The sequence below is a fragment of the Arachis hypogaea genome, chromosome 3 (assembly GCF_003086295.3).
Source record: "Arachis hypogaea cultivar Tifrunner chromosome 3, arahy.Tifrunner.gnm2.J5K5, whole genome shotgun sequence".
NCBI classification, from domain to species: domain Eukaryota; kingdom Viridiplantae; phylum Streptophyta; class Magnoliopsida; order Fabales; family Fabaceae; genus Arachis; species Arachis hypogaea.
Window position 1 is genome coordinate 26571927 of NC_092038.1, and position 72089 is coordinate 26644015.

The following is a 72089-nucleotide window of genomic DNA, read 5'->3' on the forward strand; positions in this document are numbered from 1 at the left end:
ACAATAATTGTCCTTTATTTGGATCTTTGATTAGCTTAGGCTAGTGAGTGTGTGCATCATTAAAGTGTGGAAAAACTTGGGACATTGGTTAGAAAAAGGTGTGTGTTGTATTTTTGTTGAAAATATTGGGAATTGGGTACATGCTCATGTGTTAATTAAATGTAAAACCATATATATTGATACTCTTGTATGTACCTTATTGCAAAAAGAAAAAAAAAAGAAAATGAGAAAATAAAAAGAAAAAAATATATATCAAAAGAGAAAAAAAAGGAAAAAAACAAAAAGAAAATAGAAAGAAAAAGAAAAAGAAATAAAAAAGGGGACAAAGTGCCCCAAAGTAAAGTTCAATAAAGTCAATGCATATGAGTTGTGATAAAACGAGAATGCATGAGTATGTGAAAAAGTGAAGAATGGGTAGTTAGGTTAGCTTTGAAATTGTATAGGTTGTTATATAGGTTAGGTGGGAAGTTTAGGTTAATCAAAGATTCAAATCTCAAGCTCACTTGACCATATGCATCCTACCTTGACCCTAACCCCATTACAACCTAAGAAAAGACCTCATGATATATGTATGCATGTATGAAATAATTGTTGATTGTTAGATGAAAAACAAATCTTAGGGGATAATTAAGTGAATCGACCCTAAACACTTGAGCGACTAGAGTACAAACACTTCCGGTGAGGATTCGATTACTCAATTACATGTTTTCACCATGATCATCACTTTTCTTGCAAGTTTATAAAATCTTTAATAACTCAATTCAATTGTGGTTTGGCTTGGTTGTTAATACCTTTCGCCCTTATGCTTATATTGGTCTTCTTGGGAATTGATTTATTTTGACCAAGTACTTGCATCCATTTAGATAGTTGCATCTAGGTAGATTGCATTTAGTTAGTTTATATTTCAATAAATGATAGTACCCTTTACTTCTTTCTTGGTTAAGCATGAGAACATGCTTGGTTTAAGTGTGGGGAGATTTGATGAACCACTATTCCGTGGTACATCGTGTGCTTAATTTAGATGGATTCTATCCACTTTTCCCACATTTATCCAATAAAATAGCATGGTTTCATATTCTTATTATAAATTGTGCTTAAGTGTGAAAAATGCTTTTTAGGCCCTTAATTAGTTAATTTTAATTCACCTTTGATTCCACTAGATGCCTTGATGTGTTTGTTAGTGAATTCAGGTTGAAAGGGCTAAAGATGGATCAAAGGAATGAAGAGAAAAGCATGTAAATGGAGAACTCATGGAAAATCAAGGATTTGGGATGCTGAGATCGACGCGCACGCGCAAAAGACGCGCACGCGTGGAAAAGTGAAGTCGCATGGCGACGCGTACGCATACATTATGCGTACGCGTGGATGGAAAATTGCCAAGCGATACGTACGCGTAACCCACGCATACGCGTCGATGCACGCACGTGACCTCATTAAAGTAAATCCATTGGAGGGCGATTTCTGGGCTTCCCAGGCCCAAATCCAACTCACTTCTGATGCTATTAAACCCAAGGATTGAAGGAGTTAGTTACCAATTATCACATAGTTTAGTTTTAACATGCTTTAGTTAGTTTCTAGAGAGAGAGGCTCTCTCTTCTCTCTAGAATTAGGTTAGAGGTAAATTAGGATTTCTTAGATCTAGGTTTAATTCATGCTTTGATTTACTTTTCCTTTATCAATTCTTGTTCTTCTACCTTTCCTCTCTCTAGTTTTGTACTTTAATTCTTGTAATTCTTCAATTTTATATTGATGCACTCTTGTTCTTCTATTTCTCTTTAATGCAATTTGAATTTGATTCCTTTTATTGTTGATTTAACTTGTTGTGTTAGTTTTTTGCAATTAGTAATTGTAGATCTATATTTCTTGCAATTTGATTTTACTTTTCTTTTATGCCTTCCAAGTGTTTGATAAAATGTTTGGAAGGATGTTAGTGTAGATTTTTCTCCTTTTGCCTTTGGTATAGTAATTAGTGACTCATGAGTTGTCAAACTCTTTTGTTGATTAATAATTGAAAGTTGCTAGTTGATTTGAATTCCACTAAAGCTAGTCTTTCCTTGGGAGTTGACTAGGACTTGAGGAATCAAATTGATTCATCCACTTGACTTTCCTCCATAGTTAGAGGTTAACTAAGTGGGAGTAATGAACAATTGTTGTCACAATTGGGAAAGATAATGAGGATAGGACTTCTAGTTCTCATACCTTGCCAAGAGCTTTTTACATCTGAGTTCATTTACTTTCTTGCCATTTACTGTTCTTGTTCCTTATCCAAAACCCCAAAATATGCACCTCATAACCAATAGCAAGAACACTTCCCTACAATTCCTTTGAGAGACGACCCGAGGTTTAAATACTTCGGTTATTAGATTTATTAGGGGTTTGTTACTTGTGACAAACAAATTTTTGTATGAAAGGATTATTGTTGGTTTAGAAACTATACTTGCAACGAGATTTCATTAGTGAAATTCTTTACCATCAATCCTCTGTTCATCAATCCTCTCCCTCTACTCTGACCATGCCAGCCGTTCATCATGGTCCCTACCTCCAATTATGTGCCTCCGTCCACGGCAATGCCACCGCTTTCTACCGTTCAACAGCTAACATCCATGGCGATGCCACTTCCAGGGATGGATGTCGTGGCCCTCGGAGTCCAGCCACGTAACTGAGGCAGTAGATGATTCCCCGCTACCACCTCCTACCACACGGTTGTGCATTTGGCCTGATGGCAGCACGAGGTAAGTATCACGTTCAATGCTCATCTATTTCCTAATTATTGTTTTCTAGTTTTAATGATTATGATTCCTGTTATTGCTGAAAGTTCCTGAAACATGATTCATGTTTAGTGGATTTAGATTGATTTGGATTGCTGGTTATTGTTTTCAAGTTTTCATGATTATGATTCTTGTTATTGCTGAAAGTTCCTAAAACCCGATTCCTATTTAGTGGATTTAGGTTGATGTGGATTGTTGGTTATTGTTTTCTAGTTTTAATGATTATGATTTCTGTTATTGCTAAAAGTTTATGAAACCTGATTTCTATTTAGTGGATTTAGGTTGATTTGGATTGCTGGTTATCATCTTCTAGTTTTCATGATTATAATTCCTGTTATTGCTGAAAGTTCCTGAAACCTGATTCATGTTTAGTGGATTTAGGTTGATGTGGATTGTTGGGTATTGTTTTCTAGTTTTCATGATTATGATTCATGATTCTTGTTTTCTAGATTAAATAATTAGGGTAGATTCTTGTTTGTAGATTATTGTTAAGTATTTGCTAAACCCGAACGCGTGTACTCAGAAGATGACAAATGTCATCAAGCTGATGTACGACCAACCCTGGCCCAACTACACGAAGATCCCTATTGAGACCAGGAATCACTGATTTGAGAAATGGGTGGTAATTACCATCATCGTTTCTATTTTAAACTTTTTTAGCTAGTTTATATCCTCTATCTTATTTAACTAAATTTAAGGCTTCTTTCTTGCAGTTGCACACTGTTGCACACTCAACGTGTAAGTACATTGTCGGAGTTGAAGAGTTTGATATTGAGCAACCTCGGTGGTACAGAAGCGAGGGAGGTCGGAGGGGTGGGGTATAGGTTGCTAGCACCCATGGGTAATGAAGTTTTCCGGTTTTGACTATTTCGGCTTCTAGGGGACGAGCATGTGCAACTCATGTTCGACATCCATGGGAGGATCATGGCGGAACAAATGATGGAGTTTTCGCCGAGGTTGGAGATATTGGTCATGGTTGTTCTGTACACTCAACCTATGTACAAGACGACCGACCGATGTGCAAAATAGGGCCTAATCAACAGCTACAAACAACATCAATTTAAAGGAGTCATCCAGTCTTATCTCGTTTACAGTGTAAACGAGATATACACGTGTCAAGCTGATGTGTCTTATCTCGTTTACACTGTAAACGAGATATGTGCAAAATTATCTCGTTTACAGTGTAAACGAGATAAGCAAGGGTTACAGATTTCGGTAATATTTCTAAAATTATTTAATTCGGTAATTATTATACTTATTTTACTTATTAAAATAAAAAATCTGCTACATATTGGTTCTATTTTTCTAACCACAAACTAACCGGCAAGTACACCGGATCGTACCAAGTAATACCTCAGGTGAGTGAGAATCGATCTCACGAGGATTGATGGACTAAGCAACAATGGTCGATTAAATTACTTAGTTAGACAAAAAGGAAAGAGTGTTTGGGTCTCAATTGCATTAAACAGTAAATTCAAAAAATTAATAAAGCAAGCAGTAAACAAGTTGTGAATAATATATGAGAAAACAATTAAGGCTTCAGAAATATCTATTTTCCATATTGACTTTTCTTACTAACTATTTTAATCATGCAAGATTTAATTCATGGCAAACTATATGTGACTAAACCCTAATTCCTTAGACCTTTTTAGTTTCCTCTAAAATTCATCAACCGCCAATTCATTGGTCACTTAATTCCAATTAGAGGGTGAAGTTCAATTCTAGTTATATGCCATAGAAATTCTAATTACCCAAATATAAGAGGATTATATGTCACGTATCCCATTAAGTCCAGATAATTAGAAATTTAGGAGAATATGTTTTCAAGTTGTTGTTCAAGTAAAGAGCTTTTCTAAGTTATATAAGAACTCAATTAGAACAAAGGTAATACTTCTGTTCCACCCAAATTCATAAGATAAAGAACGAAAATAATTCTTGAAATATAAATCAGTACATGAATTAAAATAGAAAAATAATAGTATCAATCCATACAATAGACAGAGCTCTTAACCTTAATAGTGGAGTGATGGAGGAAAAATCATCGGTAAAGAATTTCACAAAGATAGTCGCGTTGCAAGTATAGATCTAAACTGACAATCAAACCTCAATCAAATTTAATTTGTTTGTCACTAAAGCAAACCCAATGAAATTAACCGAAGTATTAAATCTCGGGTCGTCTCTCGAGGAATTAGAGGGAAGTGTATTTATTATTGGTTATGAGATTATATCTTTTTGGATTTTTGAAATAAGGAACAAGGAAATATATATTGCAAGAAGAATAAACTAATAATTAAGTAAGCTCTTAGCAAGGAAGGAAAATTAGAAGTCATATCCTAATTATCATTATCAATTGTGATGGTAATTGCCTTTTGCTTTCACTTAGTTAACCTCTAACAATGAAGGTAAGTCAAGTGAGCAAAATCAACTTAGGTTCACAAGTCCTAATCAAAGACAAGATTTAGTGAAGTCTAAGCCAACTAGCAAATCTCAATTATCAATCAACAAAAGACTTTTGATAACTCAAGAGTCTCTAAATAATCAATCCAAGTTAAGAACATTAAAGTCTAATTTGAAACCCTCCCAAGCATTTTATCAAACACTTGGAAGGCACAAAATAAAAGCATAGAAAAGCAATAAGAGAAAACATAATCTAAAACCAACAATTGCAAGAGGGAATAATAACAATAAATTGAAGAAAGAGCAATAAATATGAAATACCTCAACTTGCATTAAAAAGAAATTGAATCTAACATGGAGTTCATAAACCAAATTGGCAACATGAAGTAATCAACAAGGGAAATAAATAAACTAGAATGCTAGAGAAATTAAAAGTAGAAGAGAAACTAAATTGAAACAAGATAGAATTCAGAAATTAGAAAGGAATAAAACTAAGACCTAAAATCTAGAGGAGAGAGCCTCTCTCTCTAGAAAACTACATCTAAAACCTAAAATTATGTTAATGAGAAGTCAATCCCTAATTCTGCTCTACTCCCAGCCTCGAATCTGTGTTTTCGAGCTTGAAATTGGGCCAAAAACAGCCCAAAATTTTCCCCCAATGATTTCTGATATGTACAGCACGTGGCTCCGTCACGCGTACGCGTTGCTTGTCTACCGCACTATCCACGCGTATGCATCACTTAACAGCAAGGCAACTATGACAAATTGCATATCATTTCTAAGCCCCGGATGTTAGCTTTCCAAGGCAACTAGAACTGTCTCATTCGGATATCTGTAGCTCAAGTTATAATCGATTTAATACGAAGAGGTCAGGCTTGACAGCTTTGCAATTCCTTCAATTTCTTGTATTTCTTCCACTTTTGCATGCTTCCCTTCCATCCTCTAAGCCATTCCTGCCCTATAAACCTTGAAAACACTTAGCAAACATATCACGGCATCGAATAGTAATAAGAGAGGATTAAAAATAGCAATTTAGGGCCAAAGAAGCATGTTTTCAATCATAGCACAAAATTAGGAAGGAAAATGTAAAACATGCGAATTCAATGAATAAGTGTGAGAATAATGGATAAAATTCACTAAATTAAGATCAAGATAAACCGTAAAATAGTGGTTTATCAATCTTTCCACACTTAAACATTAGCATGTCCTCATGCTAAGCTCAAGAGAAGCAAAAGAGTGAAGGGAAAATGGTAAGACTTATGCAATGCAATGCAACCTATGTATATGAATACAACTAAATGTAAAATACTTTTTCCTACTTGGTAAAAAGTAAATCAAAATCTCCAAGAACAAATATGAACTGGATTCCACTAATTCAAATCATGAAATAAAGTACAAGTAAACTTTCAAGAAGAAAGCTCGTGAAAGTCGGGAACAAAGAACGAGCATCGAACCCTCACTGGAAATGTATACACTCTAATCGCTCAGGTGTTTAAGGTTCGATTCTCTCAATTCTCTACTAATCTTACTTTCTAAGACTTGCTCTTCTTCTACCAATCAAAAAAAATTAATGCACAAATACACATATCAAGAGGTCTTTTCAAGGGTTGTAATGAGGTTAGGGTCCAAGTAGGAATGCATTTGGTTAAGTGGACTAAAATTCGAATCCTTGATTAACCTAAACTTCTCACCTAACCTAAGACATTCCAAGTCATTACAATGTAAAACCTACTACCCATTGATTATTTTTTTTATTTGTCACAAATTCATGCACCTTAATGTCTTTTGAATACCAATCATATGCATTAATTTAATTATTTTACTTGAGAAATTTTGTCCCCTTTTTATTGCTCTTTTTTTCTCCTTGTTTTTTCTTTTTTTTCAGTGAATTAATGCATATGATTAATGTGCTAGATGCATGAACAAGTGCTCAAATTGTTTTTATATTTTCATATAAGCATATAAAGTACCCAACCTCCTAAACATGTATTCCCCAATTCAATTTCCCCACACTTAATTCATGTGCACCTCACTAGTCTAAACTAACCAAGGATTCAAATTAGGGACAATTATTGTTTTACGCTTAGAGTTAATGATGTGCTAAAATAAAGAACAAATGGGGTAAAATGGCTCAACATGGGGTTGCAAAGGGCAATGATAGGGTAAGGACATATGGATATGTGAGCTATAGTGAAACAAGGCCTCAATCACATAAGTGTATGCATACATCAACCATGGAAATATAGAATCAAGCAAGATATAGATCACAATTTTAGAGAGAACAACACACACCAAAAACAGAATATTGGTTGATAAAATACAACCAATCAATTAGGCTCAAAATCTCACTGGTTTTGTGTATTTAAACTCTAAAACTATGTTCCAAAATGAATATTTTCAAACAAGTTTAACAAAAATTTTGATTTAAATTAGTGAAATGCTATAAAAAAATTTCTTGAAAAATAATTCATCACTTCAATCAAGTAGTGGTAAAATATACACAAAATCTAACAAACATGCAATCAAACATGAAAATGCAACAACTAACAAAGAGAATTAAACATTGGTGTTGAGACAGGAAAGTAACTAACCCACGGAGATCGGTATCGACCTCCCCACACTTAAAGATTGCACCGTCCTCGGTGCATGCAAATATGTGCAAGTGGACGGGTTGCTGTAGATGATGAGCTTTCCTCAAAGAGTGTGTGGCGGGACTCGTTTGTCCCCTATTTAGAAGTGTTCCGTTCCCCTTCTTGGTGGCCATCCTGAAAGTAGAGAAAAAGCAAGAAGAGTAACCCACAAACAAAGATATATAAACAAATAAAATATGGTTGGACTAATGCCAAATAATAATGAGGTTCTCACTACATGATAGCTACAACATGGAATTGAGAAAATAATATGAGCAAATGGCATATCAATAGTGCATGAATTGCAACAATGAGGGAGAGAGAGTGTGGGTAATGAAAGACAATATAACTTCATGTCAATGCAAAGGGAATACAATTGTCATAAAATATTAGCATTGACTTATAAATAACATCACCCAACAATATAAAACAAGTCACTAAACACCAAAATAATGCAAGAAAAATGCAACAGATGAATAAAAAAATTTAACACCAATGAAAAAAGAATAAACTTATAAAAGAAAATAAAAGCATGCACAAAGTTAAAATGCAATGAATTAAAGTATGCAAATGCAAGAAGTAAAAGGGAATAAAAGAGAATAAGGATGAGAAGCTAAAGAAATTTAGAAGAAGAAAGTAAGAAGGGAGGAAGAAAGAAGGAGATAGGAGAGAAGAAAGAAGAAAGAAATGAAAAATAGGGCGCGACGCGCGCGCCAGTCACGCGTGCGTGTGGAAACAGAAATAGCCATGCGACGCGTAAGCGTCGTCCACGCATATGCGTGGATGGCAAAAAACCACTCGCATGCAAAAGGCACGCTTCCAGCACAGTGGTAGCCCAACTTTCTGTCCAATTTACCAATAATGCCGATTTTTCATTCCACGCGTACGCGTAGCTGACGCTTATGCGTGGGTTGACAAAAATGCATGGGATGCGTACGCGTGGGGTGGCTTGTGCGCCAAACATTCCTCCCGCGCGTTTCCAGCGTAACTCTCTGCCCATTTTCAATATAAAGCAAATCTCTCATCGATGCGTACGAGTGGGGCACGCGTACGCTTCACATCCCCCTTTTTTTATGCTGATTGAAAATATAAAAAACTTTCAAAATAAATCCAAACATTAGGAAATAAGCTAGATCACAACTTAAACTAAATAAACTTAATTAAAATTGAAATGCAACTTATTACCAATATAAATAAAAGGGAAAATAGAAAGAATTTACTATGGTAGGGTGTCTCCCACCTAGCACTTTTAGTTAAAGTCCTTAAGTTGGACATTTGGTGAGCTCCTTGTCATGGTGGCTTGTGCTTGAACTCATCCAGGAATCCCCACCAATGTTTGAAATTCCAATAGCCTCCGGGATCCCAAACTAAGTGCATAAAGCCTTCAAGCAAGTTAAAGCAAGTGACAAGGACCCAAGAGTGTTGATTATTGGAATGAATTCCAGGGTCCCAAACCTTGCTTTTACACCCATCTTCTTGTTGATCATCATTTCTTCACTTGGGTGGTAAGCAAGATGAATTCTCAATGAAGCCTCCAAACGACATCCTAGACCCATTCAATGTACCATGACTCCAACCTTTACAATTCAACCTTAATGGTCCAACCATAATGAGCTTCGGTTGTTGCTTCCAACCGCTAACTCTATCTCTTTTACTCTTAAAGCCACAAATATTCCTAAGTTGACCATCCGTCTGAAGCAAAACATATTCAAGTGGAATGAGAAAGCTAAGTGATATGAATTTTATCCACTTGAATGTTGTGAAGGATGATGGTGACTTAGGGGGAGGGGTCTCTAACAACTTTGGCAAGGTGGTTTCAAGCTCCACTCCCTTGTGTTCTTTCTTGACAACTTTCACCTCTTTGCAAGCTTCTTCAATTTCAACCTCTTCCTCTTGGTAGCTTTCTTCCAATTCAATCTCTTCTTCATTGCTTACGAAGGGCATGGGAGGTTGTGCCTCTTCTTCTTTAATCTCCATCTCTTAATCAACCTCTTCAAAGTCTTCAACCATGATATGCCTTGGAGGTTGTACACCCCCCTGAACATCAAATTCAAACATCTTGGAAGGAGGCTCTATGACTTGAGCTTCCCTTGGAGGTTCCGCATCTCCTAAGTCTTCAACCACTTCTTCTTCTTCGATAATTTCGGCTTTCTCCACTTGCTCTAGTACGAAATCAAACTTCTCCTTGATTCATATTCTCATTATAGCGTCCATTTCCTACAACATAATCATAACCACACTCGTAGCTAAAGGGGTGAGAATTCATAGTAACAAAAGAAAATAAAAACAAAAACTAAAAAAAATAATGAAAATAAACTCCTAAAACTAGAAACAACTAACAAAGAAACGAAAAATAAAAAATATTCACAATATTCACAATAACCAATAATAAGGCACACATTTGCAATTCCCCGGCAACGGCGCCAAAAATTGATGGAGGAAAAATCGTCGGTAAAGAATTTCACAAAAATAGTCGCGTTGCAAGTATAGATCTAAACCGATAATTAAACCTCAATCAAATTTAATTTGTTTGTCACTAAAGCAAACCCAATGAAATTAACTAAAGTATTAAACCTCGGGTTGTCTCTCAAGGAATTGCAGGGAAGTGTATTTATTATTAGTTATGAGATTGTATCTTTTTGGGTTTTTGAAATAGAGAACAAGAAATTATAAATTGTAAGAAGAATAAACTAATAATTAAGTAAGCTCTTAGCAAGGAAGGAAAATTAGAAGTCCTATCCTAATTATCATTATCAATTGTGATGGTAATTGCCTTTTGCTTTCACTTAGTTAACCTCTAACAATGACGGTAAGTCAAGTGAGCAAAATCAACTTAGGTTCACAAGTCCTAATCAAAGACTAGATTTAGTGAAGCCTAAGCCAACTAGCAAGTCTCAATTACCAATCAACAAAAGACTTTTGATAACTCAAGAGTCTCTAAATAATCAATCCAAGTTAAGAACATAAAAATCTAATTTGAAACCCTCCCAAGCATTTTATCAAACACTTGGAAGGTACAAAATAAAAGCATAGAAAAGCAATAAGAAAATATAAAATCTAAAACCAACAATTGCAAGAGGGAATAATAACAATAAATTGAAGAAAGAGCAATAAATATGAAATACCTCAACTTGCATTAAAAAGAAATTAAATCTAACATGGAGTTTATAAACCAAATTGGCAACATGAAGTAATCAACAAGGAAAATAAATAAACTAGAATTCTAGAGCAATTAAAAGTAGACGAGAAACTAAATTGAAACAAGATAGAATTCAGAAATTAGAAAGGAATAAAACCTAGATCCTCTCTCTCTAAAAAACTACATCTAAAATCTAAAATTATGTGAATGAGAAGTCAATTCCTGATTCTGCTCCACTCAGAGCCTCTAATCTATGTTTTTGGGCTTGAAATTGGGCCAAAACAGCCCAGAAATTGCCCCAGTAATTTCTGATACGTACAGCACGTGGCTCCGTCACGCGTACGCGTCGCTTGTCTGCCGCACAATACACGTGTACGCGTCGCTTAACAGAAAAGCAACTATGATAAATTGCATATCATTTTGAAGCTCCGGATGTTAGCTTTCCAACGCAACTGGAACCGCCTCATTCGGACCTCTGTACCTCAAGTTATGATCGATTTAATACGAAGAGATCAGGCTTGATAGCTTTGCAATTCCTTCAATTTCTTGTATTCCTTCCACTTTTGCATGCTTCCCTTCCATCCTCTAAATCATTCCTGCCCTATAAACCCTGAAAATACTCATCAAACATATCATGGCATCGAATGGTAATAAGAGATGATTAAAAATAGCAATTTAGGGCCAAAGAAGCATGTTTTCAATCATAGCATAAAATTAGAAAGGAAAATGTAAAACATGCGAATTCAATAAATAAGTGTGAGAATAATGAATAAAATTCACTAAATTAAGCATAAGATAAACCGTAAAATAGCGGTTTATCATGGAGGTTTAGTTGCTCATAGTTCAGAGAGAAAAACTAGGATTCAAGTAAATTGCGGAATCAGGTAGAAGAGAGAAGAAGAGCCCGAAGGGCTGATCCTTTTTCCTTTTATATCTAATCCTAATTAATGTAAATTATAATTTCTAAAACTAAATAATATATTTTCCTATTTTAAAATAAAATAAAAATTCAATCAAAATTAATTAAGCTTCATGCGCAGCCTTATATGAGTGTCTAGGGACCACTTGGGTTATTAGGATCCACGCTGAACTTGGAAATTCTCAAGTTCAGCGTGGATGAGGCAGTGTCTCCTTTGCTGCATCCTTGAGTCCATGCTGAACTTGAGAATTCTCAAGTTCAGCGTGGATGATGTGTGATTCTTTCTTTGTGCGTTGGAGCCCACGCTGAACTTGGAAATTCCCAAGTTCAACGTGGAGGAGGCCGAATTGGATGGAAGAAAAGGGTATACTATTATATATCATTGGAAAGATCTGGAAGTTAGCTTTCCAATGCCACTGGAATCTCGTCAATTAGATCTCTGTACCTTAAGTTATTTATGTTTGAGTGTAAGGAGGTCGGGATTGACAACATCATCGCTTTCTTCCTTTTCTGCTACAAAACTCCGTCAAATCCATCCGAATGCTACCTGAAATAAACGGAAATGCACACAACTCAAAATAGCATTCATAGTGGTTAAAATATATTAAATCTTGGTTAAACTTAGCAATTCAAGTGCAAATTCACTAGGAAAAGATAGAGAAGATGCTGATGCATCACATATCATATGAATAAAATTCATATAATGGTGGACAAATCACAAATACCTAGCACAACATTAATATTTAGTCTTTGGATAGAAATATTAATTTATAAGTGGTATTTTTAATACAATAATCAAACATTAATAATAAATCTATCAAATAATAAGTCTATTTTTGGACAAATTTATTGTTCACATAAAAAAATATCACGTTTATTACCACAAATGCACATGTAATTTAGCCAAGTACATAACTTTTTTGGGCCAATCCATACTTGCATAAATTACATATACATAAATTTATTTAGTGTAGCTTACCAAATTACAACATTTTGGGTCTATGGCCACGGTAAAAAACCGTGACCATAGACCCTCTATGATCACGGTTTTTTACCGTGACAAAAAAAAAGTTGTGGTCACCTTTTTTTAAAAAGGGTGACCATAGAGTACCTATGGTCACAGTTTTTTAAAAAAAAGTTGCCTAAAAGGGTCTATGGTCACGGTTTATAGGGGTGACCAAAAGGGGTCTATAGTCATGATTTTTTGGTGTGACCAAAAAGGGTTTATGGTCACAGTTTTTAAAAAAAGGTGACCTAAAGGGTCTATGGTCACGATTTTTTTGGGTGACCTAAAGGGATATATTGTCGCGGTTTTGGGGGTGACCTAAAATGGTCTATAATCACGGTTTTTCAGTTTTTCACCGTGACCAAAAGACATCTATGGTCACAATTTTTTGGGGTGACCAAAAAGGATCTATAGTTACGGTGTTTTAAACAAGAGTGACTTAAAGGGGTCTAGGTCACGATTTTTTGGGGTGACCTAAAAGGGTCTATGGTCACAGTTTTGGGGGTGACCTAAAATGGTCTATGGTCACGGTTTTTTACCGTGACCAAAAGACATCTATGGTCACGATTTTTTGGGGTGACCAAAAAGAGTCTATGATCACGGTTTTTTAAAGAATGGTGACCTAAAAGGGTCTATGATCACGATTTTTTTTGGGTGACCTAAAGAAATCTATGGTCACAGTTTTAAGAAATGGTGGCCTAAAGGGGTCTATGGTCACAATTTTTTGGAGTGACCATAGAATATGGTTTTTGAAATTATTTTGTTTAAACCCCCCCCCCCCCCCCCCCCCCCCCCATAAACCAAAAAACGTTGTCGTTAGTTTACCCCCTCTCTTCCCAAAATCCCCCTTCCCTCCCAAAATCCCCATTCCCTCGTATTAGCTAGGTCTTAACTTAGGAAAGAAATAGTGGGAAAAGATAACCCTAGCCAAGTCCTCTTTCATTCTTGCTCCCTGGCCTATTCGTCGTGCAAAACCCTCATCGTCTTGCTTCAACTGTCTTAGTGTACCGTCACCATCACCGTTGCCACTCCATCCTCTAAGACGCAGAACTAGAACCGGTGGCATCCTAGATTTTGAAATTTGCTAACACTGGCATCCTGCAGTAAAACACCCCTGCTAACACCCATTGCTTTCCATTTCCGATCTCACTCCCAGGTTTCTAAGATCCCCTCTTCTTTTCTTTTTTTTCTTTTTGATTAATACTTAATATTTATTTAATATAAAATATCATTTTCTTTTTTATATTATTTTTGAGAGAACAGAAGGGGGAAGATATGCTTTCACTCTCACCCCGTCAATACCATATCGAACCTGGACCTCTTGAAAAAGCTGTAAGCTTTGAAACCCTTCCTTTGTTGTTTATTTTATTTAGGTTTTCTAAAATTTTGTTGTGTTCAAATAATTGAACTAATGTATTTCACTTATCTATAGTTACTTTGATTTATTAAGTTTTACTTCTTTTTCTTACCCCATTAAATTTGTGTATACCTTCGAATATTTCATTGATTGAATATGTAGTAAAATATTTGGCTGAATTAAAGCAAATTGTTGAAATGATCTCTTGAATCTGGCTTCAAGATCTTGTTGGTTTGGCTCCAATAGTGCAATGAATAGGGTTAGTGTTAGGGACTTTACTGTGCAATGTTCATGTATAAAAAAAAAGGGTTTCAGTACCTCTTATCCAATCAATGGTTGAGATTTGATCACAAATTTTATGAATTTTAAAAATTTAATTATTTTAGTTAATAAAATCAGTGGCAACTTCTTGGTCACACAACACAATATAATAGTATGAACCTCCTAATGATAGGAGTACTGACGGAATTTCCATAGAAGTTTTATGATTACATTAGAGAACTTTAGTTAATGCGCTAATCTTTTTGATAACTTTTTTTTCTGTCTTGCAGTCATGGTTTTTATGATATTTTTTAATTTTTATTTTATTTTTTAATGTTTGGTTATAGTTATGGCACTCAACTGTTGCAGCTCTTGGTTAAGATACTTTCACTAAGTGCATGCAACATTTAACCGTTAAATGATTAGCTACAGTGAAGCAAATAAGCATTTTTTTTAACGAGTTGAAGGCTAACAAGTTTGGTACCACATAGAATTTAGAATTTTTTTTTTCAACAATTATTATTTAGGTTTGTCATTTGTGTTATAGGTAGGTCTATATGAATTGGACTTTGTTGTTTACATAAACAGGGACATGTATATATAAGTCTTGGCTAAGATTTTCTTTTTATGTGGCTCATCAAAATCCTAGCAAATACTCCTTGCTGTTTAGTGGTTGAAATTTTAAAGTTAAAATTGACTTATTAAACTTTTCTGCCTATGTACTGTATTATCAAAAATATTTTTGCTCTGTTTTAACATGTTTATTTCTTTTGCTAGCAGGAAGACATGATGTGAAGAAAATATGTTCCATACAAATATGACATGGGATGGGTCTTATACTTTAATTATCTAAATATAATTTTTTTATGTGTTCTGTACTTTTTGATAAGAGACTTTACTCGGTATTACATGTAATTGGATACGTTACATTCTATTTTGATTTCTGTTGTTTAAACTAAAAATTAAACATATCTAGTTTATAACGAAACTTTTATGATTTATATTTCTTGTTCTTAGATTTATTTTGTGATTATCATTATTTTGAGATGTGATTATACTTTAAAAAAATTAAAGCTCATAAAACAAAACAGGCTATGGCCACCATTTTAAAATAGGATATCTATGGTCACGGTCAAAATCGTGACCATAGACTCTATGGTCACGGTTTTGAAGACGGGTGACCATAGAAGTTATGGTCACGGTTTTGAAGAGGGGTGACCAAAATTTTGAAAATCGGACCGGTCATTGAACTGCTCTAATCACTGGTTCACTAGTTTATTGGTCTAACCGGTCTAACCGTGGTTCAACCGGAAAAACCGTTCCTTAATAAAATATTATAAATAAACATCATAAAATATCTTTCAAATTTAAAACCCTATATAAAATATCACCAACTAAATGTAATTAATCATCAAAATACTCAAATTTACAGCAAATATGTTGACATTTAACATAATTATACTTTCTTTAAAAATAGTTGGATTGAATTGCAGTGCACAAGTTAAAAATAGAGAATATAGCCTTAATGTAGCTAAGTAAAAAAGTAAAACAAAACAAGATTCTTACGCTTGTAGGCTTCAATATAATCATTACCATACAGAAGAACTTTCTTGAAGGGATTTATGGCAACCAAAATTGTACAAGATATGATTAACAAGGTTAAATTAAAAGAACACTTTCCAGTTGTCTCACTGAGTCCAGCTAGATGGAACAAACATCACTGTGTACTATGGTAATTCTAGATCAAATCTTACTTTTCCATCAGGCAGTAAAACAACAGACTCAGTTCCAGAAGATGTTATTATCTTCACCAGCTCCCAATTCCCATTTGAAAGTTGAAGCCAACACTAAACCTTCTGAAACAATGAACTTCAGAAGTAAGGGAAAGAAATAGAAAATTCTAAACTATCCATGTCTTACTAATAATGAGAACAGAAAAACTCAATCTCTTGAACTCAATAATTACATCAGTTATTCAACTAAATAATTGCATCGGTTATCATAAACTGATTTCAAAGCCTAGAAGCAGAGTGAAATTAAAAACATGAGGCATATAATCAATCAAAAGATCAATTGCAAAATTTTTAACAAGAACAGCAGTTAAGAACAATGAAATTAATAAATCATTCACGAAATTAAAAACAGCAGCAGCATTCAGCAACAAACACTTAGCATTCAGCACAAACAGCATTCAGCAACAAGACCATATCTGAACTCAACAATCAGCATTCAACAACAAACATTACAAAACATTAACCAATAATCACACTAAACCTCCAACCAGCAACCAGCAATGACAAAATAGCAACAAACATTAGTACATAAACACTCCAAAATAGTGATGACACTAAACCTGCACCCAGCAACCAGCAATTACAAAACAGCAACATTATCAAACATTACAAAACATTACACACAAATTTGAACAAAAATTCCAGAAATTAAAAAGAACAAGAACAAAGCATTCAGAAATTAAACAGAGCCATCACTTATCAGTAAACAGAGCAAATTAAAAGGAAGAAGCGAATGCGAAGCAAAATTAAACAAACCCATTAGTAACCAGAAACAAAATTAAACAGAGCCATCACTCATCACTCATCAGTAACCACTAACCATGGCAAAATTAAAAGGAAGGAGCGGATGCGAAGCAAATTAAACAAACTAACAGAGCCAGGGATGGGGGCAAGGAGAAGGAGAGAAGGGGGCAAGGGGCTCTCAGCGCTACAGAAGCTTTGTTTATTTTTTCTGGGTTGTAAACGAAACGGCGACGAGACGACGGCGAGCTGCTCCAAGGCTTGAACAGAGAAGCCAGGGATGGGGATGACGTGCCGCGCTAGAATAGAGGTCCTGGGTTTTGGCTCGGGAAAGGGGGAAGGAGGAACCCACGGAGGCGCCGACAACCACGCACGGCGGTAGTAGAATCGTTGAGGAGGAGGCTAGGGTTTTGGTTTGTCAGTATTGTGAACTTTGCTTTAGAAGGGGATGAGATTAGTGTGGCATTCACGAATGAGAGAGGGGTGTTGGGGAAGGGGGTGACTGGGTGAGAGTGACGCGTTGCTTTTCCCTTTTTTCTTTTTTCCAAAAAACTCCAAACGGCGTCGTTTTTAAGGAACCGGTCGGTTTCCGGTTCGGTCCAACCGGCCGGTTCTGGTCCGATTCAACGGTTTTTAAACGGTTCTTGACAGAGCGGTTATAGACAGCGAATCGGACCGTTTTGGTTGCCGGTTCCCGGTTAAACCGGTTCGACCGGCCGGTCCGGTCCGGTTTTCAAAACATTGGGGGTGACCATAGAAGCTATGGTCACGGCCAAAACCGTGACAATAGATAAGGCTATGGTCACGGTTTTAAGGAGGGGTGACCATAGAGGCTATGGTCACGGCCAAAACTGTGACCATAGATATGGCTATGGTCACAATTTTGAGGAGGGGTGACCATAGATAAGGCTATGGTCACGGTTTTAAGGAAGGGTGACCATAGAGACTATGGTCACTGCCAAAACCGTGACTATAGATAAGGCTATGGTCATGGTTTTGAGGAGTGGTGACCATAAAGGCTATGGTCACGGCCAAAACCGTGACCATAGATAAGGCTATGGTCACGGTTTTAAGGAAGGGTGACCATAGAAACTATGGTCACTGCTAAAATCGTGATTATAGATATGGCTATGGTCACGGTTTTAAGGAGGAATGACCATAGGCTCTATGGTCACGACCAAACCCGTGACTATAGATAAGGCTATGGTCACGGTTTTGAGGAGAGGTGACCATAGATAAGGCTATAGTCACGGTTTTAAGGAAGGGTGACCATAGATATGGCTATGGTCACAGTTTTTATGCGTGACCATAAATTGTCCTATGATCACGGTTAAAATCCGTGGCTTAAAGTGTCAGAATTTGAAAATTATAACTGTGACCAAAGACCTATGGCCATGGCGGAATAGGCCACGGTAAAAAACTGTGACCATAGGTCCAAAACCATGACCATAGATCTATGGTCACCCTTTTCACCAGCTATGGTCACGGTTTTTTACCGTGATTATAGGCTTTTTTTTGTAGTGCGCAAATATTCTTAATAAAATTCTATCGAACAATAAGCTTATCTTTAGATCGACTCATTGTTTACATAAAAACCTGATAATTATATATATTTCTTATTGCATATATTTTCCATCAATAACACCAACCTTCATCTAGACTGATTAGTGGTTGCATAATTAATAAAAAAAATAAACATAAAGTTCAATATTTATTATTTGGACAAATAATAAACTTCTTTTTGTCCGATTATTATTTACATAAATAATAAACATTGAGTTATTCTTAACTAGATACCAAAATATATAAATATCATTGATATGTACATGTAATTCTACCAAACATAAACCTTCTTTTGAGTCGACCAATATTAACATAAATTACATATTATTATATTTCTAATATTCTAAAATAAATCAATTTTACAAAAGAGACTATTTTAGTAGCATAATATTCAATCAATTTATTTCAAAACTAAACCTTTATAAAATCGATAGATATAATTATCCAAAACTAAACCAAATGCTTACGCATCATAAAAAATAAATAATAAATAAAATAGCAAAGCACAATATATAAGAACTATATAATATTATTACAACCTCCTTAGATATACATATATTTATCACACAATATTCTCGGTTGAGAAAAATATAAAAAAAAAGACATGAATAAAAAAAATATTTTCAAACTTTGTGAATAAATAAATTTCTTTTATATGTATCATTGGTATGTACCAACCAAAATTAAATTCCTTCAGTGCATATATATAATTTTTTTAAGCTAATTGGATCTATAATATATATGCGTACACATTAAAAAAAATACACAAAAGGCATTACTATAATAGCCCAATTCTTATGTATTTTTTGTAAAAAGAAAAACGAGTTTTTTTTTTTATTTCATAAAACAACATTATTAACATTAATTCAATCGCGTGAATGGGATAAAATATATTTGTTTCACGAAAAAGAAAAACCTTTATGTACTTGTTTCAAGTTTAATATTATAAACTCAAATCAAGATCAAATTATAAATAAGAAAAATTTATACTTTTACAATAATTTAATCATAAATGACTCTTATACCACTTGTTAAAAATTTTAAAATTTTCTTAACTCTAAGACTATCTATATTAAATGATTAAAAAAGAAATACTCGAAAGTGTATCTAAATTCATAAGCATGATTAAAAGAGTTTGATTTTTTTATATTTCTCAACCAAAATTTTGTGTTTCTGATAAGGTTGAATCACAATTTTTATGATAAAAAAAGATCTACGGAGACAGTTTTAATGTATTGGGAACCAAAAAACCCTTAAGTTACTATTTATGTCTGAGTATGACATCCATTAAACCCTAAAAATCAAATAAAATAATATATTTGACTTTATTCTCATTTAATTCAGTATTAATGGAGATCACTGTTCTATAAGTCATTTAATGTAAAATAGATTAATTTGCGATTATAATTAATTAATATATATTACCCATAAATATATTAAAAAATAATAATTTTCTAATTCTGGAAGCACCTTGAACTTTTTATGAAACCACGTGAAGTAGATTATCATCTATTTGATCCTATTCGTCGGTGGAAGCTCACCAATATATAGCTCCTCAAAACATTCCATGTTGTCTTCCTATCTTGGTATGAACTATGAAAAATCTATGAGGTAACCGTTGACCACCTCATTGTCAATAGACAATTCCAGTTAGTACTTCACATTTTGCAACATAATAATGCACTCTCTAAACAACATATGAAAGGTGAACGTTTCAAGAAATTACTTCTTAATAAATGTGTTGACCAAAAACTAAACCAACTTGAACTAATAATTATTTATCCTAATCAGGTGATACAACCAAGTGGTCTCTAAGTATAAAATGATTAGATCATGTAAAGACATATTTTATCGTCTTAAATGTTGTAAATACACCTAGTCAGCTACATCTTGAAAGAAAAAATTGATACAAATCAAATTTTAATAAAATTTTTAACAACAAAAAATTAACTAATAAATTTTAATTTTTATAAATTAAAGATGATTAATGCCATCTAATACTAACTAAAATATCCAAATACATGATAAAAAAAACTTACTATTCTGCTTCAAAGTGTATGAATAAAAACTAATTGGCAATAAAATTAGTATGTTTAACAAACAATAACATTGTCACTAATCTTATTACTATCACTCCAAATCTACTCCTAATCAACAATTGAACTACTTTTTTAAATCTAATAGAGTACAAATTAAATTTATGCTCTAATATAAACTCTTCAATATAAACTTTAAAAACGATTCAAATGAATAATTCGTGGTTGAGAATCACGAATTTATATAACACTTCTTCATAAAACATAACAGGAATTGATAGTTTCTGCACATAGTAGTCTTCATAAACCACGACAAGGATTGACAGTTTCTGCACATAGAAATGTGTTCATAAACCACGACACAGTCAAGCAATTTTGGCACATAAAAATCTTCACATAAACCATGGATTTTTTTCAAATAAATAATTTAATTATTTTATTTACCGAAATATGTTATTTATAGCGTATTTACTAATTTACATTACATAATTTATGTCACTAATAGTATAAACGAAATGAGTTTGTGTGTATCTCATTTACGCTGTAAATGAGATAAGTCAAATTTTGTTTTGTTCGTATCTCGTTTACAATGTAAATTAGATATATGTATTATTATAAAAAATTATATTAAAATAAGGTGAAAACTCAAGTGAAGTCGACTTCACGTGAAGTTGATATTTGAGAGCCGTTAGATAAAAATTTAGTCAAATCATTCAAATCATCTAACGACTCTCAGGTATCAACTTCACGTGAAGTCGACTGCACATGAATTTCTACCTTAAAATAATACCAATAATCCAAATTTTTAACATGCAATTAGTATTTAAAAAGATTGTAGAAAAGATTAAAATGAATGATATGTTTAAATAATTAGAACTCAAAAAGAATAAACAAAAAATTTTAGATTAAATTATACATCGAATTGGATTAATTTAAATTCGAAAAAAAAAATTCTACGTGTTCAAGTTACATGATGAGAATAAATACGAATAATGTTGCTAACTCATACAAATTAAAAAATGAAAAGCTTGAAGTTGATGTGGATAACTAAAACAGACAAAGAATAGGAAGAGAATTAAAACGGTTATCTCTCGTAGCACCAAATTCAAATGATTATCTCTTCTATCAATTGACACTGATAAATAATAAAACAGAAAAAAAGTCGAGAGAATTGAAATAGATATCTCTCCTAATAATTGGCACACAATTGAAACGGTTATCTCCCACTCCTTTTCTAATTTTATTTATCCTCCATTCAACTTCTCCTAACAATAATTGAAATAGTTATCTCCCACTCTTTTTCTGTTTTATTTATCCCCCATCAATTTTACGCTTCTCATCTTTCAATTTGTAGGAGTTGGTGCAATTACCAAATTTATTCTCATTATGAAACTTGAACATATAGAAGTTTTTTTTTTTCAAATTTAAATCAATCTAATTCGATCTATAATTTAATCTAAAATTTTTATGCTCTTTTTTTGGGTATTAATTGTTCAAACATATCATTTTTTTAATCTTTTTCACCAACATTTTTAAATACTAATTGCATGCTAAAAATTTAGATTATTAATATTATTTTAACTGTAATTTTTTTATAATAATACACATATCTCGTTTATACTGTAGACGATATAATTATAAATGTATCTCGTTTATACTGTAAACGAGATATATGTTTTTTTCAAACTCCAAATATCTCGTATGAAAACGAAATACGTGCAAAGTAAAACTTAATTTATTTCGTTTATACTGTAAAGAAGATATATCACGTAATGTAAATTAGTAAATACTATATAAATTATATAGTTCAGTAAATAAAATAATTAAATTATTTATTTAAAAAAATCTCATAAACCATGATATTCTGGAGTGATTTATGTTTAAATTTTGAAAAATTTTTACCCTGCTGCAGTGATTTATATAAAGTAAGTATAAAACAAATATATATCCCGCCTCTAACAAAAATATATACTTTCATTATGTGTGTATATATAAGAAAAAAATGTGATGGTTGATCATTGGTCGTTAGATCCATTAGTTGCTTAATTAGGATTATAAATAAGAGCATTAGCCATTATAATCATCATTAGAGTTAGTGAATATTACTCGATCATATAGTTTGATTTTTCGCACTAAAAAGTTAATTAAGAGAAATTATATACATAGATGATAATATAGAACAGCGGAGACGAGATATGATCTCTCATACCCACCCCACGTCCTAAAACTTTTTTCCATCTCAATCTCTATTTTCCATGACAATGAAATATTCTTTCGGATCTCCATTTTTTGTTGAAAAATATAATTAGGATGGAAACGGGATAGATGGTAATAATAGAGTAGGATAGAGTTTTGACTCTATTCTAATCTTATTTGTGGGCTAAAAAATTTCATTAAAATTCTATTCTATCATATCTGTAGATTGAGAATATCTCAATCTTAACCTTGCCCACGCTTTAAAGTTTTAAATCATATCCTACTTTATCCTAACCGTAGAAATATCAAATTTTTTTAAACAAATATAAAATTTAATCATTCTAAATTTTATACATATTAATAAAATAAAAAATAAAAAACTAATGCTCTAAATTACTAAATTAACTAACTAGTTTAGTGGTTGTCCACTTATTGGAAATCTTTACATAAGAGAGGTTTGGGGTTTAACTTTTATCTCTTTCACTATATATCTAATTTTTATAAAATATGTGTTATATATGGAGTGCAGGTAGGGTAGGGTACACTCTAAATCTGTACTCTACCCTACCCGCAGACATACTCGGACTGATCTCTATCATACTCGCAGCGAGTCGGGTAGCCTACCCTACCCAAACGGATTGGGCCGGATTGGGTACCTGCGGTAGGGTATGTATTACCAGCCCTAGATCGGGAGACGTCTCCCTACTTTTCATTTCCGTCCCCAGATTTACTCTCCGTCTCTGCCCGAATTCTCGTCGTCGAAGAATTTTTTTCCATTTCTATTTTTTGTGAGGCCCTATTTCCCATCTTTTCTATAGTTTTGACTAATTATTAATTTTTATAGGAGTAGAGTTGCAAGTATCTATTCTATACAAAAACAGCAAAATTTTTTACAAAAATGCTAAACAGAAGACGACGACTTCTTTCAAACTGACGCGGTGGGAGAACGCGGCAATGAGGTAGAGCACTGAGTAGTGGAAGAGGTGGGGGACTTAGCAGCGGAGAGGAGAATAGACACGACGGCAGAGTTGCGGAGAGGATAACGGACACACCCTCGAAGAAGAGAAAGAATGTCGTGAACAGAGAGAATGATGCAGTGAAAGTTGATGGCGCGGTAAGGGGTGACTGTGCAATGAATAAGGAGAGTGGTGAGGGAGGTGGCTGCAAAAAGGTTGGATAAAGTATGAACATACTAGAGATCTTTGAATTGAAGAAGGGTTATACAAATGATGATTAGAAATTTAGGATTCTCTTTCTATGTATATGGCATATGAAATGACTAAAAATATATAGGAAAAATAAACTATTAAAGACAATTAAATAAATTTATAAATTTCAAAGATCAGTGTGGATGGAACAGAGATCTCCGTTTAAGTCCCATGCCTGTCTTGAAAAAATTTTGCCTCCCATTTTTGTCCCTACAAAAGAAAATTCACAGTTAAATTCTTATTCAAAATGGTCTCCGCAAAGATCCTAATGTCTTAGAGAATTATGTCATTCCTAAGTACAATCTCAATTTATTTATTTTAATAAAAATACATTAATTTTACTATAATTAAGATAAAATAAATTTAATATTTTTTAATTATATCATATAATAAAAATAATAAACATCAAATACTCAAATTTTAAATAAATTATACAATATAATTTTTAAACAAAAAATATTGTAGATGCTAAAAAAATTTTATTTAAAATATTTTTTATTTTTATTCCATCCCGCCATTGCCGCGAGATAATTTTTGCTCTCATCCTCATTTCTACTTTAGAATATTTTCATAAATAATCACGTTTATATATATATATATATATATATATATCAAACAGCGTGCTATCACTTGTATTGTGAATAGAGTTATCATATTTTAAAATTGAATAAATATTTAAATTGGTTTAAAAAATTTACATTAAATATTTTATTTTTAATATATTTTTTATTATTTTTATGAAATAGATTAGTTTCTTTATTGTTTTAAAAAGAAATAAATTTGTCTTGTATTTTTTAATAGTTTAATTATTCTATTGGTTTTTATAGTTTCGCAAAATTTTCAATTAGATCCCTATATTTTTTTTTTAATTGGGTCCATGCACCAATTTTTTTTCAATTGAGTCCCTACACTTTTTTTCTTTTTATTTGAGTCCCTGTACCAATTTTTTTTCTTTTTAGTTGAGTCCCTATATAATTAAGTCAATTACTACCAAAAGGGATCTAATTGAAAAAAAAAATTGGTGCAGGAACCCAATTAAAAGGAAAAAAAGTATAAAGACCTAATTGAAAATTTTGCAAAACTATAAAGACCAACAGAGTAATTAAACCTTTTTTAATCTAATGATCTTATAATAAAATTTGTTAGTTAAGATTTATATATGGTACGGTGAATTCTACCCAATCCTTACTAAAATAACTTATAAATTACTTTCTATGATGTGTCACATTTTAATTGGATATTTACTTTTAATTTGAGTTACTATCTTAAGTATAGTTAGATTATATGTAATTAAATTTTTAAAAGGGATCAATGGATAATTTATTAAAAGATTAGAAAGTGATTTTTTTAATTTTCCAAATCACGTTAATGGTGACCCTAATCTTAAATTCTTCTTCCTCGTTCTTTCTCAATGTCGCTCAGTAATTCTTCCTCACCAGTCAGCCTCTCCTTAAGTCTTGAATGGCTGAACTCTAGAGTCCAAAAGTCACGGTCGTCGACTCCTCTGATTCGTCTCGCCAGCTTTGGTGCGTCTCCAATGCTGCGCTGTCGAGTCTGTGGCTCTCCTGCTCTGCGTCGTCGTGTCTCCTTGCTCCAGTGTATCTCTCGTCGTTGCGTCCTCGTCTGTTGCTGCTGTCACCCCTGTCCAGAGTCTGCTTCGCCGTGCTTGGACATGTTGGTTTTCTCTTTTTTCTGCGTTCTTGAAACATCCTAACAGCTTTTTTAGTTATTTAATTGGTTTATAATTTGACTACAATCAACGAGGCGGTGTTGCTTGAGAGGCGCGAGGATAAAGGAATGGGAGAGGAGCGAAAGGCCAAAAGCCATTACACAGGATTAGGATACATGTTCTAGAAATAATTTGGAGAAAAAGTCATATTTTAATTTTTAATATTTAAAAAATTACATAATTATCCATTTTAAAAACTAATTTAGTTATAAAATAGTCTAATCATGGTTAACCTAATAACCAATTAAAAAGTGACACATCACACCAAATAAATTATATATTACTTTACAAAGAATATGGTAAAATTCATCTTTATATATTTATCTAATAGACATATTAAAATTTTAATAAAATATTAATTTATCTGATAAAAATAATTCTTAAGAATATCTAATGAATAAAAATTTTTTAAAAACCAAAATGTTTTATTTAAAATTCATGACGAATTTGAATGTGTAGTTTTGAAAATTTCTATAAAGAGGTTCCGTATTCATAAGTTTTTAATTATTTCAAATTATTATGAACCTTCATTTTCAGAAGACAATAGATAGAGAAGAAAAGGGGGCAAAAGAGAAAGAGAAAAGCCAATGTAGACATATCCGGAAACAATACTCAGCTAACCAAAGTTTGAAACTTCACCCAAGTTGCACCATAATTTACCTTACACATGATCTCAACATAATGTTGGTCAGTGAGAGTGAGACCAAACACTGTAAAAGCTGAATGAAATAAAATATAGAAAAAATCACTATTTGAGTATTTATAAGAAGGAGCAAATTAATAAAAGCATTGAGCTGAGAGAATCTAATTGATCAACTTTATTATCTCCTTCTAGCTAGCTGGATTCAGCTTTCTAGAACTTGGTGTCATCCGAACAAAGACATTTTAGCAAACTCAATAATACCTCCAAGATTTTTCACTAACAAAGAGCCTAGATTATGATCATTCATGTCTTGTCTTGAAGCACATGATTATTTTTCACGACAAAGTGATATTTTTGTTTTATTTTATTTTATCGACATACATAGAAGATAGAACCTGAATGCAAAGCAGTTATTAACATAAGTGATGAATCGAGTTTAGTCATATTTATGTCGCGAAATTTTTTTTTTTTTAAAGAAAGAGCTCAACATTCGAAGTGAAACATACAAAGGCACAAAGCTGAGATAAAGTAATAGACTAACCAATTCCTATGTCATCTTCGGTATAGCCATCAACAACATGAGCTAGTTACCACACCATTCCGTAGCACAAAGAAACGTTTGAGTCGCACATTCTGCAACGTCTGCTGTCTTGTTCTGGAAGATTACATCATTCCGCCGTAGCTAAACGTTCCATATAATTGAGAAAAACCCAACTAACCAGTACTTGCGTACCTTCTTTTTCATAGGCATGGATCTCTAACTGTCAAAATGATCTTTTAAAGTGACAGGAGCTGTCCACGCCTGACCAAATTTTGTGATCCATACACAGTATACTTGTCAAAAAAACTCACACGCAATCAACAGGTGATGAATAGTTTCAACTGCCTTTTTACACAACACGCACACATTGTCATTTGGTTCCATAATTTCCAACCTACTGAGCCGCTCCTATGTGTTGACCTGGCATTTAGTTTAAAATTTGAGTGTGACTTTCTAAAAATTTAGATGACTCAAGAAAATGAATTAACTCAAATAACATAAATATAATTAATAGAAGAGTGATATTATCATTTTTATCATAATTGATAGTTTACACTTTTTATTTGCAATTTATCCGTATTATCTTTTATTCTCATTATTTTATTTTTCATAGTGAAGAGAATTTTTTTTTTTATAACTTAGATATCATATATAATAAAAAATATCATTATCAATTAGAAGTGTCAATATTCACTTTTATATATATATCAAATGACAAAAATTATATAATGAGTTTAGTTAGGTTTAATTTTAACTCATTAAATACAGTTTAAATTTTAAATTCAAACTTGTAAATTTTCGTAATTAACCTTAGATAATCAAGTTATTAATAAGTCAATTTTCAACAAATTTATTATCATAAAATTACCTTTTTTTTTAAGTTTAAACTAATAGAAAGATAATATATATATATATATATATATATATATATATATATATATATATATATATATATATATATATATATATATATATTGATCTTATGCTGGGTTTTTTTTTTTTTTACGAGGATGAGGTTTAACAAAGATCAAATTTTAGACGTTTAAGTCATAAAAATTCTGAGATCATATCACAAAGTTAATAAAAAGAAAAAAATAAATGATTATATTTCTAACATCTATATTTGATTTAGTTCTAAATTCAGCCTATGAAAAAAAATACCTTATTAGTTATTAGGCATCCTTCATTAGGTAAATAGAGACCAAAGACCAAAGGTACTCATAAAAAAATCCTTTTTAATTAATTTTTCTATGCATTTAATTAATTTGTATTTTTAAAATATAAATTAAGATTATTATATTAATAAGAGATTTTAAATTTTTTATTTAATAAATATATTAAAAACTTAAATTTTATATATTTTTTATAAAAATTGTTTCGATTAATAACTTTATCATGTATAACATGTTAGTTAAATTGTTTTAGTTTTAAATAAATTATCTTCGGCCCCTTAGAGGCACCAATAAAGAAGAACCAACCAAATGGGTGAACTGGTTGAGACCACAGATCACATGGCAGAACCAATAAAATGAGTTTGTCGGCTACTTTTCAGGGCCAGGATTGGAAGCCTTAGCAGTGATAAGTGATAACACTAACATTTTGATTATGGTGTTGCATGTAGCAGTGGATAAACATTGATCCAAAAGTTGAAAGCATACATATATGACAAGATGGATCAAAAAAGAAAACGGACAATGTGATTAGCAAAGTATGTATTTACTGTTTCTTGATTAAAGAAAAGAATTCGGCTTGGTGGTTTTCCTATTCCAAAGCAACCATATAATGCCAATTGCTAACATAAACAAAAACATTGTTTCCTAATCATTTTTATCTTTTTAGTACCACTCCTCAAATTATATTTCAACTTTAAATGTAAAAATTAAATTAACTTACAAATAAGTATAAATGTTGTTACTATCCTTCTCTCTTGGTATCGGTGATAATGGTGAGGCTCAATGTGGGTGGTTTAGTAAAGTCTCACACAAGTTTTGTTTTCTAATATTATATTTTAATTTAATAGATCAAGGACTAACCTGTTATAAATTTAAACTATATTTAAGGATTTGTTTTTTGTGAATAAATTATTATATAAACAAAGCGAAATTTAAACATGGATTTATATAGACATGACTCGACTAATTCAAGTTGGTATGTATATACTTTTTTTATGTTCTTGGTATTAGGCTATGTATAAACTTAATACCCCAATGTTTTGGGTGAAGATATGGCGTCAAATGGCGAATATTATTGATAGTCCATGTTACTGTGATGAAGTTGATTCATGCCCAATCTTACTATATAGTTTCAACTTTGAAGTTCAATTGGGGTTTCCCTTTAGCCCATCGTTTCGTGTCGCCCCATAGGTTGACTTGTGGGCCCTTGAAACGCGAAGGCCCTCTTGACCTCAAATCTGCCACAAAAAGTATCTCTTCTTATTTCTCTCTTTTAGATGATGATGATTGCATCCATATGGCATATAGGATTTGATTATTGGGAAATAGAGTAGTGTAGGGGCATGCTTTCCTCACCCTTCTTAGTTCCATCTTTCTTGTTTCCCCCCTTTATGCCTTTTAAGTTTGTTTTCTTTTGGGTCAAGACTAATAGTGCACAATGGTATATGTATATTATTAATATATATAGGGGATAATAAGGAGAGAGACAGAGAGAGATTGCTTAAGACCATGTAAGGTGGGGAACATATTCATGTACATGTTGAATAATTATAAAATAATGTTTTGTAAGGGTTTTTTTTGTTCCTCTTAGCTTTCAAAACTGGGATTAGAGAACAGAAATAGACCAAGTTTTCCAATATGAATAGTTGCAAGACCAGCTGTGGACCATCATTTTTATTTTGCAAAGAGAGGCTAGTTTTGTTTCTCTGGATAGTGCTGTGCATTGTGCATTGCCATTGAGATACAGACAATGTTCTCATGGATTGAGATTTGACTTCTACAGGTTTTTTTTTCATGTATATTGGAATATTATTGGGGAAATGAAGTTGGGCCCATTAGCCCAATACATCTAAAAGGAGATTTAGAGAAGTTTTGTCCCCTTTCTCCCAATGAAGAGTGTTAAAAGGGAGAGGCATAATTATGTCTTGTTTAAGTAGTTTTTAATTTTGGACCCCCACCCCCCTTGGAATCTGCTCCTTATATGGGAAGAAGTGGCTGAACGTAAGAATAGTTGAGTTTGCCCCCACAGGCTTTCTATTTAGATGAATGCCATTTTTGGTGTTCCTTCCATCATGGTTGGTAGATATTGATTACAACTACTTGGACACTCTTGGTGCCTTGTGAGCCGCACTACTACCCAATATCATTTTATCCATTACTGTTAGTTTTTCAATAAATCTAATGCTAATGTACACCGAAGAAAGTAAAGAGTATAGCGCTCTTTTAATTTTGGTGTCTAAATTCTAAATTCTAAATCTTAACTCTGAGTTCTAAGCTGTAAATCATAAATTCTAAGTTCTTAACCCAAAATTCTAAAGTATAAATCTAAGTCATTAATATAAAATATAATAAATGGAGAGTTTAGATTTGCTTAATTAACAAGTATAACACTCCTTATTTTTTTTTTTTTTTTGTTGTTAAGTGAATATTGAGAAACTATACCATTTGAGTTATAGCTCATTGGCTAACACTCCTTATTTAGTAAGGAGCGTTCAAAAATGAATCGCAAATCATTGTGACAAATAAAAAGAAATAAAAAAAAATACCAAAAAAAAAAGAAATAAAAAAAAGAATGATTTTTTAAGTGACAATAATAGATAAAGAGAAAGGAATGGATGTTTTTGTTGGAGTCTGGATTGGATAACCCACTTCTATTTTTATGATAACAACTGTTAAATCTTTGTAGGAGACAAAATTTGGTAATAGGCTCTGAATATAGTTTGGGGTAAACTTGCACTGTTATTTTTGTTGCTACATAACTATATTCTATTGTTAGCCTCCATTGACCGTAATATATGTTATTCGAGAAAAGTAGAATGAGAAACGAGAATATCTTTAGTCATGAACCTTATTTGTGTCACTGCTTTTTATTCCAAAGTTCAAGTGGAAGGTGATTGACTCTGCAAAGTGATAGAAGGTAATGGCAAACACATCTCTCTGCAGCTTTACAAATTGTTAGACCGAACCATTGTCTCTCTCTATTAAGTGGAATAGTTCTTCACTGTGAAAAATAATAAGAACAAATTAGAATATTAAGAACCACTTTAAAGATAACATATGCGATATAATCTGTAGACATTAGCATTTGGTAGACATGTAAACAAATAATTAAATATTTTTCTTCCAATATTTGTAGTTGCTATACTGTTCAGAACAAGAATCTGTCACATCATTAGAGTTTAGTCATTGATTTCTCACTTGAGGCAAATACTTTTGAACAGTTCTGTAAACAACATGATTCACCTTGACCTAATCTGTAATGGAATAACAATAAACCTAATCTGAATGGTAGAATAATTAAAAAAACACAAGACTTTCAAGAAATAAAACCTGTGAGAGGTTTCACCGTTCAAACCTTTAGTTATAACAAAACAGGAACCACTACATTGACTCAAAGAAACCAAAAACTGTGCACTCCTTCCAGTTTTTATGTTTGCAAGTCAAACACAGAAATTCTTCCGTCCCACGAGCACGAAGCGATAACGTTAGGTAGAGCAGGGTGGAAGGCGACATCGATGCATGCTTGGTCGTAGGCCTTGATTTTGTTTAAAACTTTTGATGACTGATAATCGTAAAGGTAAATAGAACCATCTGAAGACCCAGAGGCAAGCTTCTTCCCATCCAAGCTGAAGTTGCAAGTAATTGGAAAGCCCGAGACACCATGGCTCTCGTACCGCTTATATTTGTTGAGTCTGTAAGGCGGGGTGGCAGTAAAAATAGCAATGTAATTCCCATTTGATTGGGCAACAAAAGTCGAATCAAATGGATGGCACCTTATACATGGACAAGTATAAGCTTCTGCATAAACCTGATTCAAAAGCAATAAGAAGGAAGTTATATAAATCATGGGTTAATTGTTATAAGGGTACTTGAAATATCACGTATGCATCAATTTAGTCCTCAAAAGATCACATCTCAAACTGGTCCCTAGAACGTATAACAATGATCATGTTGGTAATTCCCATGCGGCACGACAAAAGGATATGGCCCCTCAATTCGGAATAAAAAGTTCACATCACATCATACAAATGTTAAGGGAGAAATCAATAACGGACTTGTTCTTCTAGTGCATGCTATTAGTTGTAGTTAGATTAAGAGTGACAACACAAACAAAATATATGACCTCAGCTACAGGTTTAGATTTTCAACTGAGTTTGTTTAAGAAATCTCTCTGTTAGGTGAGAAGTCAGGAATTGAAAGTAGGGGAGTCCAAAGTGGAGAGTCCAAGTCATAGCATGAGGAGCAACAAAAAGGTTAATTGGGTCAAGCAAAGGACGAAGAGAGGCTCCATTGGCCTGTCTTTAATTTAGGTTACAAATAAAAATTGAAATTCTAAAAAAGGTCATCTTAAGAGAAAAAAGGTGGAGCCATTATGCCAAGAACCACCCAAATATCTTCCAAAAATTTGGTGTAAGAGCCATCAGCCCATCACCCAAATGAATGGTTGAGAGAACTAAAGGAAGGTAACCTTGGGTGACAAATTTCCAGGGACTGTTATGAGCCACTATAGTCGAAGAGTTGGTGTCACATCCATTCTTATGCAAGCCATACTTCACAAACAGAATGTAAGTTTATTTCTAATACCCACTTCCTTGAATCATAATCAATCTCTTTGTTATATTAACATGGTTTTGCCCAAAGATACAATCTCTTGTGAGAAAACAAGTTTACATGAAAAGCAAGTAGATAAAGGCGGCACAAAAGATCATAGTTTGACCTGAAATGTAGGTAAAGAATGACAGCATGAAATTTGATAGCTGGCATACAATATAAACATGGGCATTCCATCACTTGAATTGCAACTTCAGTTTCAAGTTTAGCCCAATTACATGCTTAGGTGATAACATGATGATGACTGAAAAGATGCATTAGTTACAGAATACAAAGATGTTATGGCTTTCTGGCCATCATAACTTGCATGTTTTGTGTGTTGTGTGAGTGTAAGATTTTCGTTATGAGTTCTAATTGCTTTCAAAACAGAACATCCAGAATCCCTCCATTTAAAGTCACAAAAGTTTGATAAAACTTAAAACTATCTTCTGAGGACCAAACTATATGGTGGCTTACCAGACAAGATTAAGCATCCTTATAAAGGAACTAGTCTAAACTGTATAGAAAAGAGTGCACAGGGAGAGCAAGGAAACAAGAACCCAGACCCATAAGGCCTAAGACAGTTATTCTCATTAACCAGAAAAAGTAACAAACATGACCTTCAAAGCATAACTTTGGTGGCCAGAGTATGATATATTCCCATGCTAAACATTAAGTATGGTTATCACAATGGTAAAACCAGCAGCAAGAAGATAAAGAACAAAAATAAAATATGGATGCAGATCTTTGAATGGCTTACTGTATAGAGACTCCTAATAAATGCCAAAATACCTATTACCTATGCTTAGGGACACTGAAATATCTTTCCCAGTTTCCCTCTGTTTTGCGACAAAAGTATATAGAGAAAACAGATTAATTATGTTATTAAATTTCCAATACAACCTTTACGTTTCCATCCTTTCAGTAGAAACAGAAGTACAAGGAATAAATGTAATTCCATAGTATTTTAGTTGAAACAGAATCTGTTCTACCTCTTTACATAATAAATTGAGGGCAAAGAAGTTGAGTTCTAAGAGGGTAGCGGGAAAACCTCCCCCCTCATTATGATCATAAGGATCACCAATTTATTCCCTTTTGCTCCTTTCCCCTCCTTACTAGCATTTAAACTATTAAATATAATATCATTTGAAAGTATAAATGGCTGCTGATCCTAATTATTGGATACTATTTCTTCTACAACTCAGTACAAACAGAGCTTGCAAGCTGTGACTATCACTTATCTGCATAGGTTATATGCCGCCTAAGGGAACATTTATCCAAAAGAGTCATAATTAAAGTCAACAGTGCTGCTTAAACTAATGGTAAGACAACTTGATAGAACTTTTGCAGAGAAGTGTGAACTAAAGAAAGCATATGGAGAGTTAAAATAGTTGGACAATTCTTCACCTGATTAGACAACGGAACCTCCCTTGAAGCATCCCAAACAATGATAGAGTTCTCGCTGACATTGCTCCTAGATACATCACTAGAAGAAATGAATTGCTTCCCATTCACCATAAACTCAACATCCAAAATAGGACCTAAATTCCTAGTATAGTTATGCACTGCTTTTCCAGTTCTGATATCCCATAGTTTGATATGGCCCTGTGATCCCCCAGAAAGGAAAAGATTTGAATTGTTCGGATTGAACTTAATAGCTCCAACAACTTGATCTTCTTTGAAAACCTGAGTCTCTGATCCCTTTTCAACGTCGATCAATCTCGATGTATGATCATACCCACATGAAAGTAGAAAGAGCCCTTGTGGAGACCATTTCACATCTTTCACCGCTGCATTGTGGAAGTTCAACATGCGTGCTTTCTTCTGATCTCTGCTCCATACATTCCAAATGCAAACCGTATGATCCATCCCAGCAGATGCAAGGAGATGAGCTGTAATCTAACTCTAATAAGCAGATTAATAAATTAAGCTTCCACCACCAAGAAACAATGACAAAAATTATTCCTTACTGAACTTACCATGAGTTGATGACCAATGTATAGCATTGACGGCTTTGGTATGCCCACATAGAGCTGCAGATAGCTTTTCAGGAATCGGATTCAGTCTTTGATGACACTTCGGTTTGTTTTTCAGCAATGATAGAACATTACGTGGTATATCAGCATCTGAGATACTTCCTGTGGCTATGAACAAGAACACAGAAACAAGATAAGTGGAAGTTCTCTTGTCTCAACTCAACCACTGATTAAAAGTAGACAAGAAAGAAGTTCAACATTCAAAGTAAATAGATATACACAATAAAATATCCAGCATACCATATCTGAAGAAACCATTAACCAGGGGGAAAAAATGAGTGACAGGAAATAAAAGAAGATAAAAATAAATCACACTAATCCATTGGGGGAATACTAATGCGCTCCGAAGAAAGTAGAGTGCGGCCATCCTTAAACTCTAAAACATAAATCTTAAATCATAGTTTCTGAGTCTAAACTCTAAATTTTGAATTCTAAACGTTAAATCCTAAACCCTAAACCCTTAAATTCTAAATTTTAAACTCTAAATCTGAGCTATTGATACAAATATAATAAATGGAGAGCTAAGAGTTGTTTAATAAATAAGGAGGGTAGCTTAAGGATAAGCTAATCAATAGGCCTGAGCCTATTACAAGCTTTGAAAATACCAAATGTGTCGTATTTGAAATTTAACCACAACATTAGCAATGCAAAAAAGCATAAACTAGTAAATGCAAGTATCACCTCAATAACGAAAACATAATGAAAGAAAAACAACAGGAAGAAAGGGAAAGGAAAAATAACAAGTAATTACATTTAACGGAGAAGAAGAGTACCAGAATGTGTAGACGAAGAGTGAAGCGGGAGAGGCATAGGGTCAGGGAGAGGAGCGAGAAGTGCTCGTTGTCTCTTTGAAACATAGCTTCCAGGAATGGGATTTGGATTGAGAGAAGAAGATGGAGGAGGAGTTGGAGGAAAATAGGGTTTTGGTGGGTAAGGAGAAGAAGAAGAAGAAGACGAGAGTGAGAGCCTCTGACGTTTGGGCTGATCTTCGTCGTCTGAAGAATGGTAATATGCGTCGCGCAGAAGATCCATATGGTGTCTGTGTCGCAAAAAATGAAGCAGCCAAGCGTGGCAGGGAACTTCGCCAGCGCAGAGGTGTGTCCGTGGTTAACCGTCAACAACGAGAAGAAAGATTCTGTTGATTCTTGATACCGACGCCTAGGAATCTAGGATTGCAAGAAGACAACAAGACAACCCCATATGAAATCAATTGGTACCTTTTTGCTTAATTTTACAGTTAACACATTGTTATCTCTGGCATCAGTCAACTTCAAAATGAGTGGGTGAACCTCAACACTATATTGCTTCTGTGCAGCACCCTGCGAGATCAACTTCCTCGGTAATGCTGGTCCACCTTTATACCTAGATCATGGTAAACAGAAATCTGTTACATATTCTACAAATCATGAAATCAAACGGTAGTGACCATCAGATGACACAATTGAAATATAACCTTAACCGCCCAAGTTCCAAGACTTCTCCATTTATATGTTACCTTCATGATGTCAATACTAAACCTATTAAAAGATAGCAGATACAATGACGGAGGTAATCTAATACTTCAAATCTGCTTCCATTTTCTCATTATTCAAATTTATCTTACCATACTGATTTCAATCTCTTCCTATCAGGATCCAGAACCTCCAAGACTTGATAAATCATACTAAATCACTTCAAAAGTAATTTTTTATTTTATATTATTTTTTCAGAAAAACTAATAATAATAATAAACCAGAAGCAGTTTCAGATAAAGTTTTCAGATATTATCACTTTATCAGATAACAGATATTCAACGATACAAAGTAAAAACCAAAGCATTTTCAGTAATTCAACAGAACAGCAATTGAAAATGAACAACAAACAGAACAGCAATTTCAGTCAAATTACATACCTGACTCAGTGGCTCGGGCTCCATCTCTGACTTGAATCGGTGACTGGGTGGGAGGTGTTGTGTTGTGGGTGGCCAGAAACGCTGCTGGGTGGTGGCGTGGTGCTGTGCTAGATGGTGGCGTGGTGCTCTGTCCGCTGGGTGGTCCTGGGTGAGTGGATGGTGCTGTGCTACTGCTGGCCTGCTGGGTGCTCTGTCCGCTGGGTGGTGCTGGGCTGCTGGGCGCTGGCTGTGGCTGAGGCTTCGTGTTGCTCTCTCTGTCCGCGAGGAGGTCCTGGGAGCAGTGGGAGGAAAGATTCGGCGGCGCTGGGAGGAAGGCTTCGCGGGGCTGCAAGGTGGTGGGAGGAACGGTCTCGCCGGCGCTGAGGGTGTAGAGAGCGAGACTGTGAGAACGGAGAAGAGAGGGGCTAGGTTCCGTTTGGGGGTGGGGCGTGGGGGTTACTGGGTTAGAAGTTAGGTCACGTTCATTTGTTGGGGGGGCTTGGTTTTTTTAGGGTTTTTTTATCTTATTGGTTCGGTTCAGTTCGGTTGAGGTTTTTATTGTCAGAACCGAAAACCTAATCGAACCATAATAAAAACAGCAAAATATAATTTTTTTCGATTTTTTTGATTTTTGGTTTATTCATTTTTTTTATTTTTTCAATTCGGTTGGTCGGTTTAGTTCGATTGGATCGGTTTTAAACACCCCTACTGTTAAGATTGCAAGAAGAACCCACCAATAATGTCCAAAACCAGCACGATGCTTAGCTCAAGGTCAAGGTCAGGCCCTATCACCAAAATAAAAAAGAAAAGGTCACGCCCAAGTGCCCAACAAAATAAACGGGCCAGCCTAAAATTGGAGTTGTATCTATTTATTAAATAAAAAATAATTTCATAATCACTCTGAAATTGAAAATTAAAACCCATGAACAAATAAATAATAAAATACTAGGTCATGTAACTCGCAAACTTAGTCAAGTCTGGCATAAACGCATTGGGCTCACTCTAGGTGAAGAGCTTATTGGGCCTTGATAGTTTTTATTTGGGTCAGAGTATAGACAATATATAAAAAGACTTTTGATTTTCTCTCTAGGAGAATGTTTCTCTCAAGATAGGAGAATTTTCTAATAACATATGATTTTTTCTATTCACACTTAATCAAACATCACACAAGCACATTTGATGACTTATTTAGTATATTATACAAATTCTCGGTACTTCTTCCAGCAAAATCTAACATTTTCTATACAATATCCACCATTACACACAATCAACAAATACATCCATTCTTACACAATATCCACCATTACCCACAAATCACCAGCATACAAATTGCAAAACCAACAAATACTTGAACAACAATATCCTAAAACCTATTGAGTTTCAATAGAGAATTTTGGACTTGAACCCATAAAAGGAAAAACAATTTCTTTGCAGAAGACGACACAAGAGTTTAGGGCAGACTGCTTGAATCTAGTTGAAAAAGTGATCACAAACAAGGAGCTTGCTTTTAAAACCATCAAAAACACTCTGATGGGAGTATGGAAAAATCTTGAATGGACAGACTACCAAAGACATGGATACAGTTTAAGTATGAAAGAATCTTGGAGAGTTATTGTCTGAACTGTAGTATTATTAGTCATAACAAGAAGGAGTGCAAGAATCCAACAGTAATGTCAACTTAGAACCCAAAGGAACCAAGGTATTCAACTGATTTGGGAGTGGCATAAACAAAAGCATTCAAGGCAAAAGAATACAGGGTAAACATGGAAGAGAGTAGCTCAGGGCAGAATTAGAAAGAGGTGGCACGTAAAGAACATTATTGGAGGAAAGGAGGTGATTCAACACAGGAGACAGCAGGAAGTAAAGCTGGCAATGTACAGAAAAAATAATGAGGAATAGAAGAAGACAGTTTAGCTGAAGCTCCTAGAAGAGCTGGCAAAGAAGATCATAGAGATGTGAAAAAGGGGAAGAATATCCTAGAAGATATGCTTGTCAGAGAAACTGAATTAGAAGAAGTGGAGAGAGATGCTAAGGATTTGTAAAGGAGAAAAAAGATATTAAAGGCAGCAAAAAGGTCTACCATAAGGGCAAAGAAATGGGTGGGTCAAGTGTGTTAAGAGAGGAAGCTGCAATTAAAGGTACATGGGTTGACTTCTACCAAAGGTCCAATGAATATATTCATTTTTTTAGAATTGGTTCACAAGAAGAAGATAATAATCTCACTGTTGGACAACCACTTAAAAGGCTCAATAACAACATGGCAAAGGAGAGAATGAAAGGAGTTACAAGAGAAAATAATGCTATTAAAGCCAACATAATAATAAAAAGGGTCATATGAGTGCAGGAGGATACCACTGGGTTAAAAATAGAGAGTTAGAATAGGATAACAAGCAGATATATACAACAGTTAATGGGGGTATTTATTACGTTAAACTTACAAATGAAGATGAAGAATTAGAGCCTAACAATAGCGAAGCATTAGTAGTGGCTACAGAATATGAAATGGAACTTGTACAAGGAATGGAGAAAAAGCTGAAATTGAAAATGAAAAGGGATGACGAGTAACAATTGCTGATGAGAGATATGTTCGGAGAGAAAGTTGCCTTACAAGTTTGAAAAGTTGGTAAAAGAAGCAAGCAATCATTAGGACCAGGTGGAACAATGCCAATAGAGGAAGACCAGCAGGATAGAGAAGAGATCATAGAAGACTCAATGGCTGAGAAGGCAGGCCTAAACATGCCCCCAACTCAACCATGAATATCATAAGCTCAAACTGTCACGGGGTAGCAGCCCCTGCAACAGTTTCTAAATTGCACAAAATGTGAAAGCAAATCAAGCCAGCTTTAGTTTTTCTTATTGAAACAAGAGCGAAAGAAAAGTCTATTATGAAATTAAAGAAAAACTATATTTCGGGACTCAGGTTATAAGGTGTCACGACTACAAAAATTGGAGTTCGGTGCAAACCCGTCAAAGCATAAAGCTAGTCTAACGTTTCTGGGCTCGCTTGCAATGTAGGATGGACCCGATCAAAATACTTCCAAGCTTCTCCGTGTGATGGATGCATAAAGATTCCATCATCTCTCTTATTGTTACTATGCCAGGTCATGTGAGGGGTCGAACTCATCGATGCATACAATCGTTTCAATCTAGGGACTATAGGCATGTAGTGCATCCGTTTCATATGAATTCTCTTTATCCACAATTTACCGATCTGTTCTCTCTCGAATTGGAACCTCGATGATCTATAAAATCTACATTCAGTTAAGTTTGTATCCTTCTTGTAGTACAGCATACAACCAATTAGACAACAATCAATTTTCACCACATTTAAACCCAACTTCGAAGTTAGCTTCTTTGCTTCGTAGTAGTTTCAAGGGATGCCAGTAGACTCGACAGGTACCAATTTATTGCAAAAAGTAGCCCACTTATCAAAGGACTCTTGGGTATGAATTGACTCTTATTTAATACTCATCATCCTAACACATGTAGACAACTTCGAATGAACGCACTCCTTGTACAAAGGTTTCGCAGCAGATTCTAACAGATGATAAAATGCCTTTGCTTTTAGGTTAGGCTCTTCTTCAACCTCTTCCAATTCCGTAACACCTGTTGCATCACATACCATCTCGTTGTAGCTCTCTTGGTTAGCCTCTCAAGTCATATCATCCATGTTTAGGTCTCTCGACACCCAAACCCTCATTAGACAACCAGACCTATTCAAATTAGAGGCAGACTGGGTAATTCCCTACTCGCCCACTTCTCCGTGTTTTGTCCACATCCAATACGCATCCTTAAACCCGTTACGGTAGAGGTGAAGCATTATGTCCACCGATCCTAACTACTTAGTTAGTCAACACTTTTGACACGGACACCTAAAAACCCCTTCAAACATAAACCGTTTCATGCTAAAAACATGCACGACAAATGCATCAACCGCCCTCAAAGAATTCCAGTTTTAAACCCCCCGGCCATCGTTATCCTTCTCATATATTCATAGACGATGAGGAATCATATTGAAACACACACCATAGAATTTAATGAACAATAGAAATTATTTAAGTTTTTAAAAAATTTGACAGAGTATCCCCTATAATTAGAATCTCCCACCGAATACAATTATTAGTTTCTGACATACCAAACACGTAGCAAACAATTGAAACAATAATTCATAGACATTCTTCTTAATTTAGGAATATCCATTAAATTTTCACATAGGAAATAGCTACGGGCATAAATCATTAACGTATAGGCATTTAGTAAAACATCAAATCTTAACCGTTCTAGTGCACAACTCCTTATAACTCTATAATTTCCAGCAAATATGGGTTTTGAGAAGGTGCCACTACGCGACCTTCTCGCATTTCCGTCCTAAAACTCTATCTTAGGAAAAGTAAGTCTAACATAAAATTTAAACCGTTCATTATATTCAGAGATAGAAAACCAACCTGAAATATTACTACACAGATAACAAAAGAAGAAAACTCCAATTGAGATCAGAGGTAATTGCACCGTCCTAACAAAAAGGATTACTTATTAAATTCACAAGGTGAAACTAATTCGAAAACTAATTTTAAAAAATACGTAAAACTTATTATTCTAATTAATTAAAACTTAATTCTTAATTCAACCAAACTAACAAGTGATATGACAAATTAAATTTTTCACTTACATTAAATTAATATAACAACTCCTAATAACGTACTTCATTAAGCAAATTTAACCACTAATTTAACAACAACTAACCCTAACAAAATGTTAAACTCATAAAATAATATGAAAAACTATAATAATCATACCAACAAACCAACCACTGATGATAGTGACTGCAAGCTCTCTTTAATATCATCGTGACAGAGGCGGCGGCGACGACAACATGAACCTCAACCGCGGTGGAAGATGAGATGTGGACAACAACAGTAGAAATAGATTCGCCGAGCACGTGCAACGGCGATGACAACGGGTGCTTCCTCCTCGGTGGCAACGTCAGCGGCAAGCTTTGGCGGTGGCCACGCTGACTGCTGCTGTCGGAGGTGTGAGCAAATAAGGAGAGAGAGAGAGAGAGAGAGAGAGAGAGAGAGAGAGAGAGAGAGAACGGCTTCATAAAGTAAGGAAAAAGGGACTTGCATTTGAATTTAGCCCCAAATTTACCGTCGAATTAATTCCCCAGTAACATCTTTTGCGTGCCTAAAATGCAACGTTTCACTAAATAACATTACCGTCAGACCTAGCTCCCGGTAAATCCGACGATAGTGAGTGCGCCGAAAATTTTGTTCTCACCAAATATTACCGTCAAAAATAATGTTTCAACGGTAATAAATTAACATGACGAATCTATATATTGATAAATCCGACAGTAAATATGATGAAAAACTCACCGCTAACGTCCGATGCTAAATTCAACAGTAAATTTGATGGTACTCAACATTTTTCTTGTAGTGAATGGGATGAAATTTATTAAAAGGTAAATATCCTAATCCATCATGCCAAAGTATGGTGAGATCATGATGTGTAGTGCAACTCAGTGTATGCTATGTGGTGTGTTGAGTATTGAATTGTGTGATTTCATATAATCCCTCATTGAGACTAGCTGCTCCAATCTTTTTTATTATAGGGTAATCCTGAATCTTAACAATCGAGTTTGTTAAAAATAAAAAAGATAATCTAATTATGTAATTAGGAACGAGACAAATACAAGATTTAAAGCAAAATCAAATAGGTAAAGAACGTTTATGAGATATAATGAATTAGAAAATTTGACTATGCCATAGATATTAGCAATTAAGATGCATTTAATTTGTTTAGTAATTTAACTCTAATTAGTTGAATTGAATTATATAAATAAAATGCACCTAAACTAAATGTAACATGCGATGTGACTCATGCGTCGATGTCCCAAGAAGCACTTGAATTACCTTTACTCGGTGAATCCAAGCAAATCTGATGCACGGATTGGTTAACACTTTTAGGATCGGTTGAGCCATATTGCTTAAGTAAGACAAGTAGAACTTGCATTTGTTCCAAAGTAAATTTCAAGTCTTCAACATCCTTATTGCTGTTATGACTTATTGTTGTGTTGTTATGATATATTAGCCTAACAATTTATTGTTGTTGTGAATAGCTTATCCTACTTATAATTAAGTCTTAGTAGTTATTGATACTAGATGAGTAAATAAAAAAGATGAGAAAGTAACTTAAAAGTAGAGTTAGTGGCAAATAATTTTCTTTCACTATCCTTTAATCTATTGAGAGAGATGTTCTTTGTTTATATTGTTGGGTGGCCCTCGACCCATTTCATGTCAATGACAAAAGAAAAGATAAACAAAAACAAAAATAGATGAGAAAAAAATGGTTTCAAAAAAGGTATATAACACAAGATTTTATGAGAGGAGAGTCATATTATTGTATCAAGAAAATCTCTCTCTCTTGAGAAAACCAAACAAACACGAAGCTTTTTTGATGGTTGTTGTCACTGTCTCAGTCTTGGTTGTGATAGCCCTCCTCTACTCTCTCTCCTTTACCCTTTTTCTCTTCTTTTCCTATTTTCTTTCTCTCCTTTCTTATTATCTATCATCTTTTCTGTTTTACTGCCTAGTTCACTCTCTGCTAGTCACACCTCCCACAACCACCATTTTCTTCGCCGACCCCACCCTCCCCACCATGTCCTTTTCTTCTTTTAATCGTCTTTCTCCTCTCCTCCCTTCTCTTTTTCTCTAGTTGTTGTTCTTGTTTTTTTTTTCTTTCAGATACAGATCTAAATTTAAAATAATTTTTTGTGATCTATTAGTCATCTTCATCGGTATTTTAGATATGTTATTATAAATTTGAGATAAAGATACAATGAAAAAAATTTTTATCTGTGGAAATATTTTTATATTTGAAAAGCTTTTAAATTTATTCGGTAAAGAAAAGAAGATATTTTTTATATTATAATTTTTTTTATAAATTTAAAAATAAAAAAATTTAAATTTGTCTTTATTTCTATCTTACAAGAATTTTTATAGTTAAATAATGTATCTTCTCTTAAACTATAATTTTACTATTTTCTTGAACGAAATTTTGTTTAATAAAAAAACACAAGATTTTATAAAAAAAGATTGTGAGAAATAATTAAAGAGAAGTAAATGCTAAATTAATGACTAATAAATATTTTATCCAAGAGAATCAAAATTTATATCAACTTCACCCACTGTAGAAATACAAAAAAAAAATACAAAAAATGACTTATATCTATTGTCAGACACCAACTAACTTTCTTAGTCAAATTATGTTTTTATCTCTTTTTTATTTTTTTTCTCGAATTTAATTTCTTCCTCATCATCATCATCACCATCATCACCATGCTCATCATCAGTCATCATCCTTAGCTAGCGCTAGCTTTTTTCATGGTTGAAATCCGACGCACATTTTCAAAAATCAAAGAATTTCAATTTTCAACCAAAGTCACATGCATACTAGCTACTTCAATTCTAAATTTTGTCCGCTTCATCAGCAGTTAAATAATTCTATATGCTAGAATTAATAGATGCATTTCAAGTGGCAAGCAAGTACTTTCAGATAATTCAAAGTTACGCACTTGATGAAGAAGTTATTGTAACTATCATGACTCCCTCAATAGATTAAGAAAAATTATAAGAAATTAATTATTAGTTAGTTAATATTATTAGCCAATATTAGAATTTAAGTTTATAATTTTAGATTTAGGATTAAAAATTTAAAATTTACAGTCTAAATTTAAGATAATAAAATAATCTTTTAAAAAATTAATTGATATTGATTGAAAAAAAATTAATTCCTTAACATTATTCATTGAATTTCTATATTAGTTATAAATTCGTAATTAGATTATTTTTAACAGTAAATATTATTACAAAAACGATTTGTCACTACTAATTACGTGAAAATAAAGAAACAAATTATAGTTAAAATAAAAAGCAACTACTAATTAAGTGAAAATAAAGAAAATCTACTACTAACCATGTGTTAATATATAATTATTTATCACGCTAGTGAAACAAATTGTAGTTATTATAGGATGATTAATAATAAGTGTTTAATTTATCTAAATTCATCATGTGCATTTACCAATTTGTCTGAGTTTAATTTATTTAGATTTGATCCTATAAGTGAGTAAGCGCTCATCTTGGTGATCTAAACATGAAACTCTTAAGAGTTAAAGATTAGTTTTAAAGTTTTTAACAACTATACTTATTTTCCGTTTGGATTGGTTTGTTATTGAAAAAAATTCTGTTACATTTATATAACTTTAAAGATATTTGAATACAATTTTCTTAAAAAATAATTTTATTAAAAAAATTCTTTTATTTTTAACAAACCATAAGTGAACAATATTTTAGTGGATCCCGCTAGGGAGACAATGAACTATTTGTACAATGTATACAATGAGCTATTGAGTTACAAAATAAACATCCCATATTATCTAGAATGACCATCCGAATACTAAGGATAATAAATTGATGAAAAAAAATAACACTAATGATTATATCTCTAATACTCCATAAACCTCAATTGTATACATTGTACAAATATTCCATTGGCTCTTATACTTTACCTATTTCACTACTTGAACTATTTTTTTTCCGAGTTGTCAAACACTCTCAAACTAAAACTGAATAAGCGAATAAACTTCCGTTAACTTGTCGGATAATAATTTTTTTTTTCATCGATAATATTGAAAAAGCTCTTAAGAATTATATAACTTGTATCCACATTTACATTAAATATGATTATTACCTTTTTAATCTTCTATATCTTTTTGTTTATATATATATATACTTTTTCTGGCGCTTGTCTTTCTTCTCTTTAATTTTAAATTTTTGTCAAAAAGAAAAAGATTGAACCACGTTATAAATGGAAATAAACTTAGAAATTTATAGTTCTAGCTACTTCAAGAATAACAAAATGCCAAAATAAGTGTAATCAACCATATAATCATGATGTGGCCATTAAAACCCGTATGCTCAATTTTGCTTTGATACTCATTAAATAAATCCAATAGGAAGTCACTAGATAAATAAATAATTATTAAGTGATCTTATCATATTATCAGAGCAAGAAACTTTAAATCTACCTAAGTTTTAGATACCGACGTTTTTATTTCTTTTTACAAAATTTGTAGTTTCTATGTATGTAGGTGTCCAGTGTCCTTTAATATTTTTATTTAGACAACACAATGCAACATGCACCTTTAATTTGGTGAGCCAACTTTTCCAAAATAGACAAACAGGTTTTTATATTGGTCTGCGGCTATATTATAGACGAGGAAAGTGGAAATCTTAGCTGGTATCTTCAGAAAAATGTGTGGAAGTTGGTGGAAAGAGCGCAGCCTGCATTTTTCCATAAATATTTTTCATACCTATGGTGGGCAAATACATAGAAATTAATTTGGTTATGGATAAAAGGATGGTAATAAATTTGTATATGAATGCATGGTGTGTTGTCTACAAATGTGGATCTACGTTGATCAGAGACCTGTTGCGTTTTGCAGGTGTTGAAATAAAAAATTTGCAGGCGTTGATCAGAGACCTGCAAAACGCAAGCTTCAATTGGACTGGGAAGGGAACCAGCTAGCGAAACGTGTCCTGTATGCCGACAAGAGCAGGTGTTGAACAATATGGGACTGCGCAAAACGTAGGCTGCGTTTGTCAGCATAGCAGAGCTAAACGGAGATTGCATTTTGCAAGCTTCCAAGCTGCATGCGCGCCACGTGTTCTTGAAGGGTGTTCAACTTGATCCTTAAAACCGAAAACGCAGATAGAAAGGGAAGCAAAGTAAAAAACGAGTTACTGAAGCAAGGTGAGGAAGAGTTGAAGGAGAGTGAGGAAGCACGAGTTAACAGTGAAGAAGCAAAGTGTTGTTGAAGAAGAAGTATACCGAAAAAAAATAGTGCGTAATTTTACCAAATTGGAAGAACATATTATTAAGTATTTGGATCATCCTCAATTGGTAAGTACTTTTTTTTAATATTTAACGATGAATATATATATATATATATATATATATATATATATATATATATATATATTTAGTCGAATTTCATTTATTTATGTTATAATTAGTAGTATTGTGGTTATTAATATTACTATTACTAATATTATGTTGTTATTTATTTCTTATTACGATTTAATTTTTTTAATATTGATATTATATTATTATTGTTATTATTAAGCAAATTAATCTTTGTATTATTATTATTATTATTATTATTATTATTATTATTATTATAGTGGGTATCATAATGAGAATAATTTATTAATAATTTTTAATAATAATAATGTGTAATAATTTATTATTATTTTTTAGTGATTTATTATTATTTTATAATAATAATAATAATAATAATAATAATAATAATAATAATAATAATAATAATAATAATAATAATAATAATAATAATAATAATAATAATAATAATACTGTTTAGTAAACGGTTTTTTTTAACAATGTTTAAGAAAAAAAATTATTATGTTTAATGCTCTATTAATATTTTCTAATAATAAATAATACTATTTGTTAATAAAATACTGTTTAGGATATAGATAACATAATAAATGGTTATTATTATTGTTATTATTGTTATATTTGAGTAATTATTATTATAATTAGTATGTTATTATTATTTGTTTATAATATTGGTTGGTTATGATAGTGAAAATAAGTTATTATTAATTTTTAATAATTAATAATACTGTATAATAAATAATAGATAAATATTTATGATTTTTTAATAATTTATTATTATGTTTTAAAATAATAATAATAATAATACTGTTTAATTATTGTTGTTATTTTTTTTTGAACAAATTATTAATTGATATTATTTAGAATTTAATAAGTATCATTTTTCTTTTTGCAGGCTATCAGAAATTTGTTGCCCAAAAAACTGGATCCGCCAGATACCTTTAACGATATAGCTGCAGCAGCACTGGCATTGATTGGGTTTCAACATGTTTCGTGAGTAGGCGAAATGAGAGGTCATTCTGGACTATTGAGTGCTTTGGTGGAACGCTGGAGGCTGGAGACTCACACATTTCATCTTTCGGTCGGTGAAGTGACGGTGACGCTGGAAGATGTGAGTTATATTCTTAGTCTCCCGATTAATGAGGAGGCCGTTACGGGTAGATCAGATAGTAGTCACCAGTTTTTGGTGGAGAACTGCATTGCGTATTTTGGTCAGGAGCCTAGTCCGCAAGATCACGTGTTGGGGAAGGTTAATATTGCTTGGGTCCGGCGGTGCAGAGACACCGAGCCGTGTGATACTCAGGAGTCTCTTGAGCGGTACGTCCGGGCGCACATTTTCTGCGTGCTCGGAACAGTTGTGTTTCCGGATAAGTCGACCACTTCATTGAACTCGAAGTTTCTACCGCTACTTAGGGATTTCCACCGGATTTCAGCATACAGTTGGGGGCAGCCAGTCTGACACACCTATACAGATCGTTATGTCGTGCATCACGATACAACTGCAAAGAGATGGATAGCCCACTGATACTGCTTTTTGTTTGGGCGTGGGAGCGTATGCTGCTCCTGGCACCTATACCCCGCGATCAACTCGGCGATGTTGGCTTTTATCATTATTGTTATTGTTATTGTTATTATTGTTATTGTTATTGTTATTGTTATTCTATTTTTTGTTAGGTAGAGTCATTGGCGCCGACATACAAGATATATACGGCGGCCTACTGCGCATTTTAGGTGAGGATTCGACGACATGGGAGTTGACGATGTAAGTTGTACCATTGATGTCCAATGTTTTTATTCATAAGAATAGTTTTTCTAATCCGCCTCTTGGTAACTAATGTGCAGTTTATATGGCGGCCATATATGGGAGTAGGAAATCCGGATGTCCTCGCTCCCTAATGGTTATGTGCTCCACCCAGTCGCCTCTAGTGTCATTCGAGTGCATAGAATGGCACCTGGCAGACCGGGTTAGACGACAGTTCGGGATTCAAGAGCTTCCACCAGGCCCGGCTTTCGACCTTGGTCATGATCACTGCAAGCGGTTGATAGGAGCACAGAACCATGACTGGAGACAGATTTACAGTCGATGGGTTAACAGATGGAGATTTGACCGCTATAACACATTGCAGTTAGACGAGGAGATTATTGACTTTCATCCTCTCCCAGTGTACTACGAGTGGTACACATAGCAGTATGGGATACACCTGCGACTATCAGATAGAGTTGCAGGCGAAGAGGTTGGCGTTGATAAACCACATCAGAAACAGGAAGAACCCAGCTGGCCCTCAGCAGCAAGTCCCACCTCATGAGCAGCAGTTTCAGGTATTGTTATTAATTCATAGTATTGTGATTATTATCAACTTTTAGGGTTATAAATTATTATCAGTAATTACTATTAATTGTAATTAATTGTTATCTAGGAGTCGGCATATGAGCACCACTATCAGGTCTCGACATATGGCCAGCAGTTTCAGGAGCCGACATATGCCCAACAGTTTCAGGATCCGGCTTATAGTAGGCAGTTTTAAGATCTGGCATATGCCCAGCAGTGGCTGACATATCAGTAGCAGACACCATATATACCGGAACCACAGCCTCCTCAGGCACCTGAACCCTACATACTACAGCTGGTAATTCCAGCCGAGGGTCACTTTAGTCCATTGGGTGGATCTGACACCATCAGCTTCGATCAGGTTCTGAGAGATATAGATTATCTATTTTCGACGCCACCGCAGGAAGGGCCTGCTCTATCTCAGCAGTCTGCTGGTCGTCGTGCCACTTCAGGTCATGCTAGTGACTTCGACTTTGATCAGTTGCCGGGTCATCCCGGTCTTTCTGCACCACCACGCTCTTAGTTGTTTGATTTGAATGAGTACCCGTAGCAGGAAGAAGGAGATTCGAGATACGACTTGCAGCACTGGTATGATCTTGGTGGAGCGAGTGCTCTGGGGATGAGTGGCTCCGGTTGTATGACACTGGTGCGAGCATGACAAATGTCGGTAGTCCTGACGTTGGCAATGGATTAGATGCTGGTGTGTCTCAGGGTCATCCTATAACTTACGGACACAGACTGCGCCTTCGGACAAATACATCCCATTATTTTATTCAAAGAAGGCGCCGATGAAATAGTCTATTGCAGTTGATCTTGTATTCAGTGTAGTATTCAGATTTGTATTCAATGTTGTATTTTGTATTTAGATGATTCTGTTTAGTATTATTATTATGACATATTTAGCCTTGTTCTCGTATAACTCTGTTTGCGATTATCATGATGCACTTTTGGAACGAAATGTTATTTATTAAAAAGTTACATAATGAGGTTAAAAACCTTATTTATTATAAATTGTTAACTAGATTAAAATAAATGACGAGGTTACATAAAAAGTAGTACGTTATAACAAAGTTACATTGAAAAGTTTAATCACTAATGACCTCCAGCGGAGCTTGGACCTGCGCGCTGAGGACATCGGCTGTGGCTATGTCCCTCGCGTCCACATATAGTGCACTTGCAAGGACCACGCATATCCCGCGAATCCATCTCATTCAAGTAGTGGGTTGACTTCAGTCTTCCTTTCATCCCGCGCCTCAATGTCCAGTTGGCAATCACCTTCGCTCCTTCATATCTATCCCATGTAGACGGATCACCCATAAGAACAAACTCGCCTCTGTACACCTTGCAAATTTCAGACATCTTGTACACGTCGTGCACGTACACCTACCAATCAAGACGCTGGTTGGTGCAACATGAAAGCACGTGGCGACATGGGAGTTGCTCGACCTGGAAATGGCCACAGTCGCAGTGTCGTTGCGCAAGGTTACTAGTGTAAATGGTACCATCTTACATTTCTCCAGCCTCAAACATCTCGTTGTGCCTGTCGAACCGGTTGACCACAATGTTTCTTGAACGTCGGAAGTTTTCTTCAACTCTCTTCGTTGAAAATTCTGAATACGTGAATCTGTTGCAAAGACGCTCATGAGCCTCGGTACTCTTCCGAGTAAACAACTCATTCAGCCGATAGAAAGTTGACCGGACAAGGGCAGTCACAGGAAGGTTGCATGCACCCTTCAGGACAGAATTTATGCACTCTACCAAGTTTGTCGTCATATGTCCCCAATGATGACCACCATCGAATGCCAACACCCATCTCTCAACACCGATCTCATCGCACCATTGAGTATATGCCTCACCCGCTCTTTAAGCCTTTAGTAGTTTTTGTTGTACTCCTGCTCCGTCCTAGAATAGCCTGTTGAACAAACCATTTAATCATTAGCAGATGCCAAAAATTTACTATGAATAGAACCATAACAGTGAATTGAAATACCTATGTTCACCATGATTTTATGCAAATATGGAGCCTTAAACCTCCTTAAGAAGTTGGACCTGATGTGCCTGATACAGTACATGTGCCACGCCCTTGGTGGTGACCATGCACCGTTACTGCGAGCTATTGGAGCGTCGATGGAGGTATGGCGGTCAGAAATAATACCCACACCATCAATGGTAACAACATATCTCCGCAAATTGGTTATAAAAAACTCCCATGCGTCTGTCATCTCGCCCTCGACTATCGCAAATGCAATAGGCACAATGTTTTGATTCCTATCTTGTGCAATCGCTACCAGAAGTGCACCTTTATATTTTCCATACAGGTGCGTGCCATCAACTTGCACTAGTGGCTTGCAGTGTTTGAATGCTACAATACACGAATAGAAGCTCCAAAAAATGCGGTGCAGAACTCTTACACCTTGAACCTCCTCACTCTCACGGTAAACGGGGAGCGTTTTGATTTGAACACGAGACCTTGACATCTTCACCGTCATTGCTTTCAACCATACTGACAGAGCCTGGTAAGAAACTTCCCAATCACCGAAAACCTTGGCAACAGCTTTCTGCTTTGCCAACCAAGCCTTGCGGTAACTCACAGTGTAGTTGAACCTTAATTGAACTTCTACAATAACAGACTTCACCTTTATCGAGGGGTCTGATTCGACCAACGGCCTAATGGCATCTGCAATTGTGTCCGAATCCAACTTGGCATGATCTTGTGAAATCATGCCCACGGTGCACGTGTACTTGCCATTGTATCTCCTGATCTCCCAACAAGCTTTCTTTCGAATCAAGCTAGCTCGGATAAGCCAATCGCACAATGCACCATACCCCTTGCATTTCGCATAAAATGTCTGCGGCTCAGACTCATACACAATGTAATCAACTCCTCTAGACATAGTGTAGTTTTTGATTGCAGATATCACCGACTCTCTCGAACCAAATTTCATTCCAACACTAAACTCGCCATCTTCCACCGCAGCGTTGCCTTCACCTACGACATGCGCACCACCATCAGTCAGACAAGGCAAATAAAATAAACACTATAGGAAACTTGAGTTAATAATCATAACATACCCGTATTCGCATACTCAGAAAATTCTGGAGCATGCATGACTTCGAGATCTAGAGTCCGCATAAAGGATGAAACACCAAACGGGTGCTGGCTTACAATCGTATTCGCTTTATTTTGCACCTCCGGATTGCCTGCCAAGTCTCCATCATCGTTTTCATCATCGACTTCATAGTTAGCTTCGAACTTCTCTTCACTGTCATTATTATCTTCTTCCTAATCTATATCCCCGAACTCATCAACATTGACCTCCTTGCTGACCGCGCCCAACCCTGACTGCTGTTCAAACTCAACGTACAGCTCTATCTTCGCCACGTGAAATCGGGTTTGTTGATAAATACAGAACATCTGCTGCATACTAGCATCATTAGTGATGGGCATTAATTAAAACATATTAGCCCACCAAATACTTACACAGGACTTCTGTATAAAAGGTTGCTCACCCTTTTTCAAAATGTGGCTTTGAATGTTATTACAAAGCCCATTTTGTAACTCAACAAAACTCATGGTATATGGAATACCAAATGACAACGGACATTCACAAACAAAAGTCACTCTTTCATGTGTGTGTGGTATAATTTTACCGTTATAATATACTCGCAAATTTACAATATTTTCCATAACTTCAATCTCATCTAATCCGATTTTTTTGACACACCTAACAGCATAAAAAAAAAACTAAGAACTACAACATATGTATAAGAAAGAAGAGTATGATGAGTAGAAGTGGAGTGAGGCCATTTGGGCGAAGCTTGCTTCGTATTTATAGGCATGCCTCTTCATTAAAATATTTTTTTCACAAAACGCAACATGCTTTTTTCATTTTTTAAAAAATTAATCTGACACCACAAAAAACGCAACCTGCGTTTTGCATTTCCCAAAAAAAAGCTGACATACAACACAAAACGCAAGCTGCGTTTTGTTATTAAGAAAAAAAAACTAAACCCATCACAAAACGCAGGCTGCTTTTGGGTTAAAACACAATAAAAAATTTGAAAAGCATGCAGAAAATAAAATGCAGCCCACGTTTGTTCCCTTTCTTGAACAAAAAAAACCAAAAAAGAGCCAATTACGTTTTAAATTTGACACCATAGCAGAGAAAAATTTCTCTATGCATCTATTACATTGAACAATACTAATCTTTGTTCCATAACAAAAAAATGAGCCATAGCATGACATTTATAGGATTTTTTTCTACAACAAAATAAAAAATAATTATTTTTTAAAATTTTATTATTTTATTTTATTTTCTCAAATACGATTTTTTTGGGATTTAGGACAAGTTTGTCGTACTCTCCGGACTTAACCTGCCGGCGAACTCCGTTAATTTTATAGAGTTCGCTAACCGCGGCGAACTTCACCTCAATTCTCTCCAAAATCAACGAAACACAAATTTTTAAACAATTATCATCGTCTCCAAGGATACATAGGAGTACACAAAAGTACACAAACAACAAACATGAAATTTTTAATATTGCTGGCGACAGTGACAACCATTATCATAATTAACAAGGACTTTTTTGTGTACATAGGAGTACACAAAATACACAAATATATGTGAATAAGCCATATTTAACAAAGATTTTTTATTATAAATTTAAAAAAATTATTATTTTTCTAATAAAAATATGATTTATTTCTGTGTACTCTTGTATACTTTTATTTACTCTGGAGACAATGATAATAGTTGTCATTGTCCATGTTAAACATATTTTTTGAGAATTTGAAGTGAGTTCATCGGGTCAAGTGAACTCTATAAAAATTATAGAGTTCGCCGATGAAGGCCGTGAAACTTGTATAAAAAAAATCGTATTTGAGAAATTAAAATTAAAAAAATAGAGTTTGAAAAATTAATTATTTTTTTATATTTTAATAGAAATCCAACATTTAATGATAGGTTAAATATCTTTTTCCATAAAGTTTAAATTTTATTTTAATTTAATTTTTATATAACAAAAATATTGGCTCCTATAATTTTTATAAGTAGTGGTTTAAATTCCTAATGGTGAGTATAAAGTGGTTACTTGTATTAAAAGTTAAGGAAGGTGGCTGTCAGTTATTCTAATTTGTTTCTAATTTGTTTTATTAGTTGTGACTTTTGTAGTTTGTTAAGAGTTTTTACAGTATTTTTAATCTATAAAGTGTGTGTATACATATTGTAGTGGTTTATTGGTTTATTAGTGTGTAATAAAAATTAATCAATACATTTATTCTGTTGACTTTATTTTACTTCTATGTGAGGTCTAAGCTCAAGTTTTTGAAGGTGTCTTTTTGCTCTTTTTTGTCATTAACCTAATCAGGTTTTTTGGGTAATTTGAGAGTGAAAGAGAGAAGTCACAAAGTGAGAGAAAAGAGGAAAAATAAAACTTTTGCTTTTACGCAGAGCAATAAATTTCAAACAACAATTTCTCATGTGTTTAACGTTGAATCAGCTTGAAATTGGAACTGCAAGTTTATCTCATCTTGTTCTTTATTCTGGATGGTGGAGATGTTGATTGGAGGTCTATAGTGGGAGAAATTAGTCTCAAACAGTAGCCTAATTTTGGATATTTTTCATCTTCTTCTTACTCATTTGTAAGCTTTGGTGTTTTGGTATTTTGGTTGATTGTATGCATGATTTATGCTTTGTTTAAGACTCTCTTGTACCTCATATTTGATTATAGTGGAGCTATTTTATTGGTCTAGATGACTCTTGGTTTTTACCTCTCACAGTGAGAGAGTTTTTCACGTTAAAATCTTAGTCTGCTCTTCTTATTGTTTTATTTTATATACTTGCTTGCTCATAATTGCTGCCATATTGTGTTGTGAGTGCTTTTATATTATTCTTGTGTTGGACATTTGTGTTGTTTTCGCTGTTGGGCTCTTTCATACTGACATCAGAGTTTGTTGGTATTATTCTAGGTTTGTGATTCTATGAACAATTGAAGTTAATACTAATCTAGTATGATGATCACTTTTAATGGTCCCAATTATGCTTTGTAAAAGTCAAAGATGAAAGATTTGTTTTATGTCAAGCATTTTTATCAACCAATTTTTGGTACCAAAAAGCCTAATGATAAATCTGATAATGAGTGGACTTTGTTGCATAGACAAGTTTGTGGATATATTAGGTAATGGATTGACGATAATGTGTTGAACCAAATTATTAGAGAGGTACATACTTGGACTCTTTAGTTTAAACTTGAACAATTGTATACTTGAAAAATTAGGATAACAAGATATTTTTTATTAAGTAGTTGTTGGCTTTGAAATATATAGATGGAACATCAATGACAGATCACTTGAATAACTTCCAAGGAATAATGAATCAACTATCTTCCATGGCTATCAAGTTTAATGAAGAGGTTCAAGGATTGTTACTTCTCGACTCCTTATCAGGTTCGTGAAAAATTATCAGAATTTCATTGTCCAATTCTATTCTTGATGGTGTAATCTCTATAGATTTTGTTAAGAGCAGTGTTCTGAATGAAGAAATGAGAAAAAAGTCACAAGGTGTATTAACTATACATTAAAATGTTCTAGTTTCTGAGTCTAGGGAGAGAACAAAAGCCGAGGTCTTAAAAGTAGAGATCAAAGTAGAAGCAAATCTCGAAAAAAGTATAAAAATATTGAGTGTCATCATTGTGGTCAAAAGGGGCATGTGAAAAAATTTTGTTGGCAACTAAAGAAGAAAAAAGCCAAGACAAGTAACAACAAGAGCACAAATAAAGATGATGGTAGTAATGAAGACAAGGTCAATGTAACTCATAATGATTTTCTTCTTGTTGAGAAATTTGGATCTGTTAACCTATTGATAATAGTATTAGTTAGGTGATTGACAGCGGTATTTTTTTTATTCATATTACATTTAGGAAAAATTTGTTTACGTCTTATACTATTGGTGATTTTGGTAATGTGAAAATGACTCATCAAGGTGTTGCAAAATGTGTTGGTATTGGACAAGTTTGCCTAAAAACCTCCAGACATTCAGTTGAACTTACTTTCTATTGGTAAGTTGTGTGATGAAGACTTAGATAGCTCATTCTCTCGTGATAGTTGGAAGCTCACCAAGGATTCCGCAGTTATTGCTGAAAGTACACGACATTCTACTCTTTATTTAACTCAAGCAAAGATTGTAAAAGATGTTGCTAATGTTGTTGAGTTTGTTGATGGAACTTACTTATTGCATAAGAGATTATGTCATATGAGTGAAAAATACATGAATATTTTATCCAAGAGGAATTTTTTATCTGGTTATAAAGTTGCTTTGCTAGAAAATAAAACAGGATTTCTTTCAAGAGCTATCCATCTTCAACAAAACATGGAAGTCGGATATATTTGACTTAATGCATTTTGATGTATTTGGTCTGATGAAGACAAGAATACTTAGAGGTTTTATCTACTTTGTAACCTTTATTGATGATCATTTTAGAAAATTATGGGTTTACACTTTGAAGATCAAAGATTAAGTTTTGGATGTGTTCAAGCAATTTCAAGCTTCTATTGAAAGAGAAACTAGAAAGAATTTGAAATGCATTCGTACTAACAATGGTGGTGAGTACACAGGTCCATTTGATGCTTATTGTAAGGAGCATGTTATAAGACATCATAAGACTCCTCAGGTGAATGTCTTGGCTAAAAGGATGAATGGAACATTGGTTGAAAGAGTTAGGTGCTTTGGATTGGTAAAATTCTTTTGCGATGAAGCTTTGAGCATTGTTCTTCATGTCTTGAACCGAACACCATCTGTTCCCTTACAATTTGAAGTTCCAGAGAAGGTATGGTCAGGTAAAGATGTTTCTTATAATTACTTAAGAGTTTTTGGATGCAAAGCCTTTGTTTATATTTTCAAAGATGAGAGATCCAAGCTTGATATAAAGATTAGGCAGTATATTTTTATTGGCTATGACATGGATGAGTTTGGTTATAGGTTTTATGATCCTGTTAATAAGAAGGTTATTCGAAGTATAGATGTCATCTTAATTGAAAACCAAATATTGAAGGATACTGATAATAAAAAGAAGCTAATGGTTCAGCCTAGTGATGATTTTTCTAACTTAGATATTACTCCCTCTATGTCTATGGTAGAAGATGGTAGAATTGAAGCTCACAATAATGAGTATAATATAGGTACAGATGAAGATGAAATAGTTGATCCAATGCTTGATGAAGTTGATAATGATGATCATGATGAACAACCAGCTTTAAAAATTCATGCAAATGCACTTAGAAGGTCTACAAGAGAGAGGAAGCCTTCGTCAAGGTATTCTCCATATGAGTTTATTTTGTTGACTAATGGGGAGAACCTGAATGTTACAGAGATGTTGTTAAAGATGGAAGCAAACCTCAATAGCTTGAAGTTATGCAAGAAGAAATGAAGTCCTTGTTTGAGAATGATACCTATGAGTTAGTGAAGCTACTTAAGGGTATGAGATTTTTGAAGAACAAGTGAGTATTTAGAATCAATAATGAAGAACACAATTCTAAGTATAGGTATAACACTAAATTAGTTGTTAGAGGCTTTAGTCAGAGAAAAGGTATTGATTTTGAGGAGATTTTTTTCCTGTTGTGAAGATGTCATCCATTCGTGTTGTAATTGGATTAGTAGCTTCGTTTGATTTGGAGATTTAACAAATGGATGTGAAGACAATTTTTTTTTTCATTTTGATTTGGATAAAAAAATCTATATGGAACAATCGAAGGACTTTGTTGTTAAAGAAAAGGAAGACCTTGTGTGCAAGTTTAAGAAGAGTCTTTATGGGTTGAAATAAGTTTGAAGACAATGGTACAAAAAAATTGAATCTATTATGAGAGAGCACGGTTATTATAAGACAATTACAGATCATTGTGTATTTGTACAAAAGTTTTCTGATGGTGATTTTTATCATTTTTTTGCTTTATGTAGGTGATATTTTGATTGTGGGTAAAATGCTTTAAGGATTAATGAGTTGAAAAACAATTGAACAAGTTTTTTGCTATGAAGGACTTGGGTCATGCCAAATAGATGCTGGACATGACTATTACTCGTTATATAGATTCCAAGAAGCTTTATTTGTCACAAGAAAAGTACATAAAGAAGGTGCTTTAAAGGTTTAGCATAAATGAAGTCAAATGTGTTGCTAGTTTTTTTTGTTTTTCATTTTAAGTTGAGTACCAAGTAGTGTCCAACCACTGACGAGAAAAAACAAGCAATGTATGAAATTCCTTATGCCTCAACTGTTGGAAACTTGATGTATATTATGGTGTGCACTAGACAAACTTGCTTATGCGGTTGGTACTGTGAGTTGTTTCCTCTCTAATCCAGATAAAGAACATTGGAATGCTATTAAATAGATTATGAGATATATCAAAGATACAACCAACTTGAGATTGAGTTTTGATGGTGAGAAACCATTGCTAGTTGACTTTACTAATGCAAACATAGCAGGAGATATTGATTCTCGAAAGTCTACTTCAAGTTATTTGGTCAAGTTTGCAGAGAGAGCTATATCATGGTAGTCAAGGTTATAGAAGTGTGTTACACTTTCTACCACAAAGGCAGAGTTTATTGTAGCAATTGAAGCATGTAAAGAGTTGTTGTGGATGAAGAAGTTTCTTGGAGAGTTTGGTTTCAAGCAAGACCATTATATATTGTTATGTGATAGTCAAAATGCTATTTATCTCGCCAAAAATTCTACTTTTCATGCGAGATCTAAACACATCGATGTTAGGTATCATTGGATAGGAATGTATTTAATTCCAAGTTGTTGAATCTTGAGAAAGTTCAAACCGATGATAATGGTATTGATATGATGACAAAAATATTATTAAGAGATAAACTTAAAATATATTGTTTGATCTCTAGGATGGCGAGGGCCTCCATCTAGTCGAGAAAGGGGAGATTTGTTGGGCTTATTTTTCTCCTATGTGAGGCTCGAGTCCAAGTTTTTGAAGGTGTCTTCTTGCATCCTTATGCCACTAACCTAATAAGTTTTTTTGGGAAATTTGAGAATGAAAGAGAGCAGCCATAAAGTGAGAGAGAAGAGGGAAAATAAAATTCTTGTTTTTATGCTGAGCCGCAAATTTTAAACAGCGATTTCTCATTCGTTCACCGTTAGATCGGTCTAAAATTTGGACTGCAAGTTCACCTCATCATGTTCTTCATTCTGGACAATGAAGATGTTGATTAGAGGTTTGTAGTGGGAGACATTAGTCTCGAATAACAGGTCTGATTTTGGGTATTTTTCATCTTCTTATTACTCATTTATAAGCTTTGGTGTTTTAGCTGATTATATGCATGATTTGTGCTTTGTTTGAGACTCTTTTGTACCTCATATTTGATTATAGTGGAGCTATTTCATTGGTTTGAACGACTCATAGTTTTTATCTCGTATATTGAGAGATTTTTCACATTAAAAATCTTAGTTTGCTCTTTTTGTTGTTTTACTTGATTTATTTGTTTGTTTATAATTACTATCATATTGCGTTGTGAATACTTTTATATTATTCTTGTGTTGGATATTTGTGTTATTTTTATTGCTAGGCTCTTTCACATCCTCCCAGTAATCAATACATACATTCCTCTAGGGGTGAACACGGATCGGATCGAATATGGCCAAAGTTTCGATTCAATCTACACTAAAATCATCGGATTGGATCTAATATCCGCAATTTTTAAACTTGGATCCGATCTGATTCGCACATTTGCGGATCGGATATCGAATATATCCATAAAATACAAAAATATTTTTAAAAGGTTATTTTTATTAAAAAGTATCAATAAAATTCATTTTTTCTATTCTTTAAAATATGTTTACTCTTAAAATAATATTAAACATACTTTTTTAAAATAATAAATTAAAATAATACAATATATATGATAATTATTAGTTAAAATAAAACATAAAAATAATAGTTTACAGATCAGATCAAATATGTGGATATTTACATAAAATCCGCAATCAAATTTTATTAGTATGCAGATAAAATTTATATCTATAATTTTTTAATCGAATTTAAATAAATATCATAAATATACAGAGTATATCTGATTCATATACACCCCTATACTACTCCTCTGCTTTATTCTGTCCAAGAGCTTCGAGTTCTCTCCTCAAGTCTTGTTTCCGTTATGATCTCTTGCAAAACTCATAAAAAATGCTTTAAATGATCAAATTCTAGTTGATAAATTGAAAGTCAAAGGCTTTCGGTTTTGGCCATTCAATATGCTGTCGGAAAGTTTAGGCTAGACGCTAGTCAAGTTACGAAATTATATCAATTGAATTGTGTTACAAATGTCATAGTTTGTTGACTTATGACTAAACCATGAGATGTCCCATTGGAAGATCACTACCAAGAGTCAAACTAATTAAATTACGCAATTGAGATTTGGTACGAATAGAAAATTTGTACGCCTCTTATCATACTGCATCAGATTTTAGATCTCACAGTAATTTTATGTGTAGAAGTATATTTTTTTAAGTAAGTGTAATTAAATTGATACAAGTGAAATAAAAAAAAATGTACGTATATATTAGAAATGTGAATACGGTCGGTTAGTTCGAATTTATGTTTTTTTATGTATATATTCAAACCAAACTAAATAGATTAAAAATGGATTATTTCTATTTGAATAATTGGATATTGATAAAATAGAAATTTATAAAAAAAACAAATTTTTATTTTAAAAATTTTATAAGTAGAATAAACACATAACATTAATAGAAATAATCCAAATACTTTTAACACCAAATATATTAAAAATTAAACATATTAAAATTTAAACATATTAAACACTAAAAACATTAAAATTCAAACATATTAAAAGACATGTATATTTTAAATTTTTATTTTTTATTTAATTAATATATGGTTCCAGAACTGTTACCCGAATCAATTACTAGAGAGAGTCATTAGTTTGGTTTAAGTTAGATTCCATTATTCGTTGGTTCCAGACCTAATTTAATTGGTTCGGTTTAAATTCGAACGGATAATCGGGTATCCGCGATCCGTGCTCACCTCACTATACATTTTTTTGCGCTTTTACAGCACAGAATTTTGTTTATAAAGAACAAAAAATTTTATCGATATAATATAAAAAATTTTATAATATAAATCTAACAATATAGTATAATAATTTTTGCACATAACACAAATTTTTACGGCAAATATATTTTATTAATTTAGTGAGTCAATATTTTAGATATGTGGTGTTTCAAAAATTTATATATATACCAAAATTTTTATGTTATACACTAAAATTTATGTGACGTACATATTTTGTTGATTGAGTGTTAATATTTTAGATATGTATTGTAGACTAAAATTTTTGTGTTGTGTATAAAAATTTATGTGTTTGGTATCAAAATTTTTTTATTCTAATTTTTTAAAAATATATAAGAGAAGAATATTAAGACAACCAAAATAATGATAATAATAATATAAGAAGATGAGAAAAAAAATTAAAAAAAAGAAAACGGTAGAAATAACGACGATGCCAATAACGATAACAATAATGAAAATGACGATTATAATAACAATAAAAAAAGAAGCGCCTAATAAAAAGAAGCAGCAACAGTGTTCGCATATTCGCATATGTACGAAGAAAAAGAATTATGCGATGACTTGATTGAAATATTGGTTTAAAATCTTTTCTAGTGTGTGTGAGTTCGGAGAATGAGTTTAGTGTAAGATAAAAAACTATAATTAAATTATTATCACTAAAAAAAGAATTACAAACATGTATGAAATAAAAGAGCAACAAGATATTATTCTTAATTCTTATTCTAAATATATTTTTCTAATTTTTTACAATAATAAACTCCCTAATTCAGATTGCTTTTAAGTTTTCAAGATAAAATAAAGGAATAATCATAAATAATGAGTATTAATATTCATATAATCATATGCATCTTAATGAATAAAAAGTGAAAAGTAGTTTCAATTTTTTGTAATCTTAAAAAAATTAATTAGTAATTTTCTCGATAATTAATTAGTGAATTAGTTAATTAGAAGAATATATTACAAGACATATTAATTTTTAGGATAATAAATGTATGAGACTTATATCTTACTTCAGAAGTCAGAAAATATATTAAAAAAAGGTATAACTGACCAATTTTAGTTAGTCAACAATAATTAATTTTAGGATTTAAGTTTATAATTTAAAATTTAAGATAAATAAATAAATTTTTAAAAAAATTAATTGATGTTAGCTGAAAAAAATTAGCTCTCTAATATTACTCAATATATAATTACTTAACAATAATTTGGAACAAATAGGAATAGCAACAATGTGTATAAAATGAATATCTGAGATAAGTATTATTTATGATAAAAAATTTAACATAAATTTTTAAAATTTTTACAGAAATAAAGATGTGTTCCTGCTAATAAAAATAGAGACGGAGACGGAAATAGAAATACCTACTCTATTAAAATCCTCTAAATCTCTTGAACGTGAAATTATTTTTTTTTATTTTTTTAATAAACATATTGGAGATTTTATGTATACATAAATTATATTAAATTTGTATTTAGATTTTATAACAAATTTGGTTGAATTATATTAGATTATATTATGGTTGTAATAATTTTTTTAAAATTAATATTTATAAATATCTGTAAATATCCGTATCTCCTACAGAAAAAAAAAAACTATAATAAAAATAAACTGGAGACAAGGGGCATTCTTTTTAATAGAGATAGGAGACGGAAAAAAATATCTCCATAAATATTCGTTACCATTCCTAACAACAAATATTGAGAAAACTAATTGAAGTTCCATTAGTCAATGCAATGTACTTTAAAAAATATATTTAAAAAAGTAGTCTCATTAACTAAATCAAATCCGTACAAGTTGGACCATGGTTGTTCATTTAGTAATTTCCTTAATTAACCTCTTAACCACGTTGACAGAGACGGAGACAGAGTTTGGTGATGATGATGCTAATTTGAGAAGTAAACCAACTCATCATGAGTCTTTGGCGTGCATAGAACAGTGAATGTTTTGCCTGATTACAAAGTTTGTGGCTGACTTAGATAATGTTTAAATAAAAGTAATATTCGTATATTAAAATTATTTATTAAATTTAACATATTTGTGTATAAATATATATAATTTAATTTATTTTTAATGTATATTTTTATTTTATTATATATTTTATATTAATAATTAATTTTAATAATTAAATTTAGTATACACATAATATAATTTATATTTAAAATAAACAAAATATATGATAATAATAAAAAATAAAATTTAAAATTATCTTATTTAATTTAATATTTATAATTTTATATATAATATTTATAATTACATATTTATTATTTTTAATATTATTTAATTATTCTAATAATAATTAATTAAGATATATAAAATAAAGTAAGTTTAGACGACTTTAAATTGATATTCTATTTTTTTTAATATTTTTGTAAAATATATAAAAGGGCTATTAAGTACAACACATTATTAAGTGAAATTGATTAACATGGTAAAAGAAAATCTAAAATGCGAATATAAAATAATAAAAAACTTATTATTGTTTTAGACTATTACTTATTTTATTTTATTTGACTTTTGATGATACTCTAGTATAATCGAAGAAATAGATTTGTCAAACTTCTGACAAGGAAAACTCCAACGCTAGTACGCTACTATGCTAGGTAGTGGTTGAATTCGAAAAGAAAATTAAAAGAAAAAAAAGTCAAACACGTTGTTGGAATAAAAGAAATCACATGGACCATAATTCCATAAATATCAAGAAAGTAAAACAACTTTATTTATTTTAAGAGTAAAATAATAATTAAATTTTTAAACATTTTAATTTTAGATTAATTAGCATTTAAAAAAATATTAATTAAATTTTTTACAATAATAAATAATAGACATGTATATATGTCATTCTATTGATAAATAGCACAAAACAAAATAAAAACGATGTACTTTTTTACAGTAAAATATTTATTATTTTTTAAGTTTTTATATAACATTTATCAACTATTCTCTATCATCACGAATCTTATTAAAACAAATAAAATTTCATTTCAAAAGATGTTATTGCATGATAATCTTTCATAAATAAACATATCACAATAAATTAAGTAATGGTATATATAAACACTATTATTAATTTTACGTGATAAATTAATATAAAAAAATTACATATCCATTGTTTATTATTATAAAAAGCCATTAATATTTTTTCACAACTAGTTAATTTAAAATAAAAAAATTTTAAGAATTTAATTTTTATTTTAGTCTTATTTTAAATTTAATTTGATATCTGAATCTTTTCTCCACTCTCATTTTACTTGTTTTGATTTGTGTTTGTGCTTTCAATCAAACAAGGAGAGAGACAGATGTGGCAACATTTTGTTTTATTCAAATTAAATTCTCTCACTCGTGTGGCTTTGTCATCATCATGTGGGGCAGGTCACCGCTCACTACTTTGTGTCTTCTATTTTATTTTCTCTTTATTTCGTTATTTTTTATTTTGACAATTTGTCATTTGTACACCTCATCCTGACTTCAATATGACTTCATATATACTACTACTAATTAATTATTTTCTTTCGTTTAAATTCCCTCTGCCACAGTACCCCCATAATAAACACCGAAATAAGGAATGAATATATTCAAAATGATTATGGTTTGATGAGTAATGAGTTTCTTGAATGCTATGGTCATATAATTGATGCAATGCTCACTTGTTAATAATTAACCAGACACTGAAAATAATGCATCCTTATTGCCTAACATGCATGCAATGAGGGAACTGTGTTGTGCTTAATTAAGATGATTTGTCCGAGATTGTTGCTTCTTCTTGTGGCATCTTATGAATCATTTCATTCATTGGAGCCATTATATTTTATATCATTCTAATAATCATAATGGAATCCTAATTAGAATTATGGTGTCTTCCATATTACAGCTTCGCTTATTACAGAATGTATACGTGTCTATGTTCGTTCACAATAGGTATATTTGAGTGCATACTTTATCTCATGCATATAGGTGTATTTAAATGTATACTTTGTCGGATACATATATATTTATTTGTGTGCATATCCAGGAATTTATCTTATATAAATAACACGTTAAAATTTAACAAAAAAAACCTATTATAAAATAAATAAATAAAAAAGATAATAAAAATAAAATAACAAAATATAAATAAAAAATTTTAGTATAAATATTCATCAATATTATTATCACACTATAATAAGAATAATTTATATATTAATATTGTATATGTTGCAGCATAAGTATATGAAGAGAGAAAAAGAGAGAAGTGTTTTTATATTCGTGTCTATTATCTCCGACGATACCTTCTATTTATACATGTAAGATGTCTTTACTTTTAACCATCATTAATTTGAATTTATCTTAAAAAGTGATTCCTTTAATTGTTAACTGTCCAAATCATAAATGGGCATCTATGTATTTGTTCTTATTACAACAATCTGCTCGGATGTCTATTTAGAATTATGCCTCATTAAAACCTTACTAAGGAAAAATTCAATTGAAAAAAAACTTTTAGTGAAGAAAAAAGAGTACAATATCCTTTATGATGGAGACTGCCTCGTTAAAAATCTTGTCAAGAAAAATTCAATAGGGAGAAAAACATAACTAAGGAAAAAAGAGTATAGTCTCCACCTTTTGCCGATATTATTTTATATCTCGGAATCGGCGCATCCCAGTCTGATGTATCAATCATTCAAAGGAAGATTTTAAAAGGGACTTTGTAAATAAATCTGCCAGATTATCGCTTGAGCAGATCTGTTAGACATCAATTGTGTAAGAACCGTAATTAAAATCGACCACTTAGATAATATAAAATAATAATTAAATGCCCGAAATAGGTTGAAAAATTTAGGAGTGTTAATTTTAAAATTCGGTAAGATTTGAATTCAGTAAATTATTTTGAGTAAGAAGATGTAATTTTTTGCATAAAATTGTGTAAAATGCGTACCGGTAAATTAGCTGACAGTATCGACTTAAGTTTGTCCTGTACTGTGTGAGAGTGATAAAAATAATAGAAAAGCTTAGGAAAATAATCAAAGTTGAAATCTGGACGCTAATCTTAAAGGTTTTAGCCCAAAGTGGCCAAATAGGCTAAAAACACTAACGGGTTGGACCAGGTCCAAGTTGGGCACAAGCCCAATATATATAAGTGCCAATTAATGAGCCTTCAGCTCATTTCACCAAAGAAACAAAGAGAGGGGACGCCAGAAGTGAAGGGAGAAGAGAAGAGAAGTTACTATTCATCTTCTCCTTCATTTGGCCATATCTTGAGCCACGGAGTTCTGATTGGTGAGCTGTTTGCGGCTACGCAAAACTCTCGCCAAGATTTTGCTTTCTAACCGATCAAAGTTGGTAAAAAACTCTTTTCCTAGTTCTAGTTTTCTGTCCTAACCCAAAACTCAAAAATGGCTTTGAATTTTTGAGTTTCTTTGTGTTTTTGTTGTTTAGGTGTAATCTAGTTTAGATGAGTAGTGAATTTTATCCCAAAACTCATTAAACAAGATAAGATATCACTAAATCCTTGTGTTTAATTGTATGTCATAAACCCTAGCTTTGATTCTTGTTGTTCTTCATGATCTAGAGTATTCTTGGTGTTGTTTGGTATTGAGTGGAGGCTTGAAAAGCTTGCGGTGAAGTTATTTTATGCGTGGAGAATAATTGGTCAAGGTATGGTTTTAGTTTTCTTTATTTAATATGTAATATTTCGTGAAACTTAGGCTAGTAGACCATAGAGTAGGATTGAATTAGTTGATGATAATTGTTGAATTGATGATGAATGATTATTTTGATGATTTATAATATTGATTGTGATGTTGGGGTTAGATAATGATAACTATGAGGATTTACGATAAGATATGATGAATGATGTTTATGAAGAGTTAAATTGTGTAAATTGTTAAGGTTAAAATCTTGATTTAGAAATTATGTATTTTGTTGATTTATGATGGAAAAAGGTGGGCAAAATTGAGTGAAATAGGCGTTGAAGTGATTGAAATGTAATAGAATGGTAAAGTGTAGTATGGGATAGTGTTTTGTACTGGAATTGAGTAGGTTTTGATTTGGTTTGGTTTTGAAATTTGAAAACTAGAGAACTTTGATGATTTTGTGTAAAACCTTATTTTAACAAACTTTGCCAAGGAATAACTTGGCCTCCAGACCCCCATTTTTTATGAAACTTGATTTTAATAAAAGTTGGGTCCGAGAGCTTTAAAACATTCGAAAAATGGATGGAAAATTTTTTAAAACAAAAATGTTATTTGCGTTTGAAGTTTGATGCAAAAATCTAAAATTCTACAGCCTTAAAATTTTTTTAAGTCTGATACATTATGCGTACGCGGACCTATGCACTCGACGCGGGCATTCTCCACTGTCTGGAGATCTCACGTACATGGATACTAGCATGCGTACGTGAGCATGTATTTTCAAGGCAGGCATACGCGAGTTTTAAACACGCGACACAGGCTTCCTCCACTATCTGGGAGTCTTGCATACTCGAGCAGGGTACCGCGTACGCAGCCACCCAAAATTCAACCCATTCATTTGCGGGACAAAAGCATGCATACACATGACCCCCTGTTTTGCTGAAAAATTGTTTTTCTTTGTTTTCAAAGGTTCTCTAACTTTCTAAACTTTCTTATTTACCATTTAAGAATACTATATAGTAATTAGACTCTATGACTAGTGAAGATGAGATTAGTTTGTCTAAATTGATGATTTCTATTTTAAGTTAGAAGATGGAGCCCTAGATTTCTGAAGTATTAAGGATGGATTGGTTGGGTGAGATGGTGGAATACTATGTTGATGAATATGATGTTCTATGGAATTAAGGACTAATGATGCTTATGACGAGTTTGGAAATTGGAATTGAATGATGAAATTACTAAGGACTGAAAGTGATTATTGAGAACCACTATTATATTGTTTTAAACTGATATTGTTGGGTCACTTTGCACTTTGGGCAAAGGCAGTGGTGAGTCTCGCTTGTTGAGGTCGCGGTGCCAGCGTAAGGAAGGTGGTTAATCCTGCTTATGTTGAGATGTGAGGGCTGGGGTGGTATCCCGCTTGTGTAACACCCTCATATGCCAATCCTTATGCTCGAGTCATGAGTCAACGATATTAAGGTGGTACGACTCTCAAAGTGGATTGTAATATGTAATATAAAATATAATTGAAAGGAAGTATTAAACGAGAAGTATGAAAAATGAGTAAAATAAAATTGCGAAGCGTAACACTCATGTATCAATAAAAGATAAGGCGTGTATCGATAGCGATATAAAGATAAGAATGAGATCAAAACATAATATTGGTATATGATATATGTAAATAGCCACTAGTCGTGACCCGCGAAGTTTAGGCTGACTAGGATAAAGGGTAAAAACAGTTTGACAACAAAAGTTTCCTATCTCTCCCAAAATACATCAAGCTTATATAGGCAAGTTTTCAAAAGGATAAGTACATAATGTAGGTTCTTCAAAATAAAAGTACGGAGAAATCCTGAGCAAAAAATAAACAGAGTCCAAAGATCTTCACCATCTCTCAGATGAAGCACAGCTCACCGCTGAGCACCAGGACCTGCATCTGAAAAACAAGAGATATATACGGAATGAGAACCCCCGACCCATGGGTTTCCAGTACGGTAAAAGTGCCAAATAAATACAATGCAACGTAATAAAAACTCGTTAAGCAGCCTAAACTTCCTTGCACCAGATATTCATCCTATGTTCTCGCTAATCCATAAATAGACAACTGTCATAAGGGAATAATGCTAAATCTACTTCCTCTTCTTTATGCTTCTCAACTCTCTAATTCTAGAACAAATCAGAATTAGGGTCATAAACAAAACCGTCACCAGCTATTCTGTCTCAGCAATTCTATATCAATAATTCATATCCTCACTTGGAGCATGTGAAATCACTTCACTGCGTCTACCCAGGGAGCTCAATTATCTCATCTTCCACTTGGAGCAGTGAAATCACTTCACTACGTCTACCCAGATAACTCAAATTATCTCATTCTCTACTTGGAGCTGTGAAATAACTTTACTACGTCTACCGAGGGAACTCAAATTACCTCATTCATTAATCATCATTTTAAATTGATCATATCATTACTCCATCTCAACAAGAACAACCCTCAGCGTCAACCGACACCAGCATGAGGGACCTCTCAGTTGTACAAACACAAGCAATACAGACAAGTAATACCCAATTAAAGTACAAGTAAAGCAAGTAGCATTTAATCAAGTAGCATAGCATATATGTACAATTTAGCAATCCAAAACAAATAGGCAAACCCAAACAAGTCAAACATATGCAAATGATGAATGCTTGTCCTATGGCTGATGATATCATCTGTTAGTTATAAAGCCAACTCGACATGTCCTGGTAGCTAACCACTGGACAGTCCCTGCGAGCACGCATCCCCAAGCTCAAAATCATATTCAAATCAAAATAAAATATCCATGGGAGAGAGCTCATCCGAAAAGGTCTAAGTGTCCGGCCACATCTTACGATGCAGGGTCAACAGAATCTCGGATCTCAACCTGGAGCAAGTGGAGCCGACCCACTGCATCTACCCAAGGAAATCCGAAACTCAGATAGTTCCACAAATCTTAAATCAACCTCGACTGGGAGCAAGTTGGGGCTAACCACTGCATCAACCCCAGGAGTCACAAAACCAAACCCGGAGCAAGCGGAATCACTCCACTGCATCTACCCAGGCAGGTATATCTCACCATGTCTCGGAGCAAGTGGATCAATGCCACTGCATCTACCCAGGCAGGTATATCTCACCACATCCCGGTGCAAGTGGATCAATACCATTGCATCTACCTAGACATGTATATCTCAATCAGGATCATATTTAATATCAATCTCTTAATCATTATCATTCTCAATGACAATCTCATGATCATCATCATCTTCTTTATCAATCTCATAATCATCATGATCCTCATTAACAATCTCCTCGTCATTATTACTCTCGCTAACAATCTCATAATCATCATCATTCTTATTAATAATCTCATCATCATCATTACTCTCACTAACAATATCATAATCATAATCATTCTTATTAATAATCTCATCATCATCATTACTCTTGCTAACAATATCATAATCATAATCATTTCTTTCACGATTCGTCATTAATTCTCCTCTAACCTCATTCACAGAATTTACCAAGCTTAAGTCACGGTTTTCTAATCTCATAATCAAAATTACCCTTTTATTCCCTTACTATTCTCTCTCTTGATTCAATACTTAACTGGTAAAAAGATTTTAAGTAAGTGTTACAGAAAGTTGCAAACTTGCTGGAAAGGTAAATAGTTAAAAACAATGTTTTCTTTGAAAAGCAGGACAGTGTGCGTACACACAAGGTTATGCGTGCGCACAGAAAGATTTTCAAGAAGTGTGCGTACGCATAAAGGTGTGCGTACGACTGCCCAAGCACATGAAAGCTGGCGTTTAACTCCAGGAAAAGTCTCTACACATGAAAGCTTCAATGCTCAGCCCAAGCACACACTAAGTTGACCCAGAAGTGGATTTTTACGTCATTTACTCATTTCTGTATACCCTAGGTTACTAGCTTACTATTAATAGGATCTTTTGACATTGTATCTGTACCTCATGACACTTTACACGTTTTTTTGTGTACCTTCCACGGCATGAGTCTCTAAACCCCATGGTTGGGGGTGAGGAGCTCTGCTGTGTTTTGATGGATTAATGGAATTACTACTGTTTTTCATTCAATCATGCTTGCTTCCATTCTAAGATATTACTTGTTCTTAAACCGGATGAATGTGATGATCCGTGACACTCATCATCATTCTCAACTATGAACGTGTGCCTGACAACCACCTCCGTTCTACCCTAGATTAAGTAGATATCTCTTGGATTCTTTAATCAGAATCTTCGTGGTATAAGCTAGAACTGATGGCGGCATTCAAGAGAATCCAGAAGGTCTAAACCTTGTCTGTGGTATTCTGAGTAGGATTCAATGATTGAATGACTGTGACGAGCTTCAAACTCCTGAGGGCTGGGCGTTAGTGACAGACGCAAAAGAATCACTGGATTCTATTCCAGCCTGATTGAGAACCGACAGATGGATAGCCGTGCCATGACAGGGTGCGTTGAACATTTCCACTGAGAGGATGGGAGGTAGCCACTGACAACGGTGAAACCTTTGCATACAGCTTGCCATGGAAGGAGCCTTGCGTGCTTGAAGAAGAAGACAGTAGGAAAGCAGAGATTCAGAAGATGGAGCATCTCCAAAACCTCAACCTGTTCCCCATTACTGCAAAACAAGTACTTATTTCATGTTCTTTTACTTTTCACAATCAATCTTGATAATTATTGATATCCTGACTAAGATTTACAAGATAACCATAGCTTGCTTCAAACCGACAATCTCCGTGGGATCGACCCTTACTCGCGTAAGGTATTACTTGGACGACCCAGTGCACTTGCTGGTTAGTTGTGCGGAATTGCAAAAGTGTGATTGCAATTTCGTGCACCAAGTTTTTGGCGCCGTTGCCGGGAATTGTTCGAGTTTGGACAACTGACGGTGTATCTTGTTGCTTAGATTAGGACTGTTTTATTTTTGTTGGTTTAGAGTCTTTTATTTGAGTTTAGTTTCATATTTTAAGTTTGGTGTCAATTGCATGCTTTTGTTTTCTTTTAATTTTTCGAATTTGCATGTTCTTAGTCCCTTCTTGATCTTTAAAAATTCTAAGTTTGGTGTCTTCTTTGTGTTTTCCTTTAAATTTTCGAAAATTTGTGTTTGATTTTCTAAAAATTTTAAGTTTGGTGTCATTTTGTTGTTTTTCTCTTTCCTCATTACATAAATCAAATCTTTTTCAAAATAATTTTCAATCATATCTTTTTAATTGCTAATTCCAAAATCTTTTTAATTAATTAATTGATTTAGTTTTCAATTTGCTTTGATTTTATTTTCTTTTAGTTTTCGAAATTTTATTTTATTTTCTTTTCCATTTATTTTATTATTTTCGGTCATTTTTAATTAATAACGAAAAAAATATAATAATATCCACATCATCTCCCTTTCTCCATCATGGACCTAAGTGGAATTGAGCAGTCCAGAAGGACTCTGGGGTCAAAAAAATATAATAATATCC

General features: G+C 33.2%; 3 protein-coding genes and 2 long non-coding RNA genes across 5 annotated transcripts; 2 read left to right on the top strand and 3 right to left on the bottom strand.

The window, feature by feature from the left end:
• Positions 1–13571: 13571 nt before the first annotated feature.
• On the top strand, positions 13572–15478 carry LOC112789973 (uncharacterized). Its single transcript, XR_003196462.3, has 3 exons — positions 13572–14015; positions 14123–14191; positions 15258–15478. It is a non-coding gene; the product is annotated as an uncharacterized lncRNA (long non-coding RNA).
• Positions 15479–16021: 543 nt separating this feature from the next.
• LOC112789974 (uncharacterized) lies at positions 16022–17519 on the bottom strand. Its single transcript, XR_003196463.3, has 2 exons — positions 17091–17519; positions 16022–16333 (listed from the first exon to the last, which is right to left on the bottom strand). It is a non-coding gene; the product is annotated as an uncharacterized lncRNA (long non-coding RNA).
• A 13664-nt stretch (positions 17520–31183) lies between these two features.
• LOC112789976 (uncharacterized) lies at positions 31184–37089 on the bottom strand. The gene is made up of 5 exons (XM_025832172.3): positions 36617–37089; positions 35499–36087; positions 34669–34833; positions 34097–34581; positions 31184–31907 (listed from the first exon to the last, which is right to left on the bottom strand). The coding sequence occupies exons 2-5, from the start codon at positions 35755–35757 to the stop codon at positions 31527–31529; spliced, it is 1290 nt and encodes a 429-aa protein (XP_025687957.1). The 5' UTR covers positions 35758–36087; positions 36617–37089; the 3' UTR covers positions 31184–31526.
• Positions 37090–47579: 10490 nt separating this feature from the next.
• Positions 47580–48759, top strand: LOC140183348 (serine/threonine-protein phosphatase 7 long form homolog). The gene is made up of 3 exons (XM_072231758.1): positions 47580–48012; positions 48248–48304; positions 48416–48759. Exons 1-3 carry the CDS (start codon positions 47580–47582, stop codon positions 48757–48759), a joined length of 834 nt encoding a protein of 277 aa, XP_072087859.1.
• Positions 48760–50773: 2014 nt separating this feature from the next.
• LOC112775266 (uncharacterized) lies at positions 50774–52476 on the bottom strand. The gene is made up of 5 exons (XM_025818798.1): positions 52384–52476; positions 52268–52327; positions 51975–52185; positions 50893–51891; positions 50774–50814 (listed from the first exon to the last, which is right to left on the bottom strand). The coding sequence occupies exons 1-5, from the start codon at positions 52474–52476 to the stop codon at positions 50774–50776; spliced, it is 1404 nt and encodes a 467-aa protein (XP_025674583.1).
• Positions 52477–72089: the final 19613 nt, after the last annotated feature.

Excerpts from the sequence above, each read along its gene's own strand:
- LOC112789976 (XM_025832172.3), bottom strand. The coding sequence starts at position 35,757 with ATGGATCTTCTGCGCGACGCATATTACCATTCTTCAGACGACGAAGAT. Across the intron at positions 34,834-35,498 it reads CTCTTCGTCTACACATTCTG|CCACAGGAAGTATCTCAGAT; the intron begins GTACTCTTCTTC and ends TCTTGTTCATAG. Across the intron at positions 31,908-34,096 it reads AGGTTCCGTTGTCTAATCAG|GTTTATGCAGAAGCTTATAC; the intron begins GTGAAGAATTGT and ends CTTTTGAATCAG.
- LOC140183348 (XM_072231758.1), top strand. The coding sequence starts at position 47,580 with ATGAGAGGTCATTCTGGACTATTGAGTGCTTTGGTGGAACGCTGGAGG. Across the intron at positions 48,013-48,247 it reads CCACCGGATTTCAGCATACA|GTAGAGTCATTGGCGCCGAC; the intron begins GTTGGGGGCAGC and ends ATTTTTTGTTAG. Across the intron at positions 48,305-48,415 it reads CGGCCTACTGCGCATTTTAG|TTTATATGGCGGCCATATAT; the intron begins GTGAGGATTCGA and ends ACTAATGTGCAG.
- LOC112775266 (XM_025818798.1), bottom strand. The coding sequence starts at position 52,476 with ATGAGTTTTGTTGAGTTACAAAATGGGCTTTGTAATAACATTCAAAGC. Across the intron at positions 52,186-52,267 it reads CACGTGGCGAAGATAGAGCT|GAAGAAGATAATAATGACAG; the intron begins GTACGTTGAGTT and ends GATATAGATTAG. Across the intron at positions 51,892-51,974 it reads TTCTGAGTATGCGAATACGG|GTGAAGGCAACGCTGCGGTG; the intron begins GTATGTTATGAT and ends CGCATGTCGTAG.